The sequence below is a fragment of the Delphinapterus leucas genome, chromosome 16 (genome assembly GCF_059928025.1).
Source record: "Delphinapterus leucas isolate spDelLeu-1000000601 "Yukka" chromosome 16, BTC_Dleu_Yukka2, whole genome shotgun sequence".
NCBI classification, from domain to species: domain Eukaryota; kingdom Metazoa; phylum Chordata; class Mammalia; order Artiodactyla; family Monodontidae; genus Delphinapterus; species Delphinapterus leucas.
This window is the reverse complement of record NC_143144.1, coordinates 57,401,620-57,473,223: the sequence shown is the minus strand read 5'-3', so window position 1 is coordinate 57,473,223 and position 71,604 is coordinate 57,401,620. Positions and strand designations below refer to the sequence as shown.

Below are 71,604 nucleotides of genomic sequence, written 5' to 3'. Positions count from 1 at the left end.
TTGGACAACAGAGTTCTAGACCCTAAATGATCCTAAAAACTTCTTAGCTTTTCTAATTACTAGCACATGATCTCAGGTAAGTTATTTAGCTTTTCTTTATCTGAATTACCTCCTTCATAACTAAGGAGAATAATAATAGTGTCTCCATCACGGAGCTGTTGTGAGGAGTAAATGAGTTAATACGTATAAAGCATACAGAATAGTGGCTGGCACAGAGCAAGTGCTCATAAATTCAGTCCTCCCAGCTCTGTCACATAGGAAGGGCAGGAGTTTTCATCTCTTTTTTATACATAAGACATGAACATTTATTAAGCCCCTCAGTCTGTCAGGCTCAGACCTAGAGGTCATGATCTCATTAAATTCCCCAATAACCCAGTGAGGGAGAGACCATTGCCATGTTTTAATGATGAGGTCAGAGAGGTCATCTAACTTGTCCAAGGCCACACAGCAAGTACACGGCAGAGCAGGGATTCTAACCCAAGTCTGCTGACTCCAAAACTCTATTCTTTTCACTGAATTTTGTGGCTTGAGATGAAAAGAGGTGACCCAAGCTTTCAGAGCAGGTGGTGATGACTCTGGGCCTTGAGCCACCACCTGAGTCCCCCAGTGCTCTCCCCTCCACCCAGCTGCCTGCCCAAGGGTAGACGTGTGGCCCCATAACAGGGTGCAGGGGACATTTCTGGTGGAGTGATCCTTCCAGGGATTCCTTCAAATTATATCTCTTTAGGTGGCTCTCCCAGTGTGCCAAGAAAACTGGGCCTTAGCGCCTGAGCCGAAGGTATAGAGGGTGTGGAGGGAATGAAAGTTTCTTAGCTTCACTAAACATACGTCACAACATCAGAACCCAATTCTTCCCCGGGTTCTGTCTAGTTTCTATGTCCTTGAATCCTCAATGCTTTGAAAGAAGGAAGTGGGTGCTCTGGCCAGAATAATACAGCAAAAGGATGTATCCAGGGGGCTCTCCCGGGGTGCCCCCTGCCCCAGACACCCTAATTCCACAGCCTGCAGGTGAGAGGCTCTCAGAGGAAAAGGATTTAAAAAAACAACAGGAGACCCAGGAACCTGGGTTACAGAGAGAAAGGGGAGGAAAGAGAGCTAGTGAGAGTGATGGAGAACAGCAATGCAGCAAAAAGCGCTTTTAGCGATAATTAATAATTAACATTTCTAATGATGTCCCGGCGACAGGAAGAGGCCAGCACAGGGCTCTGGGGCAAGACTGGGGGCGATGGTGACCTCCAGGAGAGGACCGGCAGCCTGAGCCTCATTAACTTTCATGAGGGCCCCATGCAGCCCTTCATGCAGCCGGTGGGCTGCCTGCTGCTCAGATGGTCATTGTCATGACAATCTCGAGAAGGGGGAGCCTGGGGAGTGATTTAAGGGGAATAGGCTGCCAGTAGGAGAGGGTTCTAAGGAGTTCCTTTTCTGGACTTACAGATCCAGCTCCTATGAAAGCCAGGTTTCCCTTGGCCAAGGCAAGCAGTGGAGGAAAATCATGTTCATCATGTTCAAAGACAGAGCACTCCTCGGGAGCAGCAAAGGAAGTGGGTAAAGACAGGGGAATGCCTGGAGTGGGGAGCTGTCGCAAGAGGGGGCAGGTACAGCCAAAGCCAAGAGTGGAAGGGACTGGTTACATGGTTATGGCTGTGATGGTAATGGTCAGACTGGATGGTGGATGGTCTCCCCCAAAACACCTGTGTTGAAGCCCTAACCCCATTGTGACTGCTTTTGGAGCTAGGGCCTTTACAGAAGAAATTAAGGTTAAATGAGGTCATAAGAGTGGGACCCCCCAGCCTGATAGGATTGGCGTCCTTATAAGAGGACACACCTGAGAGTCCCCTCCACCCCATGCACACACAGAAGGAAGGCCAGGTGAGGACACAGCTACAAGGTGGCCATCTGCAAGCCAGGAAGAGAGCTCTCACCAGAAACCGAGTCAGTCAGAACCTTGATCTTGGACTTCCCAGCCTCCAGAACTATAGAAAATAAATGTCTGTTGTTTAAGCCACCCAGTCTATGGAATTTCCTTAGTGTGGCTTGAGCAGACAAATACAGCGATGGTTAAAGGGATTGTGGCAATCAGAAAACTAGTAATAGGCTCTCAGGTGACCAGCCATCTCAGTTTGCCCAGAACTGAGGGGTTTCCTGGGATACACGGCTTTCAGTGCTAACACTGGGACAGTCTCAGGCAAACCAGGATGGTTGGTCATCCTAGCTAGTAGCAGTAGCGGCAGTGATAGTAGTAGTAATGGTAATATTTGTAGTAGTAGTAATAGTAGTAGCATCATAGGCAGTCTAATAATTAGCTGATGCTTTATATTATATATATATCATATTTATGTTTATTCACTTTTCAGCTGCTTCATTCCTAAAGGATGTAGATGCTTTGAGCCCTCATACATATACAGTGCCTTATAGATACAAGCATTTTCACAAACACATCAGCTCTGCCAACTTGAGCCAACTCTTTGCCCCCCCAGATTCAAACTTGGCCCATTTTATCCCAAAGACCAATGTGACCTCAGCCAGCTGGAGGGGCTCTCTCCTGCCAAAGGCCCCATGGCTCTGAGGAGCCCTGGCTCCCTCACTAGGTGCCAGGCAGATGCCCAAGGTCTCCCCTTGGAGCTTCTGACCCCTTCCACCCGTGTGAGGCCTGGGACTTTGCAGGCTTAGTGAACCCTCCAGGGGGTTCTGAGAAAGGGCAGTGCTCTAAGGACCCAACAGTAGCTCTGTCTACTGCTATGTATGTTTAGTTTATTTGTTGTCACTTTTTAATTTGATATAATGTTGAATTTACAGAACAATTTCAAGAACTGTATAAACAAACTGTCATATCCCCTTTACTCAGGTTCACCAATTATTCATATTTTGTCCATTTCCGTAATAATTTCTCTCATTTTTAAAATCTAAAAGTAAAACAGAAAATAAGCTTTTCTAGTGTGGATGATACAGATTGACAGCAGGACATATATAATATATAAGTAAATGCACCCATATATTGGGAGACATAAATACATTTTGGCAGCTCAGCACCAGCTTACTGTTAGAAATGTGCCATCATAACTTTGGTGGCAAAGATCATAGTGATCTGGGGCTAGGGGAAAAGGGAGTTGGCTAGGATGGAGTTAAGGAAGCTTTGGGGGTGATTGAAACGTTCTATATCCTGATCATGGTGGTAGATGCACAACATAGAAATCCATCTAAATGTACACTTACAACAGGTATATATTATTGTAGACAATTTGTACTTCAACAAGGTTGATTTTTAAAATGTAACTTTTTTTTTAAGTTTAGTGGCCTCTGAAGGACCCAGCAGAGGAAAACTGATGCCTGAAGAAGTATGGATTTTATGCCATTAATTATCACACATTTATATGGCCCTTCTTACATGTGAGGCTCTGTCCTAAGCACTTTACAAAAACTAACTCGTCTGATTGTCACAACAGTCCTGCGGTGTAAGAGCAATCATGGTCCCCATTTTACAGATCAGGAAGAGAAGCTACTGGTGGACAAGACGGCACAGCTAAAAGCAGCCACACGTGACTCTGCACCAGGCAGGCTGGCACCGGAGCCCTGCTCTTCGACACTATGCTTAGCTGCTTCTTTACTTGATAGTGAGAAACCAGGTCCCTTCTAAACATGGACTGTCTGCCCCAAAGAGCCCCCCGCCCTTCCCCGAGCAGCTGGGACCAGCGGGCAGGCAGAGCAAAGCTGACTGTCCCAGGGGCTTCCACTGCTGCCTACCTACAACACCAGATTTTCCTCCACTCTCCTCCATCCTCGACACTCCCCAGGGCTGTCAGTCTCATCTCTAGGGCTTTCCATTCGCCAAATTTTAGGAAGCATCCACTGATGGATTTTAGCCTATTGCTGGAGACAGAGTTGGCCATTTAAGCCACTCTGTCTGTCCCCAACAGATACTAACAGAAAATAAATATATGCATGTGTGTGATTTCCTGAGGTTCTGTGTTTCAGAGGCTGGAATTTCCTTGTTACCTGTGTGCTTCCTGTAAGTCAGGGGTCTGTGGCGAGAGACAGCGGGACAAGGTTTCAGGAGACCTGGTTCAAGCATGAACTTTGCTACTGAATTGCCGTGTGACGTAGGACAAGTTACTTTCCTTCTCTGGGTCTCAGTTTTCATACCTAAAATAGCAGGAGATTAGATCAGATCAGAGGTTCTTGGCCTACGGACCCCTAGGAAGTCCATGGATGGGTTTCAAATGTTCTAGGAATTCCCCAAAATTTATATGCAGAGTGTTTTGTGCATGTGGTTAAAGAAGCCCATAAAGTCTTCTGATTTTCAAAGGGATCTGCTATCACTCGAAAATTTCAGCATCACTCAGCTGCCAAAATCCTTTCTAGTTCTAAAATTCTAAGATTCTGTGTGTTAATCTAAGACATTGTATTCCACTCCAGCCCGGAACCTTCATTTACAGAGAATGATAAAGAAGACCCAAGACATTCGTGGCAAAGTGAGGACTACCACATGGGTCTCCTGATTGAATCCAGCCTTTCTCACTCATTCATTCATTCAACATATATCTATTACAATAATTATGTGTTACTCAAATGATAACTTTTGACATATGCCCAGAGTCTCTATAATGTTCCAGGGCATTAACTTTAACATTAACACAGACCAAGCACATAGCAAATATTTGGTGAATGAAACAGTGACCAGGAAAGATGACTAGGTGCCAGGAATGGGAATATGGAATGAAAAGGAGGAACCTCAAATCAGGAGACCTGAGTTTTAGCCCCAGCTTGGCTCCACACAAAGCCTCTTCCCCTCTAGCCTCTCTTTTTGCATCTGTAAAAGGAGGGAACTAGACAGCTAAGCTTTGAGGTCCCTTCTGGATTTAAGATTCCAGGATGTCAAAACTACCTCTGGCTATCCAGAAGGGGTTCTGGGAAAGAGCAGTGCCTTAGAGCTCCCATCCTAGGGAAGTCTCATCTATTGTTGAGTAACAAATTAGCCTAAACTTTAGCAACAAATATTTATTATCTCACACAGTTTCTAAGGGTCAGGAATCTGGGCAGTTGGTTCAGGCTCTCGCGTAAGGTTGCAATCAAGCTGTGGGCCAGAGTGGCAGTCCTCTGAAGGTTTGACTGCAGGTGGAGGTTCTGCTCCCAGGCTCACTCACATGGCTGTTGGCTGGAGGCCTCAGTTCCTTGCCCTATGGACTTCTACCTAGTGATGCTCATGCCATGGCAGTTGGCTTCCCCCAGAGCAAGCAATTTGAGAGAGAAAGAGGGTCACCAAGATGAAAGCTGCAATGCCTTTTTGTAACCTAACCAGGAAGCGACATGCTATGAATTACGTTGTATTTTAGTGGTTATGCAGATCAATCCTGGCGTGATATAGGAGGGAGGTACACAGGTTGGAATATCGGGAGGTGGGGATCATTGAGGGCCATCTGGGAGGCTGGCTAACACACCCAGGCCAGAGCCAAATTCCACAAGGCCCCATTTAGACAAGGCCACCACTCATATTTTCTAGGAGTGCCCAGGCGGGAGAGTTCGGGCATGAGCCAGCCAGTATCATCAATGGAATGTCCTGCCTGCTCCTTTCCAAAGCAAGCACAGGAATTCTGCAGGGCTCCTCGCTGAAACCCTGCTGCCCAGCATAGCCCTGGAAGGGTGAGAGCAGAGCTGTGTAGGGGGATCAGCAGGGACCACCCTAAATAACCTAGCAAAACCTCGACTAACCAGAGCAAAGTGAGCCAGGACACTCACCTAATCGGATTTTTTCTGTGTTCAACTACCCCACTCTGATAAATATGTCTAAATACTATGGTTGATGATAAAGAGACAAACGACAGGAAAGTATATTGCTACTTAACATCTTTTAAAAACCTCCAAGCGTCCATACCTATAAGCTTGTATACTCTCTACTTCTAAAGTATTGTCAAATCCTGCAAGTTCCAGAATTATCAGTGAATGATCTGCTACCTTTACTTTACTTTCAAAGGCAGAAAAGTGAAACAAAAATTTTAGGAAATTTTTAAAGATCAACATTTCTAACAATGGAGCCTTTCTACTGAACTTCCATCTAATTAGGAAATTAACCAGACCATTTCACTTCCTCAGTAAATGGGATTGAATTTCTTGTGGCTGGAACCCAGACTCCGTTCTCCATTTCCCTGACATGGTCGGCACTTCCCACCCCGCCTTTCATTTCTCCCTCAGCCTGGAATTCTTGGTGAGCCTGGAGTGGGAGTGAGAAGATGTGGGTTCCAGTCTCTGTTCCGCCTCTTACATCTGGGGCATGTGGTCTCTCCAAGCTCCTTTTTCCTTGCTTATAGAAGGAGGAGATGAAAGTACATGATCCTTTGGGTGTCTTTCATGCCTAACTTCTAGGACTCCATACACTGACCTTCTCTCTCTGTCACTTTCTGAAATCCCACTGCTTTTTCAGAATGCAAGCAAAATGCTATCACCACCATGAAGCCTCCTTTATCTCTGTGGACATAGTAATTTCTCCCTTCTCCATGACCCTGCAATTAACAGATGTTAACACATTGTTTTATGTATTAGGTATAATATATATGAACCCTTTGTCTCTCTGACCGGACTCTAAGCTCTTTGAGAACAGGGGCCTGGTCCTTCTCATCTTCATACCCCTTAGCGCTGCATCTAGCACACAGTAGGTGCACATACTGTAGTTTGAAGGAAGTCTGAAGAATGTTGTGACTTTGCAGCACACCCATGTACTGGCTGCCCTCAGCCAGCAGGGGGAGCACGTTTGCTCCTTAAAAGAAGTGGCCAATTCTGAACCTTTTCTCTGTGGAGAGCTGATGGGTGGATTTACCTCTGAGGATGAGAGAGGCCCACTGCCTTGGATGAAGGCAGTGATGAGGGAGAGCCTGTTATTTCTGACTAAGAAGACACCATTTATTTTGCAACTTGGTAAACAGAATAACATCTCAAGAACAGAGAGCAACCTTCGTGATAAATTCAGAGCACGTCCAATCTCTAAGGCCTACATGGAGTTATAATGGGGATACATTCTTGATTAAACACTGTGTAACCTGGGGCATTAAGTCTATGATAAATTAGAGATAGGTACCTGCAACCTCATTTCTTTTAAGGATATTTAATTATAAAATCTTGTAACGAAATTACAGCCATATTAAAATGGTTTCTCACTGAAGAAAGGGTCTCAAAGGGTGAGACAATGCCGATAAGATAGGTACTGTGCCTTTAGGGTTTTCTAAGAGCTCCCACTGTGCCACTGCACGCTGCTGGAGATCAGAGAGAGGAGATAAAGCATCTATCTCCCTTCAGGAAATAGCGGCTTGGGGAAGGTCATCTCTCTCTTCACAAGCCTGCCGCCACAGAGCCTGGAGTGTCACGCAGCTAGGACCCTGTCCTGGAGAAGCTGTCTAGCTTCTCTTTAAGAGGAGGTCACCTGCCAGTAATGGGCAGCTCGGTAGTCACTCATAACTAAGTATAAATTACACCAGTCTTCTTATTCCAGTTCCCCTCCTGCAAAAATGGGGAAATATTTAGCCTGAGAATGTTGGTTGTATGTCAGAAGACGTCATAATTTTGGAGCACAAGATACTATGGGACAGGGAGGCCAGGGTGAGGAGCCGGTGAGGGAAGGCGTTGGGCAGCCGGAGGGTGGTGTGGGGGACATGGAACAGAGGGGACACTGAGAGGTAGATGACTGTGTTGATAGCAACTGCCCCCGGATTTTTCAAAGAGCCTGCTCCGTCACCAATCATTACATCGGACCATGTGTCCTGATTTGTCACTCAGAAAATACAGCTTCTCAGCTTTCCTGGTGAGTTAACACCTTCCCCACTATCTAGAAGCCAAAACATAGCAATCCTGATAGTCCGAGCTTGGGGTACTTGTTTCATTGCTCAGGCATTGAGAGCCCATCTCCTCGACCAGGAAAAAAGAGGAGTTGTCTTACTCCGCTCCTAGCAAATGTCCTGCTGAGTACATTGCCCTGCCTGATGCATCGTGAGCCCTCAGCTGCTGCTGCCGCTGTAGCTATTGTTACTGCCATTGCTGCTGTTTTTATTGTTTTTGTTGCTGTTGTCGTCGGACCTGACACATAAGAGACCCTCAGTCAACACTGGCTGGTATAATTACGGAATCATTCTGTGTCCTGTATCCAGGGTCAGCCTGTGACACAAGGTCTCCTGCTCATTACTTACATCCACGTTAGCTTTTCACCCCTGAGCTGCCTAATTAGGAGCCTGAGAATGGTGTTGAAATAAACCAAGAAATCTGACACCAGCTGTGCTCCTCCTTCCCACCCCCCCCCCCCGCTCCCCACCCCCCCCCCCCCCCCCCCCGCCCCGCAGTCGCTGTGCAGACCAGAGCAGAGCTCCTTAGGAGGTGAGTGCTACTTCTAGGAATTAGATATTCTGGAGCATTGGGTGGAGACGGTTTGTAAGTGCCAGATGCCTTGTGGCAAAGCCCTGTCACATTCCAGCTATGTGACTTGGGGTAAGTCACTTAACCTCCTTTTTTTTTCTTCTCACCTGCAAAATAATTACCTTGCTCTTGAGGCTGCTATGAGGACCTGGTGTCACCGTGCCAAGATCAGTGCCGGATGCAGAGTGGGAATTCAATCAACATTAGCCTCCTTTCCTCCAGTCCCTTCTTCTGCCCCCCACACCCACCCTGAACCCCGGTAAAGTCCTAGAACATCAGAGCTGCAGGGGATCGGAAAGCCCAGCCAGCTCAGTCTTATTTTTCCAGATTATGAAAAGATATACAGCGAGACAGAGGCAAGGCCAGAGGAGGGTCAGGTTGCCCTCTCCTAGTTCGTGCCCACCTTCAGTATCACCCTGTCACCAACTCACTGTAGCAGAACTGTCAACTCAGAGCTAAATCCTCCTGCTTTCATTTAATTGGGATTGTGGCTCTCCTCGTTCTCTGAAATTACATCAAGGAAGCTCTAATGACCATTAGCCACCATGGTTTTTCCTTTCTGAGGTCGCTCATGCCTTTGGCTATAAGCTCATCTGTACAAGCATTTGTACTCCCCTCATGTTTTCTGCAGACCTTAAGAATTGTGCCTGGGTCTGGGGCTCCCCTTACAAGTGCAGGACTCTAAATTCAAATTCACAAACCGGAGCCTGTTTTCTGGAGCACATCCAGTGTGGGTGAGTGAGAACTGGCAGTTTTTAACCCTGAGATGCTCATCCACATTTCCAGGTTGTGAATGTGGTGGAAGCGGTAATAAAGTTGGAGAACAGAAGAGGTTCCAGGCCTGAATGACCAGTAAAGCCTCTTTTCAAATGACCAAGAGCAATATCTATAAGGTACAAGCTAATTACAAGAATTAACAACAACCACTACCAAGAAACACAGACGTTTCAACTATATCAAATGCTGAGGACCAGAAATGCAAGCCAGCTTATTTTTACTGCATCTAATATTTTACTATCTGTCAAATTAAACCAAGTCCTAGTACTGGCCTCAGTTCACTTCTGGTCCTGGATGTATAAGGGAGGCGTTTAAAAAAGAAGGGGGCAAGAAGGACAGGAAACCACAGGAGGGATAAGAGAACCTCTGACTGAAATGCATAAAATAGGAGTCAAAGGGCCTTTTCCCCCCTGCCTCCTTCTAATCATTCATCCAGTAAATATTTATGGAGCAATTACTTCCCAAGCACCGTACTAGGCACTGGGGATGCAGTGGTTCCTGCCACTGCAGAGCTGACATTCTTGGTGGCAAATATAGAGGACAAACAAGCCCTTAAACAGAGAAATAAGATAATCTCAGAGAGTGCGAAGCCGTAAGAAGGCAACGCGGTAAGTTAACGAGACAGCGAGGAACTGGGCTTGAGTAGGGGCTCCTCAGGTGGATGGTTGGAATAGCATCTTTGAGGATGTAACCTCTATAAGCCTAGACTTGTATGATGAGTAGCCCGTGATGAGTAAAGCTGAGAGAGCATTTCAGGCAGAAGGCAAAGCAAACGCAAAGGCCCTGCGTGAGGATGAGCTCGAAAAACAGAGAAGGTCAGAGTAGCTGCAGCCCGGGGAGCCAGGGCTGTGGGTTGAGATAGGACAGGTGGCAGTGGCCCGATGGCATAAGGCGTGGGGAGGAAGTAGATGTGGCCCGTGGGGTCAGACAAACCTGGCTTCGAATCCCAGCTTTAAGATTTACCAGCAGCGTGACCTCGAGCAGATTGCTTAAGCTCTGAGCCCCAGCTTCCTCGTCTTTGAAATGGCGATGATAATAGGACCCACCTCAGGTGGTTAATGTGAGGAATAAATGAGAGGCACCATTGAAAGGGCTTAGCAGGGCACCTGGTATCCAGTTAGTGGTCAATAAGTTCCAACTTCTTCTTTCATGGACTTCTTATCACAGACTTCCAAGGTCATGGCTCACAGGCCCTAGGCCCAGTTTCAGCCGCCACCACCGAGAAAGCCACTAGGTGGCGGTCTTTCAAGCTTTTCTAGTTTCACCAGTTTCCAGTCATGACTTTTGTCCTTGTTTTCACCCAATAGGAAAGTGCAAAGACCCAATCCTCCAAAGACTGATTGGGTACACGGTTATCGGAAATGTATAGAGAATATTTTCTGATTTCAGCAACAAAATGTAATGAAAAGAACACCAGGCTAAGAGTCAGGCTGAGTCAGATCTGGATTCTAGTCTCTACTTTACCTACAGACCAATCAAGCTCGGCAATGCATTGATCCTTCTGGGCCTCAGTTTCCCCATCTACTTATATCACAGTATCACCGTGAGGCCCAAAGGAGGTACTGGGTGTGAATGGCTAGAGGCTGTACAAAGTGTGCTTGAATGGCAGTCCCAGGTGGTCACTTACTGGCTGTTTACTTAACCTCAGGTTTTTCATCTACAAAATGGGCATAATAATAGAATCGTAGGTTTGTTGGGACGATTAAAGCAGTCATAGCACACAAACAGCACCCAGCATGTGTCAGCGCAGCCTCAGTGTGAGCTGGCATCCTTTGTAAAGCACCGTTTAGGCAGATCAGCTTGTGAACACGGGCTGTGGTGGCTTTGGTTGCGGTGACTGCTGGGGACTGCAGAGAGAGAAGAACATTTGACAGAGGATGAGCTCTCAGAGGACCACGAAGAAGCAGAGAGACGGGAGAACTCCACATGGAGATGGGGAGGGAAGGTGCCCAGTCACCCAGTCAGGGAACCATCTCCTGCCCCATAGTTCCCAAGCAGACCTTGCAGGATGCAGGAGGGGCATGTCTCCCCAGACCATTCCTGTTCCCTGTCTCTTTTGGCACTAGCTGGGCAGCAGTTCCCTGTGTATTGTAAGCTCCTTGAAGGCAGAGAAGGTCTTATTCATCGTTGTTCCTCCCCTGGCCTAACCCAGAGCCCACACCTAACAAGCTCTGGATAAATGCTTGCTGGTGACCCATCCATCCTGGGCCATGTGGGGAACCAATCACATCCCAGGCAGCCCTGGGCTATGCACTGAGCCTGAACTCCTCCAGCCCGCCCTGGAAATTGGGTGCTCTGCCTATGAGATGGGGACGTTGATGACTCTGTGCTAATGTCCTCATCTGTAAATGTATGCGGAACATGTCAGAATCCCCAGCAGAAAAAGAAAAGGCACAGTCACCAGCTGGACTTCCTGGGCTCCCCACGTGCCCTGCACCTGCCCCTCCTGCCTGAAAGGCTCTTAGGAGGGGGCACATGGCAGTGAGTGCCGTGCAATTGCTTAATGGCAGGGCATAGGTGTGAGGAGGAATCAGAGAATCATGGGGAAGGCGCGGGCACGTGGGACAGGCACGGCTGCCCCAAAGGAGCACCGACATTGCCAGCTCTGCTTTGCCACAGGAGAATTGTTGTTGGATGAGAAGGAGCGATCATTCCATCTTTCTGGTCTGTTTCCTCAAGTCCACTACAAAGAAAATATAAATACCCACTTCTTTGTCATAAAGGGCATAGTGCCGGGCCCACGGAAAGGGCTTGAATGCTTGTGGAATATCTTGATGAGACAGTGCTTCAGACACTGTAAATACTAAAGCAGCCCTGGTCAAACTTCTCTACCAAAGAATTCTAAAAGCAGAAGAAAGGATTATCACACACCCCACCCCAGGGCTCTGGGGGGTCTCACCCAGCAGGAAGCCTGAAAGGTCTTTTGTCTAAAATATGCATGCCATTTTGCATTGGAGTCCGCGATAGATCCAAATGGATCGAAATGAAAAGTATTTTCAAAGTCTTACCAGCAAAATTACCTACCTCTCTTCCTCTCTCCCCCACCCCTAGCACATCTTCTAGCAAAAAGGATAGTCCAGGAAGATGAGGCACTTTTATCTGGAGTAATTTGTGGTTCTGGAACACTCCCCAAACACCCCTGTTTCAGAAGCACAGTAGAAGAGCACAGGTTTAATTATTTGTATTTAATATTTTGGTGGGCCATCCTGTGCACCCTGCTTTACTTACTGATAGATAGAACACATGGTCTTTGTTTGTTTGGGTCCAATGGCCCCCTCAGGGTCCACAAGGAGCCCCTTCCCTGCAGGCTGCCCCACTCTCGGCCCCAGCCAGCAGGCAGTAATTGGACAGATCAGAAAACAAACAGCCTGCGGGCTCTCGCTCAGAACTCTACCCCAGTCTTCATGTCACCGCGGTTCCTGCTGCCTGACCTTCTGACCCCACCTCTGCAGGGCCTGCGCTCCCCTCCCCGGCCCAGCCCCTGGGCCTGCCTTTGAGCTCTTGCCTGCCTCCTGAGAGATGTCCTGGAAAGAAAATTGTGTTCCAGCTCTTAAAGACCTCCAGAGGAACAGTTTCTACAACCTCTGCAGGAATCTCGTTCTAACACACAACTCTCACGGAGAAGAAGCCTTCTTTTCATGAAATCGCAATTCCTTCGTCTTGCAATGAGCCTGGAGTTGCTTTTATTCTTTACTGGTCTGAGCTACACTTAACCCTAATTCCTCCTGATTTTCTCCTTGCTAGCCAGAGTGTGGAACGTCGGCTTTGCTCTGGTCATCCCTCATCCTCCGCATGCACAGCCCTGGGTCAGACCTGGGCTCCCAGCTCCGAGGTGTGAGCAGAGCAGCATGGGAGCAGAGTGTGCCCTCCTACCACCAAGGCAGGGCTGGGTCAAGGGTGGCCGTGTGCTGCTTTGGGGGCCTGGAGGAGGGGAATCAGCTGACTCTGGTTGAGAACCCCTTGTAGGCCAGAACATAGAGATGTTTATGAGAAATACAAAGCTGGGTCTTTATTCTCAAGAATAGCACCATTAAAGAAGCAATTACTTACTCAACTCTGTGGACAGTGGGCCGTGCCCAAGAGACTTAAATTCACATCCCAGCTCTGCCTTTCATTAGCTGTGCCACGTTGGGCAACCACTTCACCTCTCTGAGCCTTTGCTTATGTGCCTATGTCAGAGGTAAGTGTTAGTGAGGATGTTTTAATTCTGTAAAGTGCTACACAAATGAAAGGTTTACTATAGCTTGGGTGAGGAGAATACAAAGGCGGGGAGACCTACAGATCTACTTTGTAGGAATACAGTTGCGAGGTGCTAAAGGCCTGGGAGTGAAGAGAGAGAAATGAAAGTGAGTGGCATTTCAAAGGAAGGACAGGCAGGTGGAGGTGACAGGTTGGGCACAGAGATTGGAGGAGAGAAGAGAAGAATGACAGTAGTCATTGTTTATGGAACACTCACTACATACCAGGCGCTCTGCTAAGTGCTTTGCATACATTATCTCATGTGTTCCTTAGAAAAGCCCTATAATGAGTTTTATTATCCTTATTTTACCCTTGCATCTGGCAGGTCGTAACAGTAGTTCTGGACTCTGCAGCTGAACCTGTGAGAAATCCATTCTATCTCTAATGAAATTTGGTGTCAAGATGAGGGTGGAGTTTTAGGACAAACTGCGGAAGAACCAAGAGGTGCTGAGATAGGTGGTGGGGAGGGGAGCTCTAAGCAAACCCTGGTTAATGAAATCAGGGTGAAGTAATCAGAAATAATGTCCCTTGCAAATTCCAAACATGGATTCTTTTTCCCAGATGCCATCAACTCTTGTCCACCTGTTCTTATCGGTCTTCCACTTCTGTCCTACCTACTTCCTGGGATAGCCCATCACCTCAGCTCTAACACACACACACTCTCTCTCTCACCTTCTCTCTCTCTTCCCCATACACACACATACACACACACATACACACAAACACACACACACACATGCCCTGGCTCAACTACCCTTTCCATCATCTTTTATGTCAATGCTGACTCTGTTGATGACAAGATCTTCATGCTCAGTTTAGGCATTCAATACTGACTAGAAACATCCCCCCCGCCACCCTTCGCTTCCTCTCCTAACCTCCCTTCCCTTTCTCTCTCCTCTTGTTTCTTTCCCTCCTTTTATTTCCTCCTTCCTGCTCACCTTTCTCTCATGTTCACTTTCCACCCAGCCCTCTCTTCTCTTAGAATGAAACCGGCCAGGGCACCGCTAGCCCAGGAGCTCCCTGGCGTTTGCTGCCATCACTTCCCAACTGCTAAAGGCTTTTCTCTTCTTCTTTAAGCGATGACCATGAGCTCATGTCTATCAGAGATCCTGCTGGGTTGGCAGCTGGATATGACAGACCAGGATGGGCTGGAAGGTGAATCAAGACCTACCCACCAAGGCAGGGCCAGGACCTAGGGAGGTCCTGGCAGCTGGTGGGGGGATGACGTGAGGCCAGGCTGGGGGCATGTCAACGGAAGCTGGCACGAGGCAGTTGGCAGAGCCTTGAGAAGGCAGTTGATGTCAGGAATGTGAGGCAGCAGGTGGTAAAGACTCAACCACAGGGAGGGAAGTAGAGTATCTGGACCCTGGAATCCTAGTCCCTGAGCATCTGGGTCATAGGATAGGGTACCAGTTTGGGAGAATGAAGGAGAAACCCATTATTCTATCTGGGGGTACCAGACAGAGTTCTGTCAGAAGAAAAAAGAGCAGATACTAGGACCTGGGAACAAAGGCAAAGCAGGACGAAGGTCAGCAACGTGGCTAGCCTTAAGATTCAAGATGAAGCTTCCCTGCTGTTGACCTTGGGCTCCGGCAAGCCCCTGACCTTGAAGGGTATGACTGGCTGAGCATCTCAAGCCGGCATAGAGAGCTGTGCAGTCCCAGGTCCACCATGGCCTTCCCTTTTACTGTCCTCCTCTCTGCATTATGCTCTCAGCCAACCACTCAGACTGCAAAGCCACTGCACTACAGTGGAGCAAAACCTCAAAGCGCCCAGGCTGCCTGGGTACATACTAACATGATGATCAGTCATCTACCTTCATCATCACCCCCAGGCTCCTCCCAGCCCTAAGGGGCTCTGACTTTTCTCACCAGACTTCTCTAGGATTTCATAATGTCCCCCTTTATCTAGTCTCCCTTTCCCAGGTCTGCCCTCTGCACCTGGAGAAGCTTGCCTGTAGCCTGTGCTCCTGTTTTAAGCTGTTCGGAACTAACTCTCTGGCCATCTGGAAGTCCACCATGGTTTGTGGCTTCTCTTCAAGAGCTTCTGTCATCTTCACCCCTACTTGCCTCCCCTCAAAAGTGCATTCTGTACTTATATGCCACTTATATGCCACTGTTAACACAAGTCCATCTGAAAACTCACCAGCCGCTGATAAATATGTACTCCTTAGAAAAAAGGAACTACAACCCAGTACAGCTTGGTTTGAGAAGGGGTTATTTCCTCACACTCTCTTAAACCCCTCACTTCTTTCCCAGTTTATGGTTCCTCTTTTGCGATGAGTGCTGCTTTTCCACACCCTCACAAAACATTCATTTCTTTTGGGACAACCGAGCCTAAAATATCATTCCATAACCCCCTATCTGCAATTCCAAATTTCCAAATCTCTGAAAATCAAGGCATGGATTTTGGGGTTTTTTTGGTTTTTTACAAGTTTGATGCCAGAACTCATCTGGTGACAAAACCAGACAAATTGAAGTGAAGCCATTTTATCCTCATACCCATTTAGTGTGAACATTCACACTAAATGTTTTATGTTTTACTGCAGAAATAATGTGGCTGATTAAAAGATGCTGCCCATGATCTCACAGGGCATGTTCAGTGCGTTTGGTACCTTTCTGAATTCTAAAGCACCTCTGGCTTCAAGGGCCTCAGGTAAGATTTGTTGAAACAGAAGCACCTCTAAGAGCTGAGATTCCCTAGCCTTTCCTCTCTATCTGGAGAGTGCGAAGACAGCCAGGTGGATCAGTGAGGGTCACAAGGAAGCCAAGGATAGCAAATCTTCTGATTTGGAGAAAGAAGGGTTGAGTTTGTGTGACTCTGAGTAGCTTGTGTAACCCTCTGATCCTGAACCAGAGGAGAGAGTTGGTTCCCAAAAGCCTCTGCTCCAATGGGCTTTCGAGATGACTGAAATGACACACCCAAATGTCTTGAGCTTTTAGAAAATGAAGTGCTATGAAACTTTTCTAGTATTTTTTTTTAAACATAAATACCTTTAATTGGAATAAATTAATCAGCAAACCCTGTGTTCATTCTGTGCCCAGTTTCACGCTGGGTTCTATGAGGTAGTCAAGTACAAGGTACAAACTCTGGACTTAAAGGGGCTTCTATTCTGAGAGGAAGGCCAAGTTTTTCTGCATAAGAAACAATTAGAGAGAACGCAGGACAATATGTATAATAGAGTGCTAAGATGTTGCAGACCTGCAGGAGGGCTGAAAAGGCAAAGCTCCAATGCAGGCCAGAGCAGTTTTGGAAGATGCTGTGAGAAGTGAGACTTAGTTGGGTGCCAAAAGATGAGAAAACATTTTAGGCAAGTGTCCCAGGTAAGAATGGACAAGGTTTGTGGGGGGACAGTACGGAGAGAGTCAGCGTGTTGGGAGGAGACTGAACAAGCTGGATGGGGGTAAGGAGCGTGTTGAAAACATATGTGTGTTAGTCTGCTCGGGCTGCCATAAAAAAATACCACAGATCAGGTGGCTTAAACAAATGAATTTTATTTTCTCACAGTAGGAGGCTGGAAGTCCCAGATCGAGGTGCCGGCAGGTTTTTGTTTCTTTGGAGGCCTCTCTCCTTAGCTTGCAAACGGCCACCTTTGTCTGTGTCCTAAAATGACCTTTCTTCTGTGTGTGCCCAGAGAGAGGGGAAGATCTCCAGTGTCCCTTTCTTTTCTTATAAGGTCACCAATCCTAAGGATTAGGGTCCCACACTTTTGACCTCATTTAACCGTAACTATCTCTTTAGAGGCCCTATCTCCAAACATAGTCACATTGGAAGTTAAGTCTTCAACATATGCATTTGGAGGGGACACAATTCAGTCCATAAATGTGCATGTGCCCCGAGAAAGCAAGATATGTCTGGGAAATTTGTGAGGGCAAGATGTCTACAATGATACAGGCAGGGCACAGACATGAACTGAGTGAATGGACATGGAGGACATTAGAGGAATTAGAAATTACAGGACCAGAAAGGCCTGGCCTACCGACTGAACCCTTACAAGTTCAAGTGCAGAAACCAAATTGCATTCCCTAAAGAACTTCCTGGAGAGACTGTCTCCGTCATTTCCTGCATTTCTCTGTCCTTCCCCAGCACCTCTGGTCTGATGCGCCCTTACTTGGCTAGCTGCCAGAAAGTGTGAGCTCATTATAGAGCTGTTTTGTACAGAAAGCCTATTCACATCTGGATGGCTAATGCTGATAATTACTGCGCTGGTTACTAAATCTGTCGGGCTTAGGTGAGGTGAGGCTCCACAGCTGGGGCTCCTGCTAACAGCTTCACCGACAAAGAGAGAGGTGAGAACAAAAACCAAGAAAGGTGTGCACAGAAGCTTGGGATTGAGTGAACCTGGTTAATTACCATTCACTTGCTGTCTCCCAGAGTTGGAGTTTCTGGCTAAGGAATGCTCATAGATCAGACAGAACATGACAACCTGCAACTTATTTCTACACTAAGAGGGTGGCGGGGACCGAGATGCAAAGACAAGTGTGGAGATGGTCTCTCAGGTGCCGGGGCCATCACCTCATGACTCAGATGCCCTCAGAATATGGTGGTGGTATGAGGCAGCATGGTGCAGAGCTCACCGGACTCCTTGTGGAGAGAGCTGGGGATCAGGTGTACCCATGGGGCAAAGTCTATTTGCTCTTTGCTGAAGCTTCTGAATCTGGTTTTGAGGATCCACGAACTCCCTAAAATTGCATGTCAACACGTGTGTATGTGATTGAGCAGTTTCCTGAGACACAGACTCATACCATTAATCAGATTCTTGAAAGGCTCAAAAGAGTTCTGTGATTCCCCAAAAGGAGGATGATTATAAACCACTGTCCTAGACCCCTAGAGAAACAGGAGCTTGACTTTGGGCAGAGCCCCAAGAGAGACTCAGGGTCCCTAATGATCCTGAAATTATACTCAAGGTGTGTGTGTATGCCTGTAAATGTGTATGTGTATATTTTTCTAGAGAAAGGATTCAATGGTTTTCATCAGATTGAAAACAGTCAAAAGGTTTCATCACCCTCAAAAGGTTAAAACCTGAGCTAGATCCAGGACCCCCAAAGCGAGAAAGATTGCTTGTCCTTAGCTATGTCTTTCCAGAGGACGATCACAGCCACCTGAAATCAGGGCCCAGAGTAGGCTCTGGTAGTTCTGCTCAAAATCTGGGGATAACCGGGTCTGGGGTCAGGGGCTGGCTGTCGGCGTCTTCCACGAAAGAGCACATTTGGAGTCAAGTGCCCAGACGGCAGGGTGGTGGTCATAAAGGCATCAATAGATGAGAAAACAGTCCTAGCTCCCTCCCTCTCTGATGGCTTATTCCCAGGTCTTTCTCTTCCCAAGCCCAGTACCCCAGCTCTCAGAAAGCCCAAGTCCTTATTCAGTTCAAGGTTCATTCAGTAAATCCTTACTGAGAGCCTACTACGTGCCAGGCCCTATTCTAGGCGCAAAATAAGGGACCTGACTTGAGAGTGTTATCGACCTAGGCCAGTTTCCTGCCCCGCACACGGGCACTTTGGGCACTGCTGACCAAGGGCTTTCTTCCCAAGCTTAGCCCCCCGCTGCACCCTGCCCTGAGAGGCTGAGACCGTCCCGCCCACGGCAGGGGGCTGGGGTTCGAGGAGGGGGGTAAGCAGTACCTGTGAGCAAAGCGGTGAGGGAGGCTGGATGGACGCACCGGACCAGAGTGGGTGGGCCGGGCTCAGCCTCGGCCCTGTCTGGGCAGGGGCTAGGAGGGGTAGGGTGGGGTGGGGGCACCGCCCGCAAGGCCGGCGGGCGGGCGGGCGGGGGACCGGGCGGGAGGGAGAGACGCTGCCCGCGACCGCCTCCGTCGCCGCGCCTCATCTCCGAGCTGTGCTCGCCCGCTCCCCGCCCTTTGGGGCCGTAGCGAAGCTCCGCTCTCCATACTGAGCAGTCCCCGGAAGGCACTCGGACACGTCCCCTGACCGGATAAAGATCGGCTCAGCGCTCGCTCCGCAGCGCGAAATCTCGCCATCACCGCGGCTCGCGCGGCCGCTCCGGCCCGGCCCGGCCCGGCGACGCCAGATCGCTATCAGGGGAAAGGGGAAGGCACGCCGCTGTCCCAGCCGCCACTCTCGGCCCTGCGCGCAGGGGTGACCGCGGGGCCCTGGGGCTCGCCGCCCCTCCTCCCCCCCCGCCTTCCTTCCCGGCGCTTCCTCCCGGGGGACCCCTGCTTCCCGCCAGCCCCCGGCCCCCAGCGCCCAGCCAGACGCCCTCGCCCCCCTCGCCAGGTCCCGCTGCCTCCTGAAGGTTACGCGACGCAGCGGCGGGGCGCAGGGGGGAACCCACCCTCGCCGCCGCCCACCCCAGCGCCCGACGCGTCGCGCCTGGCCGGCCGGGCTGCTGGCGGCTGCCGCCGCAATCCCGGCTCTAAATCAGCGAGGGGAGGCGCCCCTCCCCCCACCCGGCTCCCCGGGCTCCCCGGGCCGCGATTGGCCACGCGGGCGCCCCCCATCCCCGGGCCCTCAGCTCCAGCTGCGGCGCCATTGGCTGCGGGTCTCCGCCAGCCTTTACATAAGCCCGGGCGCGCTCGAGTGGAGTTGTATAAAGCGAGCGAGCGAGCGGCGTCGGGGCGGGAGGCTCCAGGCCAGCCCGGGAGCGGGGCTGGGAGCTGGAAGGCAGCGGCGGCGGCGGCAGAGGCGGCAGCGAGCTCCCGCTCTCCGACGCCCCCAGGCGGTGGGGCTGAGAGAGCCCGAGGATGGCTCCGAGCGCAGACGCCGGCGTGAGTACCCGCTCCGGTGCCCCTCACCCACTCAGGCAGAGAAAGTTTCTCCCGCCCTTTGCGCCCCACCCTGATCCGCCCGCCGGGCTGGCGGGGGTGCCGCCCGGGAATCGGGGAAGACGGAGACCGCTAAGGCGGCGGCGGCTTGGCTTCCAACTTGCCAAGAGGCGCAGGACTCGACTGGCGCGCAGAACCTCCCGCGGGCTGGGGTAGAGGCGGGTGCGGGGCCGGAGGTGGAGGAGAGGTGGGAGCGGAGGTGCGGGGGCGATAACCCTCATAGCTGCAGAGAAGGTGTCTGGGGCGTCCTGGAGGTCAGCTGTTTGGGGAGAGGGCACCGGGGCTGGGAGGGGGCGGAGCAGGTGAGGAGGGATGTGCCTGGCGTAGTGGGGAGTCACCCAGCGAACCAGGCTCAGCTCCGGGCCTGGGAAGCTACTGGCCTCGGCCGGGTGCCTAGGCTTCCAAGATGGGGAGGAGCCCTAGGGGAAGCTAGCTCTTCTTCCCCGGGAAAGCCGAGCTCCCGGGCACAGCGCTGGGTGGCAGAGAGCTCGGGGAGCCAGCCCAGCGCGCGGCGTAGCTGCCGGCTGCCTTTGCTGGACCGAGGTGTGGTCCGCTTGCTTTCAGCCTATCTCAGGCAAGCCAGCTTCAGGCATTCCAGGGGGACCAGGGATCCTCCTCAGCCCAGTGGGGACACATGGCGGCTTTGATGGGGCAGCGGGCCGAGCTCGGGGGCATACCCAGCAATGCAGCGCGCTTCTTCGCACTACAGTAGTTGGGAGTCCTGGTTAGTCCTGTTTCTGCAGAAACCAACTCAAGAAACCAGAGTCATCCCAGCCTGGATAGGAGCCTCCCAGAGTGGCCGGGAAGTGTTTCTGGGGTTGGGGAGGGGGGTCACTTTCCTTCCTCGGGGAATGACTAATGAATATTGACGCTGGTGGTGGTAAGGTGTGCACCTAGTGTGGCTTCTGTGTGTCCCAGGAGGTGCTTCAGCTCTCCAGGCAAGACATATTCTTGAGTCACACTTGAGGTGTCTTCTGGGATGGGTGCAGGACTTCCCAAGTGAAGCCAGGTGGAAAAGAAGGCAAGAAGGTTCCAGGGATAGGGTTCAACTCTGTAGTGCTGCTTGAATCAGGGGAGAACTCTTGTGGGAAGAGAAACGCTGTTGGTGGGAGATTTTTTGACCCTGATGACTTGGGGCTGCAGCTACCCAAGACTGAATTAGAGCGAATTCAGAGTCACCCTGTACCTCATTCTCAGCCATGAGGAAGGGGAGATGGAGAATGGAAAGTGGGAATATGGCGGTTCTTCCAATATGGCCTTTGAGGAAGCTTTTTCTCTCAGTCTGACTTGATTAAGAACATGTTTCTGGCAGCAGGTCCTAAAGTCCATTTAAGGGACAATGAAGGGAGTTTAAGGTCTTGATGCTGGCTCAGTGGACCACAGTTAGAATATCCTGGTTTACAGTTGGTACTAATGGTCTCTGGAGAAGGTCAAAAGTGGGCTGCTTAGTTGGGACTGTATCCTGTACCTCATCCCTGAACATGAATGAGTGTTTTGAACTCCTAGGGCAGCTGCATCAGCCTGTAGATCTTTTAGTGGGGCTCTCAATTCATACCCCCAAACCCAGCTCCATCCTCTACCTGCAGTCAACATTTTTCTGCTGCATTTCCCAAGACCTTCTCTCCACTGGGGATTTGTACAGCGAAATACCTGCTGGTTGCTTTCTTCTCTCCTCTCCATCTGGGCTGCACCTGGTGTTCTGAACCCTGAGGTTTATTACTCTGCACCTTGATGTTTGGTTAAGACATCCTATAGCACCACCGTAGTGCCCTCTGAATGTGTGGACCAATGGTCTGTGTAATTCTGGAGAGTGAAACATACTCTTATAGAGAGCGGACTACAGACCGGGAAGGTAGTCCTATTAAACAGCTGTGACAGTCCTGTTCTCAGTCTTGCTTGCTGCCTGCTGAGGCAATGGAAGCTGCCCAGCAGGCTCTTTGGTGCCCAGTAGGGGGCGCCAAAGGCACCCAGCTCAGGACCACTGACTTTTCACTTCTTGCCCTTCATTGGTCATAGTAACTTAATGCTTTAAGCAGGTTCAGGCTATAGCCTTTAACCATCACCTTCATGATTGGAACCCTTCTACCACGTACTTCCTGGACTAAAGGTGGTCTGTGGTCTCAGGTGCAATGAGACAGATACAAGTACAGCATTCCAAGGAAATAGAGCTGGTACCTAGCCCCACCTGCTCTCTGAGATCATCCTTTGTGTTTGGTGCTGGTGTGTTCTTTGAACTTGTTTATGACTCATAGAGCCCAAGAATATTAGAGCTAGAAGAAAGGAACCTTGAAGAGCACCTACTCCAATGCCGTCCCACATGCACACTTAATTTACAGATGAGAAAACTGAAACCCAGTTAAGGCAAGTATCTTGCCCAAGGTCACATGGCTATTTGGTGGAAGGATAGGACTGGGTCCTAGGATTTCCAGTCCTCTACTTAGAGCTCTTTCCGCTCCCATGACCTGCTTCCTCTTTACTATGGAGATGGACGTGTGTTCTCTACACAGTTAGTGTTCATAATTGCTGACTGATCAGACATCTGTAAATTAATAAATCTAGTAAACTGGGGGAAATTTCCTTTGAATCTGTTATTCAGACTGAGGAGGTAAGGAGCAGATAAAGTTCTCATAATGTACATATACAGGTAACAGAAATTCCTAATTATTCTTTCCCCTTCCTCCATTATCTTGTCTTGTTATTTCAAGTGGTCTTGTAGGCAAAAGCAATGCGACTCCTGGTTTCTGTCCACGCACGTAGGAATCAGAAATGCCCAGCCCCTTGTGGTGGTCTTGGAACCCAAGCCTGGAGCTCTTCCTTCCTTCTGTTCAGGCATGCTAGAGTGAGGTCTCTCTGACCTGTAGTCACACCACTGCCTATGGGGCCTCCAGTACTCAGATCCTGGCTGAAGTGGAGAGTTTCCAATCAGTATTTGCCCATTTCCCCATCCTTGCTGCTCCCAGCTCAAGGTCAGAGTTCTAGGATGTTCTATTTTTGCAAAATCCTCACATTAGGGCTTCTTGGGTGACCTGGAAGATACTACCATTTCCATTGCCCGTTTTCTTTTCTGTGAGGCTGGCTGTTGACATCTGAGCCAGGCCCTGGGAAGGAGGTTTGCTGAGTGGCCTGTGGGCTGCCCCCTCTGTGTCCTCTCCCCACCCTGCTCCTTTGCACTCTGCATAGAGCACCCCCCCCCCAACCGAGCCTCTGCAGACTTGCCAGCAACCCTCAGGAGGGACCAGTGCTGCAGAGCCAAAATTCCAAGAGGCGGATCCTCTTCTGTCCCTAAGGCTCACCTGAGGGATGCTTGTTGCCAGGGAAGGTGCTTGAGTTTCCTCATCTCCTTCAGGCTCACAGACAAGTTGGGTCTTTTTCTTCAGGTAGAGGAGGGAGGTGGTAGGATAATGTGGAACACCGGAGAGCCACGGCCCCCTCCTTGAAAGCAGGGTTTCTGAGAGGCTGTGCTTAGGATCTGCGCCTGATTCCAGCTCTAGCTGAAGAGTTGTGCCAGCATTCCCAAGGCATGGTTTGGTTCTGGATAAGCCCAGAGGAATATACTTACATAAAATACAGCTATAGCACAGTACCTCTGTATTTTTGTTTGAATGGGGGAGTGGCATTAGACACTGAGGAAACAAGAAGTCGCCTCTTTCATGAACCCCACCAGATGGTTGACCCTTAATCTTACTCTCGCTGGGAAGGCAGCTCAGTAGTGGAAATGATTCAGGCTTAGAATCCGGCTCCTCACTTCCTGCTCAGGCGCCTTGGACAAACCGCTTAACCTCTGCATGCCTCAGTTTCCTCCTCTGCAAAATGATGAGGCTGGCAACCTGTGATGAGTGTAGGATAGTGAAAATCAAGGAAGATAGTCTTTAACATGCCTCTACCCTTGGTGAGATGTAAAGAGGTATTCAGCTGGGAGAGGATATTATTGCAGGATCCCTGGGAACCACACTGGGTCTTCCTTTTCCCGGCGAATGAGACCGAGTGTCCAGGTTCGCACATCAGCCTCTGCTCGCAGCAACATCTGGGCTGCGGACAAGGCCTCCTTGGCAGGACTCCCTCCTTGCCCTCTTCCCTCCCCCGTGTTGGGGTTTTCATTTCGGGGTTCTGCCGTGCTTGGGGAAAAGAAATTTTACAGGTCCCAGGATAATTCTGAGTGTGATAGAAGGCCTTGAGCTATTGATTCCTAAGGAAGGATCTTTGTGCTGGGAGAAGGCTTCCTCAGAGCCCAGTGATTTAAGAGTGCTGACAAATCCATGCTCACCGAGCCTCCTGCGGGCTGCAGATACAGGCTTCCAGGCCATCCAGGGTTCTGCGAGGGATTTCTGGGGAGCCTGGCTGGTTGCTTAGGGGACATAAACCTGTGAACTCTCTTTAAGAGAAAGTATGAAATCAATTGGTTCATTATCACACCAAACACACGCTGGACCACGGAGGGCATTTAAGAAATGAGAAGTAGCAAAGAACTAGGAGGTTGTGTTTGAAAAGTGTGTGGAAAAGTGTGCAGGGGTTGGGGAAGAGGCGGGGGCAGGAAGACCTTTCTCCACTGAACCACATGGTCTTGACCTTATTGAAGTCCTTGGGCAGTGAACGGAGGGATTACTTTGCCCACTTGACAATGTGTGTAGACATTTTTGATTGTGACAACTGGGGCAGGGAGTGCTTTTGGCATCTAGTTGGTAGAGGCCAGGTATGACATTAACCATCCTACAATGCACAGGACAGCCCCCCAACAAAGAACTGTCTGGCCCAAGAAGTCACTAGTGCCAAGGTGGAGAAACCCTGGACCAGAGCATCACATCATGGAATCACAGCATGTTAGAGGTGGGAGGGATTTTAGAAGTATTTTCACCCAATGCTCCCACTTCATAGCTGAGAACCCTGAGATCCAGAGAGGTGAAGAGACCAGCCAGGGTCACACAGCAAACAAGTGGCAAAGCTGGTCTGGACCTCAGATCTGCTGTCTCCTGAGAATGACTTACCCAGACTCTCCACAAAGTTGTTGTAAAGATTCAATGTGAGCTGTGAAAACACTCAGGAAATTATAAAGAGACTGTTATTAATATTGCTATGATTAGGAATTTGGGAGTTTGGAAAGTTCTATTTCTGGCTATGCCACTGACTCATGGTACAAGTTTGGGCACGTCATTCCCCTACCCCCAGGCCTCTCTGTGAGTGCGTGTGGGGTCAGGGGTGGTCTTAGAGAATGATAATTATATCATAATCATTGTCTTTAGAGAAAAGTCCAAAGATTTGCCCTTCAAAAACCCTAGACACTTACAAAAAAGAAAGGATAAAAATTTTCCTTGAAAGAAATCATGTTGACTTCGTAGGAAGCAAAGCGTTTGCTTCTTGGAAAAATTCCAGTACCCGGGCCCTGTGAGTTGGTTCCAGCCCAGGAAATCTGATCAACATCCGGCGGAGAAACCGATAGCTCCCCAACTGACAAGCGGCTGGATTTGTCCCCGCTCCCTCCACGACTTCACCACCCTTTCCTGCTCAGCCCTCTCGGCCCAGGGAAGTTCTGCAAGGAACTTGAAGGAGGGGTGGGCAGGCGTGTCATTAATTAGGAAAACCTTGTTTACTTCAAAGACATATTCTTAAAGATCTCTTCCAAGGGACACTTTGACATATTACTTGAATTAGCCACAAAGGAATCGTGTTGCCGAGAGTGTAAAATGACCCTTCCCGTGGTTTCCAGTTACTCTTATCTTTGTTTGCACCCAACAAGTACAGTGACAAGGTCATGGGAATCACTGTGGAGCTAAGGGGTCCTGTTGACTGAGGAAGGGACCGTGGGGACTTCTTCCCTCCCTAACAGCCGCTCCACCTACCTTGAGAGCCACCCCCTCCTCCGGATTTCCTTTGTCCCTGCCCTCCTTGGGGACCAGCAGGTTGCCGGGGAACCCCTGTCCCCCACCTGGACAGGGAGAGGAGCCTTGCGGGGGTCATGGGAGCAGCCTGGGCTGGAGTTTCTCACAGGAGGCCCCGCCCTGCCCTTGCCCTCAGGATTGGAGGTGGGAAGTTCCTAGAGGCTGTCCTTAGAGGACCAAGGCTCCACCCCTCCCTGCCGAAATTGGGAGGGCAAGCTCACTCATAAATCTCACCCAGTTCCTGTCGTGAAGGTGGTGAGCATCTTGCGTGTCCAGGGCAGCCCAGCCTCTGGAGGTCAGTCCCTGTAGTCAGAGTTGGTGAGCACGCGGGCCCTTTCTGTCGCCTTGCCTTAGTGATGTCACGTTCCCTTTCGCCCTAGTCTAAGAACAGACTCTTTCTTGGAATCGCAATCATGCACCAGTCATCCGAGAAGCTATGTATATCCAAAGAGCCTTTTGCAGGTGGGGAAAGAAGAGTTCCCAAGAAGGAGAAATGCTGCCTTGCAAGCAGCGGGGGTGGAGACATGTGTCTTTTGTTCTCAGCTGTAAACCCAGTGCCTTAAACAGTGCTTGGCTTATGGAGGGGCTCCACAGGTGCTCGGTGGGTGAACAAATGAATGTGTAAATGTAGGCGGCCAGTCTGGGGCAGGTGTGGCCCTTGGTATTAAAGTGGATCTCCAGACAGGCCTGGGTCCATAAGGCCAGCTTTCCTTCGGGCTCCTTCTTCCCAGAACTGGCGCTTGGCCCCAGGGCTCTGTAAACCTCCAAAGGTCCCACGGATCAAGCAGGGTCTGAGGAGCCCACACAGGGCCCACTTGTGAGATGGTACCAGCTCTAAGCCTGGAGCAGGGCTGAGTTTCTCCTCCCCTTCACTTCTTGTGGGTGCCCACTGCCCCCATCCTCCACCAGGCTGCTACAAGGAAGCTCCGTGCAGGTCTATCTTGGTAGCTGTAAGCTGATAGAAGAGATGATCATTTGGATTTCCACCAAAGACAGACTGGAGAGTGAATCATTGCTTCACGGAAAGATTCCCAGGAGAACGCTTTTAAATAGCAAGGTCCGCTAATGCATTTTAAATGATTTAGGAAAAAAGCCTGACCCACAGACACTTAGGCTCGGAAGAGAACTTTGGAGGTCATCCGGTACCACACCGTCAACTACCCCCAGCTCCAGGACGCCCAAGTCCCCCCTGTGATGCTCTCACTCACTTTTTGGAGACCAGCCAGTCCAGCCGCTCTGCACACTGTTGCCCCAGATCCAATCGGATCTCTACCCGACTTCAAACCTCCCTCACCGGGTGACTCCAGGCTCCTTCCCAGATGCGCCAGGCGGGCTCTACAGGCCCCAGCTGCTGCCTCCACGCAAGACTGTCTCCGCCTTCTCCTGCACCCTCCACTCCGCACCCCAGACGCTGCATTCCAAAGGCATTGCCGCCTGCACCGAGCTGAGTCAAATCCACCTGGAATGTAGCTCCCATTGGAATCCAGATTCCCTGTCTCCAGGGGGCCTTTCCTGCCTGCCCTTCCCACCCCCTACACACCTCGATACTTAATCCCTCCCTCCTACGGGCTACGTCTGCACTTTGTACCTGTTGCTACTCTGAATGCCTACCCCTGTATCATGTCTCCCCCGCAGAGGACTGTCAGCTCCTTGAGGTCAGAAGCCATGCCCCAGACATCATTTCTAACCTGGCCTTTAGCATCTGCAAAATGCTTGAAAATGGGTGTGGAAACGACTCTAAACCGAGGGGTTTTGCGTTTGGAAAGCAGTGTTTAAAACGTCAAAGAACTCCACCAGGGTCCCTAGACGAATTAGTCACACAGCCAGCCTATGCCTCAGTGTCTGACAGTCCCGCGAGCCCCATTCGACATTTGGCAGCTACTCCCCGACAGGGAGCACCTGGTGGGCCTGGACTCCATCTCCTGAGATGCATTCGTTCATTCGAAAAACATTTATGCGGTAGTAATAGCATCACTGTCGTCGCCATTACCTACCACGTATGGACTTTGCCAGGCACTGGGCATGCGTTATCTCGTTTCATTTCCCATTTTACAGACCCGGAAGTCCGAGCAGTTGATAATACTCATTAAGGACCTGCGCTGCCTTGTGCGTGAGGCTGAGAGACTCCGTTTGTCCTCTCACTTTCAGAAACACCATTTCACTAGACTGCGGGTCTCTGTGGCATCTCCCAGCCTGGGTCCCCTGCGTTTTTGTTTGCCTTGTTCTGGAGCAGGACCAAGCCTCTTTTCTATAAGTGCAGCCGCAGGCAGCATCTGGAGTTCTCTCCAGGTAGCGGGAAGGAAGAGGAAGGCTTATACTTTCACTGTGCTGGGGAAGATGCATAGGACACGGAGGCCCTGGGGGGCTGGGGAGGTACAGAAGGTCTGGTGTTTGTCTTCCAGGCTGGCAATGCAGAAGACGGGGACGGGGGACGGGGTGGAGAAACGCCAATGACTGAGGCATTAGAATATACGCTCCACGGGAGCAAAGACTTCATTTTGTTCTCAGCTGTTTTCCCGATGCCCAGACAGTGCCTGACAGAGGTGCATAAGACTAGCGAATGAATGACCGAGTGAATGACTGAATGGCAGCTTTCTCTCCATTTGGGCCACAGTATTTGCTTCCTAGCTGGCCTCTCTGTTTCCAGGCCCACGCTCCCACGGCCTCCTCCACACCCCGCTGCTGCAGTGTTCTCTCCAACACGTCCCTCCAGCCAAGTCATCCCTCACCCTCCTGGCTTGTGTTGTGCACCAGGCCTCCGCAGCCTCTTCTAACCTCCTAGCCACGCCCCGTCCCACCATCCGTCCTGTCCCAGCCACTCTGAGCCTCCTGGGGCTGCATGACCCTGCTCAGCCACCATACAAGTGCTGGCTCCTCAGCCTGGAATGCTTTCTCCACCTTGTCCCTCTGGCCAGTTCATCACTGCCTCTTAGGCCTTCCCCAGCACCCCCAGGCAGAGATGCTTGCTCCTTCCATTGTGCTCCCATCTTACTTCCTTTAAGACAAGTCTGGTGTAGTGAAAGACACTGTTTAGTGTAGTGTCCAAGGGCACCATTTCTGGAGCCAAATGGCTTAGACACGAATCCTGGCTCTACCACGTACTAGTTGTGTGACCTTGTGCAAGTTACTTAACCTCTCTGTGCCTTCATTTCCTCATCTGTAAAATGGGGACAAAAGTGGTACCTACCTCACAAGGTTACTATGAGGATTAAATGAGATCATCCATGTAAAGGGTTGGAGTAGTGCCTGGCACATAGTCGGTGATAGGTAAGTGTTGTTATTACTACCCATTCCTCATATAGTACTTGTTATATGAAATTGCAATTAAAAACAAATCTCCGTTTGCCTTGTGTACAGGGTCCCATGATCAGCTCCGAGATTTAGAAAGGGAGCTCTGATGTGGAAGTAGGGAGAGATGAGAAGAAAGGGGGAGCAGTGAACAAATATTACTGCTGTTCAGTTGAAGGATAGAGGGGGCAAATCCCCAGCAGTGGGGATAGAAAGAGTGGGCAGCTTCGAGAGAGATTCATGAAGTGGATTGACTCGGTGATCCAGCAGTTGTGAAGAATAAGGAAGAAGCAAGAACCAAATATGACTCCAGATCTCCAGTTTGAGTGTTGGTGTTTGAAAGGGTCCAATGAACAGCATCCCACTTCCCTGTTCAGATTCAGGACCAATGAAGGGGAAGAAAGGTGGGGAGGGACAGGGGAGGGGAAGAGAGAGGCAGGGCTCAGACAGATGGAGATTAAAACGCTACCATCATTACCGATACAGCTGTTTGGAAGGCCAGGCTTCAAAGTGGGATTCACGGAGCTTGCTGATGCACCTGCATCCCCGCTGCAGCCCTCCCTGTGGGTGGGGGCAGGCCTGAGCCTGCCTGGCCAAGCTCAGCGCATGGCAGAGAGTGGCCTCTGCAGGGAGGCAGGTCCAGAAAAGGCTCTCCGTGCCCAGTTTTTCCAAACTGACCCATCTGGTGAGTCCCTGCTCCGGCCCTTGGGAGGAGGGAGTAGGAAAAGGAGGGGAGTCAGGAATGATACACTAGTCCAGGGGTTCTCAGTCTCAGCACTACTGACGTTTTGGGCTGGATAATTCTTTGTTGTAGAGGGCTGTCCCCTGCATTGTAGAATGTTTTGGCAGCATCCCTGGCCTCTACCCACTAGATGCCAGTAGCACCCCCTTCCCTGGTGGGACAACCCAAAATGCCTCCAGACATTGCCAGCTGTCAAGGGCAAGGGATGCAAATCACCCCTGGTTGAGAACCAGCGCTCTCATCCAATGGAAGGTCCTCCAGATGGAAACCTGGGGAGGGAAAAATAAGTGCTCCCTCTAACTCATGACCCAGTGTGGGACCTTTAAATAGGCAGTGCTAGGAGGGCAGGTTGGGATGGCATCTGGTTCGCCAGACCTTTGAGGAGTCTGCTGTCTTCCTTCTCTTCTCCTCCTCACTCTCCTTATCCAGCTAACTTCTTAGCATCCTTTACTGCTCAGCTACACCATCCTACCTCCACAAAACATTCTTCTTTTCCTTTTCCCCCTCCACCTGGCTAGTTTAGATACCTTTGTGCCCCTCCTCCACAGCGCCCCTCACCTTGTACTGCAAATGTTGACTAGCTTTCTCCCTGTAACCCCAGCACCGAGCACAGCCCCAGGCTCATTGGAGGTCCACAGGAAGTGTCACTGTGGGTCAGTAAGCTCCCCTAGCTCTCCTCCAACGATGCCTTAGTCCCAGGTGCTCCTCTGTGTAGATCCGGTGGCCCAGCCTATGCAGGGTGGAAAGCTTCTATGGCTGCCTCTCTTCCTCAAGCCTCTGCCCTCCTACAGCTTCTGGAAAGGGTCTGTGCTCCCTGCTGGTTCCCAACATCTGAAGCATTCAGGGCTCTTGCTTTTGTGAGAGCTCAGGGCGGTGTCCTTGGCTCTTGCGATAATTGCTAAAGAACTGCTTGCCCTAAAAATTGCCCTGGAAGCCACAGCTGCCTGACCCTACATCAGAGATCTAGGTTGCTTGGTTACCAGTTTTCAGACCCAATTCAGGAAAGTCCCGAGGCCGCAGAAAACTGAGTTTGGCTGCATGTGACCCACAGCCAGTGTCTAAAGGCTGTCTAGCCTTACAGCTATCTGTGTGAAAGGAACGGAAATAAGCACCGAGCCTGGCCCCCGAGAGCCGTTCACTAGCTCACTTAACCCTGGAAACCTCGGCATGTCATAGGATTCCCAGGTTACCGAAGAGGACACTGGAGATCCGAAAGATTAAGAACCTGCTAGTTTCTGGTGGAGTTGAGGTCCAAATCCAGGTCCCCGACTCTGGGCTTTGGTTTGTTTATTTATTTATCTTTCTCTCGATCCCACTGAGGATTGTCAGCTTGTAGAATACTTTTAAGAAATTATTACAAAGCAATTCTTCCCACCGCCTGAAACACAAGCCCGACCACCTCTCGCCCTTGTTAAGAGCCCTCTTTGCCCCCTCCTCTCCCTTCCCCTGCAGGAGCAGCCCAGGTGTTCCGGTCCTGCACCCTCTGGCCAAGCTCTGCCACTGATATTTATCCTTGCCTCCCCCGGGCTGCACTGCCCCAGATGTCTTCCCATTGCACTTAACACTACTTACTTACTACTTAACGCCACTGCTACCTGTAGATAGCTAGTAGGTGTTTGTTACACAGCATTCAAGAAAACAAAAAAGTTCAGTTCAACATACTTTTTAAAATTCGATTTTTAGCTTTTCTCCACATTCTCCCCAAAGATTGATATGTTCACAGTGGTGTGACAGGTTTCCGAGCCAACGGTGTAAAACGTGAGGTCACTCCAGCACCTGCTGTCCTTCTGCTTCAGGCAGTACCATCCTGCTCTGCTTTCTCCCCCAAACTCCATACCCTGCCTCTTCCTATGATACTCTCTGGCTAAATAGATTTTCTTGGTAGACCTCAACAAGCTGGTGATGAATTCTGGTAGCAGAAACATTTTTCACTTCAAATCAGATTGTAGCTTACTGGGGACTGTGAGTCTGGGACAGTGGTTCTCAGCCCAGGCTGCCCATTAACATCATCAGAGGAGCTTCTAAAAATACACCCGACCCCCACCCCAGACCAGTTAAATCAGAAACTGGGGTGAAGGATCTGGGCAGCAGCATAGCTCTAAAAACTCCCCAGGTGATTCGATCGGACAGCTAGGGTTTAGAATCACTGGTCTAGAGCCTTGCTACTACAAGTGAAGTCCACGGACCAGCTGCCTCGGCATCCCCTGAAAGCTTGTTAGAATGCAGAATCTCAGGCCCTACCCCAGACCTACCAAATCAGAATCTGCATTTTACCAAGACCCTCAGGTGATTGGTAAGCACGTTACAGTTTAAGAAGCATTTCTTTCGGGAAAGAACAGTTTTTTGGTTTTGTTTTTGTTTTGCAGTACGCAGGCCTGTCACTGTTGTGGCCTCTCCCGCTGCGGAGCACAGGCAGGTTCAGCGGCCACGGCTCACGGGCCCAGCTGCTCCGCGGCATGTGGGATCTTCCCGGACCAGGGCACGAACCCGCGTCCCCTGCATCGGCAGGCAGACTCTCAACCACTGCGCCACCAGGGAAGCCCGAAAGAACAGCTTTAAGATAACTGTATGACAAGTTGCAAGCAATTTCTGCTGATTCACATTATCATTTGGACTTATTCCTTCATCCATTTAACAAATGTTAATTGAGTGCCTCCTAGTACTGGGCACACGATGGTTTGGGGGAACACACTGGCATGCATCTCTATCTTGGCTTGCAAATTCCTGCCCATACCCCATCTTCTCTAGGCTCTGGGCATTAATGGTAGCTATCTTTTGTCTACTAGACCTGACCCCCACTCCAGTTCCAGCCCTTTCCTTCTCAATTCTTTGCAAAAATTAGAGTCAGAGTCCCTCTTTGTCCGCCCCTATCAATTGTGGTAATTTGAGCTGAAGATAGCTAGTACTTTGCGTATCTAATGATCAGCCGGAGCCTGCAGCCCTGAGGATTGTATGGCCCTAGGATTGGTTTCAGACCCTCAGATCTAGAGGCAGAGGAGAAGTTTCTTGAACGAATCACTGTAGCATATAGTATGGTTTCTTAACCCTGGCTATTCAACATGTAGTTTATGGACCAGGATGGTCAGAATCACATGGGAGCTTGTTCAAAATATATAATCTTGGGCTCTCCTGCAGATCAGCTGCATCAGAATCTACATTTTAACAAGACCACCCGGTGATTCATGTACATATTAAAGTTTGAGAAGCACTGGAGCACTGGTATAAATTGTCAAATTTTGCAACATATTAGAATCATGTAGGGAGCTTTTAAAATTCTGATGCCCCTGCTGCGTCCTATGCCAAGTGAGTGAGAATATCTTGGGATGAGACCAGGCATGAGTATTTTTTTATTATGGTAAAATATACATAACATAAAACTTCCATTTTGACCATTTATAAGTGTACAGTTCAGTGATATTAAATGCACTCACATTGTCGTGCAAACATCACCACCATCCATCTCCAGAACTTTTCATCTTCCCAAACTGAAACTCCATAACCATGAAACACTAACTCCCCATTCCCCTGTCCCCCCAGCCCCTGGTAACCACCACTCTTCTTTCTGCCTCTATGAATTTGACTCTTCCAGGTACCTCGTATAAGTGGGCTCATACAGTGTTTGTCCTTTTATGACTGGCTTATTTCACTTAGCATAATGTCTTCTAGGTTCATCCACGTTGCAGCATGTGTCAGAATTTCCTTCCTTTTTAAGGCATATCATATTCCATTGTATGTACATGCCACACTTTGGACATATGGATTGATGGACACTTGGGTTGCTTGTGGCCACTGTGAATAATGCAATTACGAACTTGGGTATACAGCTGTCTGTTCCAGTCCCCCCTTTCAGTTCTTTTGGGTATATACCCAGAAATGGAATTGCTGCCTCGCATGGTAATTGCTTTTTGGATTTTTTGAGGAACTGCTGCACAGCAGTTTCCCACAGCAGCCGCGCCATTTTATAGTCCCATCAGCAACGCGTAAGGGTCCCAATTTCTCCACATCCTCACTAGCAATTGTTATTTCCTGTTTTTTTGATTATAGCCATTCTAATGGGTGTGAAGTATTATCTCACTGTGGGTTTGATTTGCATTTCCCTAATGATTAGTGATGTTGAGCATCTTTTCGTATACTTATTGACCGATTGTATATCTTCTTTGGAGAAATGTTTATTCAAGTCCTTTACCCATTTTGAATTGGATTGTTTTGTTGTTGTTTTTGAGTTGTAGGACTTCTTTATATATTCTGGATATTAATCCCTTATCAGGTATATGATTTGCAAATATTTTCTCCCATTACATGGGTTGCCTTTTCACTCTATTGATAGTGTCCTGTGATCCCCAAAAGTTTTAAATTTTGATGCAGTCCATGTAATCTATTTTTTCTTCTGTCGCCTGTTCTTTTGGTGTCATATCCAAGAAATCATTTTCAGACAACGGTATTTTTTAAAGTTCCCCAAGTGATTCCAACGTACAGCTAAGGCCGAGCAATGTTTCTCAAATTTTAACGTGCATTCAGATCACCTGAAATCGTGTTAAAATGCACATTCTGATTTATTAGGTCTGGGGTAGGGGCCAAGATTCTGCATTTCTAACAAACTCCTCGCTAATGCTGATGCCGTTGGTCTGGGGACCACTGAGTAGCCAGAGTGTAGAGGGGCATTTCAGTGATTTCCTTCATCTGAGCCCTGAGCTAGAGGGTGGATATTTACCAGGCCTTTTCCTAAGTTTCCCACCACAACTGTTTCCCAGCAGGCCCTCGACTGACCCTCTAACTTTCAGCTGGTGCTGAGCAGCCCTGGGAGCCTTTGGCATGTCAGAAGAATGAAATATAAAGGAATTGTTCTCCCTGCTCTACTCTCAGCCCACCCCCCTGGGGGAGGCCGTCCACTGGTCTGCTCGTGCCTAGTGCATTCGGTTCCACACTAATGATGGCACGTTCCTGTCTGGCCTTGGCCCCTGCAAGGGAACTGCTACAGAGCTCTGCTGAATAGCTGTTTTGCTCAAAATATGTTTAATATGCTCAGAAAGGAAAACCACACAGGTTGGTCTGAAGTTTATAGAAGAAGCTGGGAAGAAAAACTGCCGAAGGTCTGCTTCTAAAAGGAATCCTTTAATTCATCATAGAATTTTAGAGCCGGAAAGGACCTTTAGAGATCTACTCCCAGACCCTTATTTTGGAGAATAAAGCTGGGACCCAGCAAGGCTGTGACTTGTTCAAGGTCACCAAGCAAAACAGAGGTCATCCCACGGGTGTATTATTTCTGTTTAATCTTGCTTTAGGTTACTTATCTGGAAATGGATAACACAGAGTAGCTATTTCTTTCAGATGTCTCCTTTAATTAAAAGTTCTACTTTTCAAACAAAGGTAAAAATCAAGAGGCTGGATCACGGTTCTTGCCCCTCGTGGCCTTCGTTAGAAAATTTCTACCAGATGCTTATATTACCCTAATAGGACCTGCCTCCCTGGTGGCAGTGACCCAAACTGCAAGTGTAGTAGTGCCTGGGAGGAACTTAATAGCTTCTAGAATGCATGCCCAATACCAGTTTTTCCTTCATGCCCATTGATTGCAAATGTTGTAAGCTGATCACAGTACTCTTTCAAGCCACTGCCAGTCAGTTTTTTCTGTCAAGTTGAAACTCATCTGCCATCCCTACAACAGAATTCATACCTTGAAAAGTCCTGTGACCTTCAGATCACGCTACATTTCAGCATGGCTAACCTGGTTGTTAAATACTCTTTAGCTTCTCATTCCCCCACCCCACCCCAGCTGCTCATTAATCCAATTATGAGTTTCCTTTATCCAACCAAACTTCTTGCCAAGTTGCAGAACTCTCGGAGTGATGTGTTTGCCTTTAGTGACTAGACAGCCCAGTAGATGTTGCTGTTGTGCTCAGACATCTCTGTAATTGGGACTGGCCTCATTCTGATAGTGCAGCACCCAGCATGCGCCCTCTAAGCACGCTACAAGAACTTTCTTCCCAGGAAGGCTCGCTGAGGTTAGTTTCTGCCCTGCAGTTAGAGCCCTGCCCCTGTGTCTCTCTCCAGCCTCCCCAGCGAGGCATTAGGAAGGCTTCTGAATTATGTTTGGCTCTGTAGACAGTGCCTGGGCCCTTCATTTTGGTCTCTGGGTCCTGAACTGGAGCAAGCTCCTTTGCTGGCAGGAATGTCTGTCTCCATCTGGGGAGTCGGTCTTCAGGTCTTCTCTTCATTAAGACATCAGCCTCACTCAGCCTTGCTCTTGGCTGCCAGCCACACTGACAAGCCAGCAGGAAAAGTTCCATCAGGAAGAGGTGTGCCGCCTGCCTTGCCTGCGGGACTGCCTGTGCAGGCCTTGTGGGACTTGTCCCAGGGGAGCCTTTGGAACACTCTCAGAGTTCTGATTCTAAGCCTGCGGGCAGCACCTCGGGGTGGTGCCATCTGTAGCATTCTCAGTGTCTCCCTGGCTCACGTCAGGAAAGGATGGAGTTCTTCCACCTCCTTGGCCACTCTCACCTGTCTCCTGCGTGCCTGCCACCGGCTCTCGCAGCTCCAGGCTGTTTGGCAACACCCTGAGTTATGTTAGAGATATAATAATGAATTATACAATGGATTATACATAATTAATTTATAATAAAACACACACAGTGGTTTAATTTCTCCAAGTGAGTGATGTGCCGCTCGCCAGATCCTGCTGGAATACATTCCATAACTGACTGCTTCTCGGTCTGGAGGCGACGGCCAGCTGCCCTAGGGAGGGACCTTGGCAGGGGAACCTTCCAAGTCACAGATTCCCTCCAGGCTGCCTCTGGGGTAGGTCCCACAGAAGGATAATCCTTTACTGCCTCTACTATTGTTCTAGACATGGACCCTCATGGGGCTCTCACCCACCCCTGGACTGTCTGAGATCTGTTGTTTTCTTCATCCTCCCAGCCTTTCTCCCAGAGGATGGGAGATGCCCATGTGTTTATACTCTACCATTTCTTCCTTCCCTCCCTCCCTCCCTCCCTTTCCTTCCTTCCTTCCTTCCCTCCTTCCTTCCTTCCTTCCTCCCTCCCTCCCTCCCTCCCTTTCCTTCCTTCCTTCCTTCCTTCCTTCCTTCCTTCCTTCCTTCCTTCCTTCCTCCCTCCCTCCCTCCCTCCCTCCCTCCCTTTCCTTCCTTCCTTCCTTCCTTCCTTCCTTCCTTCCTTCCTTCCTTCCTTCCTCCCTCCCTCCCTCCCTCCCTCCCTTCCTTCCTTTCCTTCCTTCCTTCCTTCCTTCCTAAATATGTACTGAGTGCCTCTTTTGTGCCAGACACTGTCCTTGGCTTTGAATGAATACATGAACAAAACAGAGAGCCTTGCCCTGGTGGAGCTTATGTTCTGGCTGAGGGAGACAGACACTAAATAACAAAACATGATGAATGAGGAAGTCATCCAGCATATTATAAAGTGATAGGTGCTGTAGAAAAAGAAAAAGCAGAGCCGGATAAGGGTGACCTGACATGATGGGGACAGGTTGCAGTTTTAAAGAGCATAGTCGGGACAGGTCTCGTGGAAAAGTGGCAGCCTCGGAGTTGCCAAGCCCTCCAGGAACAGGGAAGAAAGGTACTGCTGCACCTAACATTTGTAACTTTTGGTTTCAGATGTTCCAGATGTTTCTGTTCCTGCTGCTGCTGTGGTTTCTGCCCCTGACTGAGGGGTCCCTGCGCGCTGAACCCATGTTCACGGCAGTCACCAACTCAGTCCTGCCCCCTGACTATGACAGCAACCCCACCCAGCTCAACTATGGAGTGGCGGTGACTGATGTGGACCACGACGGGGACTTTGAGATTGTCGTGGCAGGGTAAGTACCTCCCGCCCTGGGTTTGACAGATACATTAGTCAGCTTTTGCTGTAATAGGGCCAGATAACAAATAGCTCCAAAAGCCCAGGGGCTTGCAACAACACACATTCTCACGCGCTTGGGTCTTGGCCGGACTCAGCTGGGCTCTGGCAGGCTGTGTCCTTGCCTTTTTGCTGTAACAGTGAATTGGGATGGAGGGTAGATTGGAAGAAAAGTGCTTGATCCACAGGCTTTCCAGGGAGAAGATTTGAATGCCCTGCTTCAAGGCACTCTGTTCATATTTTGGCCTCCTTAGTTATGCAGGTGTTACTTCCTTACCAGTGAGACACTAGAATCTCTATATACGAGGGATTTAAGGGTGACAATTATGGTAGAAGGGATTGCTCAAAGCTGCCTTTGCACAGCATTTTACACAAGACTAAGAAAACGTTAATTGCCTGTTTCAGAGAAGGGGGGAAGTTGGCGATGAAGAAGGATAGCTAAACTTCCTCTAAACCATGCCTTGGCGCCCCTGGTCCCTTCTCTCCTGAGACGGAACAGTGTGTATCAGGAAAAGATTTGGAGTCCAAGTAGCTTGAGTTCATGCCTTAGAGCTACGGCTTTCCAGTTGCATGACCTTGAGTCAGCCCCTTATGCACCGAGATTCAGGTGTATCATCCACAAAACTGGAGATAGCAAGACGCCCCCTACCGTGAAGCTTCAGTCGCTGTTGCACGTGAGTGCATTGTAAATTCTGCCGATCACCGTTGGTAATCCTTATTTATGGAGCACTAATATGTACCAGGCACTGTGCTAAGCCCTTCCACGCACTGTCTTATTTAATCCTCCTGACAGCACTATGCAGTAAATATACAAGAAAAGGAAATTAGGATTCAGAGATGGTGAGTGACTTGCCCTCTATCAAGTAAATAGTAAGTGGATGAGTCAGGATTTGAACCCCACGGCTCCCTAACTATAGAGCTGCTAAACTACATTGTACAAAGTTTAGTTATCACTTCAAAAACCAGCCAATCAATAAATACACTACAGGGGCCTGTCAACCTCATTCTAGAAGGCTGGAGCTTTTATGGCAGCACTGAACAAAGTAAATGGAGGTAACATTATTTGTAGCAGTTGCATGTAACAGTAGAAACCACTGACTTTGGCACTGGAAAACCTGGTTTTAGTCCTGTGTCATCCAATAGTTGTGAGCCTTGTGCAAGTTACTTAACTACACAGGCCCCACTTTCCTCATCTGTAAAATGGGCATGTTGAAATCTACCCCTGCCTACCATACAGGGCAGTGGTGAGGATTAGTGCTGACGATGTATAGAAAAGATACTTTGTAAGTGCATTTCTTCTTTCATTTATTCTTTTCTTGTAGACCATGAAGAGTAGAAGTTCCTAGATTCTAGATCTCATGAAAGTCTAGATTCGTGTGCTGACAGATAGAACTTTCTACGATGATGTAGAAGTTCTATCTTGGTTCTGTCCAATATGGCGTCCACTAGCCACGTGTGGCTGTTGAGCACTTGAGATGTGGCTACTGTGACCAAGGAACTGAATTTTTCATTTTATTTCATTTTAATATTATACAGCCACATTTAAATTAGACAGCACTGTTCTGGGACTTCGGAAGGAAAACTAAAGAGCAGAGTGTGATAGAAAAGGGGGAAGTAGGAATGGTTGTAATGACCCTTATTGCCGGGGGTGACCTGTGCAGGGCCGGAGCCAAGCAGCTTGTCTGTGTTCAGTTCTGTGACTGTCCAGTCACTCTCTGAGTCCAAGAGAAGCCTTCCTGGCCAAATCCTGCTTCCCGGAGCCTGCGCCACTCTGCCAGGGTCTCTGGGTAAGGGGTGGTGATGCACTTCTGAGATGTTCTAGTTGGCCCTGCCTCCTACCAGATGACACCAGCCTCCCTCTGGTAGGCACTGGGAGCTGACAGAGGACAGAGAAGAGTGAGGCAACTTCCCTCCTTCCTATCTTTCCCTCCTCCTGGGCCCCCACAATGATGACCAGGTTCTCCTTTCATCTTGGACGATGGGTGGCAAGCTCAGATTTCCATCCCACCCATCCTTTGAGGGGCAGGGCATTGTTACTGCATCTCCTGAGCATCCAGCTTCTTGCTTTCCCAGTGCTGGGCGTTCATTTCACCTTCCTTTTCAGTGAAGCCTTTTTCTCTTTCTCTTCCAAGGAGCTCAAGAAAGTTGCTTTTGCGTCTTCTATGGCAGAGAAGCTAGACCATCATTCGTAGGCAGCTTAGAGTAGATGTCTAAACCTTGTCTAGCTTGCTGCTTCCTGTGGGGCCTGTAGCACTTTGGAGTTATCCTCTAGAAGCAAGAACCAGACCATCCTGGGTCTTTATTCTGAATCAGCCAGAGACCAGGGAAAGGCCCTCGTCTCTTCTCCCAGCGAAGGGCTGAGCCAGGCAGCCCCTGTCTGAGAAAACTTGGGCTGCCAGGTGTTCTTCTAAAAGATGACATTGCTCACCACCAGCAAAGAGGAAGATTTACATAGAGGACAGGATGGCGAAATTGGGCAGCCTCCCAGCTCCAGGTCAGGCCTCCTTTGTGGCTGTTATTGACGCATTGTGAATTCTCAGAGCATCAGAAAGACACGTTCTAATTTAAGTACCAAAATACATTCCAGAGGCAAATATAACTCTTTATTATCTTCAGCTTAGGATGGTTTGTCACTGTCTTCTTCTTTGGGCTGCATAACCAGGGGCTGACTATACAGACATATTTAAATCAGGACCTTGGCAGGTCATTCGGTCCACCCCTTGCCTTCCAATAAGTCGCACTTATTGTTTTTGGAGGCTCCCTTTATTTAGAGCCTTCCAAGGGAATGTGTGCAATCTTTTCATAATCCAGCTCAGTTACTTATGTCAAGAATCTACGTGACTAATCTGAATCCCTCATATTCGAGCTTAGTAAGCCATTTCTTTTAACTTTTGTTTTGCTATTACCTTTGAAGATTTAAACCAAGTGGTCACTACCCTTTCAAATAATGACAGCTAGGATCACTGCCCTGCCTTTCATGCCCTGTGGACTCCTTGGCAACATATCTGACTTTGACTTTCATTCAGTTTTATCCACCCTACACCCATATTTAACTCTGTTTGATGGTAGACTCTCTTTAGGAATCACACAGCAGGAATTGAAATTCTTAAAAATTGAATGTGAATGCCTTTACCTGGGGCACCTGCAGTCCAGCTCCTGACAGGCCCACCCTCTATTATCTTATAGACCTTTCCATTAGCTGGCACCTGAAGGCATTTGCGTTTCTGACCCCTGGGATATTGGGCAGCTCTTCAGTTTATAAAATGCCCGCACTTGAACTTGTCTTGGATTTGTTGACCTTGTAGTGTGTCTGACTCCAGCCCTGTTGCTTTGAGTATTTACCCTTTGAATAGATTTGTTTTGTTTTACCTTTTTGGTATCCTCCTTCTGGGTATTGATGGCATTGATTTTGAGCATGTTGTGGGTGAGTTTGTGTTGTTTCAGAGTCTTAAGTTAATTGTGATGGAAGGCGTGTGCACACTTCTGACTCTGGGAGGAGCAGAAAATGACCTCCCTTTGCTCCGCAGGGGTGGGGAGGGAGAGGGCCGGCTCTGATCCTCCGACACAGCTGGGCGAGTGCCTCTGCATGTGGAGGGCTGATCTGTTAACCGGCAGGTGCATGATCGCGGGTCTGGGTACAGTCTCCTCTTTGCGGGGTGAGGGGCAGGATTTGATCACCCCCAGGAGACGTCGGTGCAGGCACAGACCATTGAATATCTTCAGGACGGGTTCCCTGGGTAAATAAAAAGCCTGGTGGCTTCTCCTTTTCTCAGTGGCACTAAACACCCAATCTACAGTCTCACGCAGTCTGGAAAGGGATCCCTGTTGGTGTCAATCTTGCACAATTCCTTTAGAGGAGATTTTGTTTCCTGGGATATCCCCAGAGGTCTGAAATAACCCCTCTACCCTGTCAGTTTCCAAGAAGTTTTGCCCAAATGGAAAGATTGTAGTGGTTCTAAAGTTTAAATCATGATTTAGATCAGTTTTTCTACACAAGGAGCATTCACTTGATGAAACCTTAACGCATTCTTCACACTTGGAAGGGTTTCATTTAAAGGGATGCTACGTATTGTAAACCAGAGTTTCATTTTTTCTTAATTTTGCAACTCAGGGTTTCATTTTTTCTTAATTTTGCAACTATGTCAGAAAACTTTTTGAATTTACTAAAATTAATTGAATTATTTTAAAGGCAAACTGTATTCAGTTACCAGATTAATCATAATCATATAGGAGATGTTTTTGCCATTATAAGTAATAAGAACAATGATAAAGAATGAGATATTTATCTATGATTAAACCAAAGCAGCAGTTATGCATTTTATTACCAGCATATATAGATATATGCAGTATATATAGATGTATATAGTGTGTATAGATAGATATAGTAGATAGATGTAGTATCCATGTACAAATATTTAGGTGTATGTAGTAAATATAAACATATACAGTACATATACATACACACACATACTTTCAACAAAATAGGAAAAGTACTTTTGAACTTGCAGTCTTAGCTGTTTTGTAAAATATCAATATGACGTTCTAATAGATTTGATCATCAGTTTTGACAACTTAAAAAGTTAGATTATTTCAGTTTCTCTTTTTTTACTTTAAAATACCTTTTACATTTTGATAACACAAATGTTTTATTGCAAAAAAATCCACACACGGGGCTTCCCTGGTGGCGCAGTGGTTGAGAGTCCGCCTGCCGATGCAGGGGACACGGGTTCGTGCCCCGGTCCGGGAAGATCCCACGTGCCGCGGAGGGGCTGGGCCCGTGAGCCATGGCCGCTGAGCCTGCGCGTCCGGAGCCTGTGCTCCGCAACGGGAGAGGCCACAACAGTGAGAGGCCCGCGTACCGCAAAAAAAAAAAAAAAATCCACACAATATAGATGAAAGTAAAAATCCATCTTTACCAACTTCCCATTCCTACTCTAAGCTCATCCCAGTCCCCTTCCAGAATAACAATTGTCTCCAGTTTAGTGCTTATACTTCTGAAAATTTCTATGTTACATATATATTTTTTAAAAATATGTAATTTCAAGAGGAATCAAACTGATACACATTGTTCCAGAGCTTGCTTTTCTCAGTGTAACATATTCATTGTTCGAACATATGGATCTAACCTAATTTTTTTAAGTTACTTAGTGCGGATGTGCCACATTTGTTTTGCCACTCCTCAAGTGACATTTAAGCTGTCGCTAATCTGTGACCATTGCAGACAATGCTGTACTGCACATCCTTACACACATATGCAAATGTTTATCTGGGATGATACCAAGAAGTGGAAATGCTGGGAATGATATGTACATTTTATACCTTAATAGATATTGCCAATGTTACCAATCTCAATCTTTTTCTATGTATTCATAGCCTAGAAATAAAGAGTAATTTGTGGGATTATTGATATCAACAGCTATTCAAACACCTACTGTGTGTACTGCCACATAGGCTCCAGGGTCTGAACTTTATCAATTTAGATGTAATAAAGAAGGGGGGGGGATGTCCTATTCTACATCTGTAAAAGAAGCTGCTGCTGTTAAAAACTGGATTGAGAAACTTCAATACTCTGATTCAAACTGCTAAAAAGACTTCCTCTAAAGCTTCCTCTGCAAAAATATATTTCTTAAATGGGTCACCCTTAACCCTAAGATTCATTGTCCTCGGTATCATGGAAGAATGATTGCAGGGTGCCAGCTCTTCTGCTATGGTTAAGCATGGACTGCCCCTGATTTTTTTTTTTTGTTTGCGGTACGTGGGCCTCTCACTGTTGTGGCCTCTCCCGTTGCAGAGCACAGGCTCCGGACCTGCAGGCTCAGTGGCCATGGCTCACGGGCCCAGCCGCTCCGCGGCATGTGGGAATCGTCCCGGACCGGGGCACGAACCCGTGTCCCCTGCATCGGCAGGCGGACTCTCAACCACTGTGCCACCAGGGAAGCCCCCTAGAGCTTCCTGAAGGGAATGCAGCTCTGCCAACACCTCGATTTCAGCACAGACCAACGTTGGACTTGTGACATACAGAAGTGTCAGATAATCAGTTTGTATTGTTTTATGCCACTAGGTTTGAGGTGATTTGTTACAGCAGCAATATGAAACTAATACATTAGGTAAAGGTCAGGTGCTTGGTGACATTTCTCAGAGAGGTGATGGCCGTTACCTCCGAAGATTTTAATAGTATTATTTTACTAATTTCACAGCAATAAAAGAAATACACCACCCACAAACATTATTTAGAAGAATAAAAGAATATATTTAAAAGAAATACATCACCAACAGAAGTATTATTTTTATTCAGTGACATTCCCCTAAGAACAGGTTCGGTTTTGGAAAGAAGCCCTTAAATCACACTTCATTCCTAGGTGGCCATCCACATTAATTCACCCTGCAGCTCGCTGTGTGACACCTGGTACCATGGGTGGTTGGAGGTGGGGAGAGGGGTTCAGAACTTTTAAAGATCTCACTGTCCTTGCTGAGGCAAACACACTTGGGTGAGGTCGTAAGTGACTTGTGCCCCCGGGGAGATGCAAACATTCCGAGAGGTCAGAGCAGGTGGAGAGCACTTCTGGATGAGAATCACAAAGGCCTTGGAGGGGCATTTGGATGGTCACAAGAAGGATAGGTTAGGTCTATTTAACAAGGGGGCAAAGGCCTCTCCATGTTGAAGAGAACTTTAGGCTTATTTGGATTTTGTTGTTTGTTTGTTTTTAAATTAATTTTTTTAAAGCATTTTAACAAAAGACTGATTTTCACAGAGTATTGAAGAGTATTTAAAAAAAGCTGCTCCAAAATAGTAATATAATTAAGACACTAAAATTGCCTTTGCTGAAAACGGCAAAGCTACTTTTAGTCTGAATTTTTCATCCATGCAGAAAGTAGATGTATGCCCTGTCTCCAGTCACTTTGCTTTAAACTCTCTTCTCCCATTTTTTTAAGCGGTGGGCTGGATGGAAGGTCTTCCTTGTCCACTGCGTCCCACACCAGGCTTCCCAAGGTTCAGGCCCACAGCAGGCAGGAGCCCAGAACAACCCTCCACCCCACCCTCACAGGCCTCAGGCCTTCTTCCTCTCCCCCCTCCCTCCCCCTCCCCTTCCTTCTCCCAAGCTCACCTCACACTTGCCTCTGGAACAGGTGCCATTTCCACTCCTGGAATCACTTCTGCTCGGGGGGTCAAATCTGACCCCTGCCTCCCTCTCTTGTGTTTTTCCTCATACACCCCTTCTCCCCAGTGCTACTGACCTGGTGAGTCACTTTCTTTCAAGAATGCTATGGTTTTGACTTAATTTTCCCTCTGAGGAATCAGTTACTTTTGAGGCGCAGGTATCTAAGAAAGCATTCAAGGATATGAAGAAGCTAAAAGCATTCCCCACTTCAGATTTTTACATGCTCTCCCCTCGTTTACCTTCACCTGTTTGCAGACTAAATTTGTGCAGGGGTGGAGGGCAGAAGCAATGTCTTGTATTTTACTTACATCATCTCACTTTAAACCATCACAGCAGTCCATATGATGTGTAGTATTTAATTGAGTCTAAGTCACACATTTTTTCACACTTTTTTATTGACGTATAGTTGATTTACAATGTTATATTAGTTTTGGGTGTACAACACAGTGATTTAAAATTTTTATAGATTATACTCCATTTATAGTTATTATATATTGGCTACATTTCCTGTGCTGTACAACATATCCTTGTAGCTTATTTTATATATAGTAGTTTGTACCTCTTAATCCCCTACCCCTAGTGATTTTAACATCTCTAAAATTGGGATGTGACCTACAATTGGCAGCTTGCATTTAATTGGCAGGGTTTTTTTCTCTAAAGATACATAAAAAAATGGTGTCTGATCCCTATGATATTTTAGATTTGATGAAAGCACTGTAGATAGGGTTATCCCCATTTTGCAGATGAGGAAATCAAGGCCCAGAGATCTGCTGAGAGTCATAGAGATGGTGAGAGGCGGAACTGTTATTCTATATGTGCCCATTAAATTAGGTTTGTTAATTGTGTTGTTCAAATCGTAATGGTAGTCCATTTCTTTCTGTGGTTCTGTGTTGTTGTGTATATGTTGAGGCTGCTTTATTAGATGCAATTTTAGAATTCCTTTTTTTAAATTGAGATATAATTGACGAATAACATTATATTAGTTTCAGGTATACAACATAATGATTTGTTATTTGTATATATTGCAGTGTCTTAAGAATTCTTATGTTTTCCTGGTGAATGAAAGCCATTATCATTATGAAGTGACCCCAGCCATCGCTAATTATGCTTTTGGTCTGATGTTATTATAGCCACTCCATCTTTCCTTTTGTTAATATTTGACAGGAATATCTTTTTTCCATACTTTTGCTTTGAACTCTCCAAAGCCCCTATGTTTTATGTATGTTCCTTGTATGCAGCATAAGTGTGGCTTATGTTTTTTTCAACTGTTTAACCATGTCCGTCCTGCTGTCCTGTTACTAATGAGGTTAGTCCATTCCATTTAATGGGAACATTGATATGTTTAAACTTGTTTCTATTATCTTATTTTTTTTAATTTCCAAGCTTTCAATGCTTCTTTTCTTTTTCTTTCTTGCTTTTTAAAAATTGATTGACTTAGGGGCTTCTGTTTTTTTTTTTTTTGGTTGTGAGGTAAAGATTCTTGTTTTTGAAATTTCATTTTTGCCTCTACTGATTTGAGATTTATACCCTCTACTTCTGTACTTTTAGTGGTTCCCTTTGAAATTTTATGGTACATTTTTAACCTAACAAACTCTAAAATTATCAACCCCTTTCTATAACAATACAGGGATTTTAGTACACTTTAACTCTGAACACCGTTTCCTGGTATACATGTAGTACTTCAGTCTTGCCCTTTGCAAACCCTATAAGTTATAATTATTGTTATTGTTTTTATCTAAAAGCAGTGTTTTTATTACTATCCATTTTTACCATCTTATTTGCTCATTTTTCTTCTTACATCTCAGAAAGGCCTTCCTATCATTTTTGTTCTTCCCAGCATACCTCTTTTAGCTGTTCTTACTGAATGCCAGTTGCTGGTAAAATCTCTCAGTTGTTGTTTAATCTAAAAATATATTTATTGTATCTCCATTCTTGAAAGATAATTCTTCTGCATTCAAAAATTTTAGGCTGACAGTTTTTATTCCTCTGTCACTTGTTGCTAAGATGCCAATCATTAGTAATGTCATTCCTTTGTAGGTGGTCTGTGTCTTGCCTCTCTTTTTTGTCTTTTGGATTTTGCAGTTTCACTACTATATGTATTGATACGGGTCTTTTTTTTAACCCAGCATGTGCTTCCTGAGTCTGAGGATTCATGTCTCTCATCAGCTCTTAATGGTTCTCAGCCATCATCACTTTAAAACTCTGTCCCTTCTCTCTACTCACTCCTTTTAGGTCTTCACTCAGACATGTCAAGTTTTCTCATGCTAGCCTCCAAGTCTCTTAACCTTTTTCATTTTATTCATCTCCTGTCTCTCTGTGATGCTGCATTCTGGGTAACTTTCCAGGTATATCTTCCAGTTCACTAATTCTTCCTTCAGTTGCATCCAAACTGTTGAGTTTTAATTTCAAAAACTGTTTCTCATTTCTAGGAGTTTCATATCCTTTTGCAAATCTCCCCAGTCATTTCTGATAGTGTCTTGTTGCTTACTCATTTATTTCATTCTTTGTTCCATTAAACATTTCTTACATAGATATATTCTGTATTTGACAGTTCTGATATCTACAGTCCTTGGGGGTTTAATGTGTTCTTAGCTTTTTGTTTTTTTCTTATGCTTATTTGGAGTGGCTTCCCTTCTTAGTATATTTGCTTGATCTTAAAATGTGGGAGATCTGTGGCCCTAAAATGGAAATGCTTTTTACCAGAGAGGATTCGTAGTTATCTCTGCCGAGGGCCTGGGGGTCCTACTAACCTGGGAACACTATAGGTCTCTCCAAGGGTTAATTTAGGATTTAATGTAGGATTCTAGGGTTCAGCATCTCCACCATGCTGCCAGTTCAACCTGTTTGTTTACCACTCATTGCTGCCAGATCTAGTTTTGGCTCACTTTTCTGTGGGATGGGGTAATTTGTGGAGATTTCCCTTAAGTTTGTACCCAGTAATATATTAAAGATATGTTTTATCTGGGACCTACTTGTTTTGTGTGATAAGGTCCTTCAGCAATCTATCATATGGATGGAAACATAAGTCTGGGGTTGTCAGTAGGTTTAGGATCTCCAAAACTTATTTTTCTATTACCGAGAAGACTTGGGAGGGTATGTGAAGTTGAAAGAAGTAGTATTTAAGAGATTCTCTTCCTTATCTCTTCAGAGATGCTTTAATTTACTTTTTGCAAAATGGAAACATTTCTATAGCATGGGACACTTGGGTGTGAAATGGAGAAGTATAGGGATGTGTGTTTATGGGGAGAGAAGCTTGTGCAATAAGCCACATGCACGCAAGTAGCCAGGCCAGACCCTTGGACTGTGCCTCAATGGAGGAACATGGGAAAGTCAAGATTAAAGTCCGTTTCCAGTGTAGATGATACCATATAAAGTCACTGGTGTTTGGTTATGTCAACAAGGAAATGTGTGACTGTGCACATCAAAAAGGACCCCTTCCCCCTCAGCAGCCATCTTTCCATGTTGTTTATAGGGTTACAGCCATATGAAGTCATGGGCAACTACCCAGTATCCCTTGACATGCCCTAGTGTTTTGGTCACCCTGTTTGCTGGCCATGAGTGGGCAGTGGTAGGGTGAGCAGGCTAATGAGTCTACCTGGTTGGGAGCTACTCTGGACAGCAGCATTGCATTGGTGGGATCATCAGGATAGGGTAGCAGAACCTTCTCTTTGAACCTCCACGCTGTCTTCATTCCTTCTTTTGGGAAGAACATTCCTTCTCCTTTGGCGAACTGTTCTAAGTACAGGATCCTTTGGGGCTGCCAAAGTATCCTTTTGGCCACTAGGGATTAGTCTGGGGTTCTCTGTGACCTAAGACTGTCCAATCAGCTTCTTGATCTGAGATTTTTCATCCTGAATCTAAGGAAAGCTCTACCTTTGCTCTTGGATCATGAGTTGTAAGACTATATTGCAGTACTACCACAGACATGTGCCCATCGCCCATCCCATGGAGGAACCTGAGAGAATAAAGGTTACACCCAGAAAGAAGAAGAGAGAATTCTAGGGGCATCAAGGCCATGGTTCCTGTACGTTTGAGGTCCCTAAACCTATGGGTCTCCTGCACCTCTCCTTCAGTTCTGGGAGCACCTTGCATACCTTCAATAAATCCTCTTCTCCCCATTGTTTTCTAGACCTAGTTTTCTCATCTAATGCCAAAACTAATGATATGTAAATTTGGACAAGGCAGCCCCTTTACATGCTAGAGCAAGCACCCTATCTGGTGCTGTGTTGCAGACGAGAGCATAACCGTCCTAGCCCCAAAGGAGATCCTGTGGCTACCTAGTCAGAGGAAGGATTCTTAAGGATATATAAGAGCGGTTGACGATCTGTGATTAGTGTTAACCTATGTTTCTGAAGGAGTTTTTGCTAGCTGGAGCAGATTGAAAAGGAAACTCAAACCAAAGAAATACCATAATGGTATTCAATTAAACAGTAAACATTTTGTATATATACTTTGATCAAGAATTCTTCTTAAAATTTGCCCTCTCACTTTAGATTGCAGACTCGTAAAGGCAGGAACTTTCTCTTTTTAATCTGTGCACCTACAGTGCCTAACACATAGAGTTCAATAAATGAATGAAGTGAGATAGGCAGGGGTGGGTCTCAAGGATGGACAGAGGGTCTTAGGTAAGGGGGTTAATGACAATAATAAGCGTTAGCTATACTCAGAAGCAATTGATTCAAGGACTTTAGTCTTGAGAGCAACCTCAGTCAAATCAATAAACAAATCCTACATATGCCTACCTGCCACGTGCATAGCTGTGTGCTCTGTGCTTTGGCAGATACAAGAACACAGACCCTTCCTTCAAGCCATCTTAGTCGTAATGGAGATAAGGCACATGTGGAAATAACAGGGCAGTGTGTCATGTGAGCTCTAGAGGAGAAACTCAGTCCACGTCCAGCACACTTATCAGGCTCGTCTCCCCAGGGAATATTTCAGTTTTCCAGTTTCTTAAAACACTGAATTTGATCTGAGTTTGCGGTCATAAGGCTTTTTCCCCGTCTGGAACCTCTCTATGATGTCACACGTTAGATCTTCTCTTATTACAGCCAAGGTCCCTGTGTTCATTTCCCTTTCATTAAACCACAATAATTGTTTGTTGACTGAGTAGTCCCAAGGAACTGACAACATTATTGAGCCTCCAGTCCTGGTTTTTCCCGGTTCCTGTCTAACACCTCCGAGAGGCAGCAAAATGCACCACTAGCTCCAAGTGCCAGCAGCCTTGTTTTGTTTCTTTGTGTTTTTCTTAACATAAACTTTTCCATCAGTCATCTGTTGTCCATATTCTCCCCTCCAAGCCAAAGCAAATTATGGAAGAAGAAGGAGGGAGACGTAAGCTAGCCATTTCCCCCAATTCCCTCCAAATAAGATGGGCCATAATTCTAGTTCCTTTAGTATCTTTTGAAGTTGTTTCCCTATTCTGGGAAGCTGTGGATGCACCAGGCTATAGCCAAGGCTGCATTCCTCCATCCCCCCATCACTCATTGTTCCATCTGGCTGGCCTGGGAAGGCCTTGGTTAAGCCATTTCAGCCCCTGATTCCTGGACAGCACCAGAGCCTTGGAACAGACCCAGAGGCTGAACGCTGTCCTTCCCCCACTGCATCCCCACCCACACACAAACCATTTTGCCTCCACAAATTAGGAAAACTTTGAAACATATGGCAAGTCTCATTATAAAAGTTTCCTTTCCATACAATTCATGAATGTCAAAAGGCAAGAGCTAGTGAAATAACATATCTCAAAGTATCTAAAATCCAAGTCAATCTTTGGAACATATCTAACATTTCATGGGGAAATAAATCTTTAATTTAAAACTAGGAATTAAAAAGAGGACAACTTCATTCTTGGTTCAAAAAGCTAGAGAGCTAAAGAAAATTTCAAGGGACACTGGTAACTTTATGATGACTTTCAGACAATAATACTTCCGAGGCTGTGGTGAAGACAAATGAGGTAAGACATATGAAGTGCTTATAACAGCATCTGGCACATTCTAAATGCTCAATTTTTAGTGTGTTGAGGGTGATTATGTTTATTTAATGCCTAATATAACAGAACCAACCCTCATCTTAGAAACCTAAGTGTTTCTCTCTATCCCTTTTTCCATCAATGGAAAAAGATAGCACTGTGGAACATTTTCTGTTTTTAAATTAGAACTATATATCTTCTGTTGTTAATTTTTAACACAGTCATTTACACATTTTTATACTGTGCCGTCTGAAGACATGCTGTCCTAAAATAAGTTGTCTTGTATTTTACTTAGTTTCCTATAAATCAATGTCCCACCTAGAAAAAAGTTTGTTTACCCCTATTATATGACTCAGCTTTTATTCATTCATCCTGCAATTTTTTTTTATTAAGTTACCATGTGGCAGGCATCTTGCTGAGCCCTGGGGATTAGCAGTGAACTAGAGCAACTCCCGCCTTCACAAAGCTCAAAGAGAATCAATGTGCCTGATGAATTAAAGAAATTTGTACTTTGGGAAAGAATTTCAACTTCCTTTAACCAAATCCTGTATCAGAATTCATAATTTGTAACCAGAGAGGTTTCTCGCGTCCACTGTCCATTTTTGCTACAATATGCTAATAAGAAATAGAATGATAAAACAAATAGTGATAGAAAAGAGAAGGCATGACTTGGGCAGTCCGTGAATTAATCAGCTCCTGAATAATCAAGAGGTGATATATAACATGTAAGTATCATAGTTCATGCCTTCTTAAATAATTAAACCTATTAAAGAAGGGACCAAAAGACCACATTTCAGAAGAAATTAGTAGCCTGAAGGCAGAGGGTTAGCAAAAAGGAGCTCTATAGTAGCATGTATAAGTCTTTTCTATATTGTAATAAACCAAGCAGGTAGCAGTAAGAGGGATGGTTATATGGATTCTCCCATATATTTTAAAGTAGCGGGTGCCAACGTAGGGGTTGCAGAATAATTACAAGGCATCTGAGAATCTACCTGTGCGTGGGCATTTTATCAATAGACACTAAAGCACAGCGACTCTTATAGAGAGATTTTTTTTAACATTAAAAAGGTATCTTCATACTTGAAAAGAGTTGAAAGCCATGGTCTTAAAATATGTGCTCATGTACTGTCAAAGGAATGGGGCTAAAAGGAGCCAGAGAAGGGTCACTGAAAGGAGAAGAAAGAGTGAAGACATCAGACAAGAGATGGAGAGAGGATGAGAGACTGGAGCAGTAGGGGGAGAAAAAGAAGCAAAAGAGGAAATGTGCATGAGATATGGAAGGGAAATATGGAGTCGTGCAAACCTGCATTAAAAGTCCAGCTCTTATGGGGTTTCCCTGGTGGTGCAGTGGTTGAGAGTCCGCCTGCCGATGCAGGGGACACGGGTTCGTGCCCCGGTCCGGGAAGATCCCACATGCCGCGGAGCGGCTGGGCCCGTGAGCCATGGCCGCTGAGCCTGCGCGTCCGGAGCCTGTGCTCCGCAACGGGAGAGGCCACAACAGTGAGAGGCCTGTCTCCCACAACAGTGAGAGGCCTGCGTACCGCCAAAAAAAAAAAAAAACCTTGTGGTTGCCAAGGTCGGGGGAGAGGTGGGGGAGGGAGGGAGTGGGAGCTTGGGGTTAGCAAATGCAAACTATTATATATAGAATGGATAAACAAGGTCCTACTGTAGAGCATAGGGAACTATATTCAATGTCCTGTGATAAACCATAATGGTAAAGAATGTTTTAAAAAAGAATGTATATATATATATATATATATATATATATATATATGTATAAGTGAATCGCTTTGCTGTACAGCAGAAATTAACACAACATCCAGCTCTTTCTCTTTCAAGCTGTGGGACCTTGGAAGAAGTTACCTAGCCTCTCAGAGATTTGGTTTCCTCATCTATAAAGTAGAGACAGGAATAACTGATAGCCTACTTCATAGCACTTGTGGTTACAGTTAAACAAAATAGTGGACACAAAATGCTTGGTCTTGTGTCTGACGCGTGGAAAGTACTCAAAGGTTAGCTACCACCACCACCAGCATCAGCATTTCTTACTGTCCCACCTTTCATCTGTCCATGAGATCTTTCAGAGTCTTACCTGTCAGCAAACACCTGACTGTACCTTCTGGTCAATTTTTACCTTTAATGAACTGGATTAGTCAGAACTCTTTTGATTGCAATAAAAAGTAACCCTTGCTAACTTATCCTCCCCCTCACCAAAACAAAAGAGGATATAGTGGAGGCATATGGGGGTAACTCACATAACTCAAAGAAAATCTGACCAACTGAGCCTCAAGAAAGCGGGCACAGGGGAAGCGGGGGGACGTCAGGATTGACAGGAGCCAGAATCCAGAGATGGCTGGGATCACTCTCCCTGACTTTCTGACTCTCATTCCTGCCTCTGCCTCCTGGCCTGTCAGCCTGATTACTTCAGAGCATCTTTCTCCCTCAGTCTGGAACCAAAACAGCCAGCAGCTCCTGGCTATATGTCTTCCCAGCCTAGGCACCAGAGAAAAAGTTCCAATTACAAGAAAGGGGTTCTGAGTAGCCGTGTGCCCATCCCTGTGGCTCAAGGAAACCATCTGGTTAGGAAAGAGGAAAGGGTTGATCCTCCAAATATAAGGGGTTCTGTTCCCAGATCTAAGAGGGCAGAGTGCTGAGCAGGCAGACAACCGTCATACAGCCACTTACTGAGCAAACGTTCATTAAACACCTACTATGTGCCCACACCTGTATTCAACACTACAGACACAGAGGTGGCCAAGACATCCATGGCCCTGCTTTCATGGAGCTAACATGCTAATGGCAGAGATGACAATAAACAAAGAAACAGGAAATCTGAATTTCTGTAGAGAGCGAAGATGCACAAATGTGCACACACGTGCACACTCGCACACACGCACGTGCACACACACGCCTCTTGGGAAAACCCCACACAGCCAAGTGCTGACACACCTTCATGATCGCCCCCAGAGGCCTTGGGCACAGACCCATTCCCCTTTCCAGGCCGCCCTAGAATCCCTCAGTTAAACCATCCACTTCAGCACCCATTTATCTTCCCTTCTAACCCTCAATTTTAGTCCTTTTGAAACCTATTGAGATCCAGTGATGCAAAAAAGACACCAGCTAAATTTCCAAGAAAATTTGCATGTTCAGAATTATGAACTAAAGGTAGGGATGTCTGGAGAAATGTTCCACATGAACTCCAGTCAGGAAAAAAAACAAAAGAGAAGAGAATAAAATCGGTGTCTTCTCAGAGTGTGTCATCCGTGAGAACCATGGCTTAGGAAGGAATTAAGCAGGGCCTGTCACAGGGGGCCAAGGGGCTGCAGCATTCCAACCTCACTCTCACGCATGTTAGATGCATGTATTTTTATTGGATGCGTTGGATGTATATTCGTGTGGATGTGTTCCAAATATTTTTTTCTAATTTGAATATTTTTAAAATTATGTGAATGATTTTGGCAACCCTGTCTTAGCGTTCCTTCATTTTTAAAATATATTAAGAGTCTCAAAAACTGGAAATGACCCAGTCCTCTTAAATTTTGGGAGGGTCTGGTATTAGCATTTAATGAGCACCTACTGTGTACCAAACTCTCTGCTTTGCCCCTCACGTGCATTCTCATTTAAGGCGGTGCTATTGTTTCCTATTTGTAAAGGAGGAAAGGGAGACCCAGAGGGTCCTGCTAAAGGTCATGCAGTTGTTAAGGAGTGGAGCTGGGAGAAGACTGTGTCCCATTTGGCTCCAGGGCCCAGACTCTTTCCTTCCTGCCACAGGTTCCTGAGCTGGGAGGGTCTGGGAGGAAGTTGTTTTCACTTTGTAGCAAAATTAACTAAATAAGGATGATGTAATTTTTTCATAAAGCCAAAAATATTTCATCTAAAGGACTGATTTTTTAATTCTAAGATCCTGTCCTTTCTGATTTTTTTGGTATTAAAAATATTTTTATGGTTATCACATCATAGATGGTAGTTGTTGTTTTTGTCATTGCCCTTAGCTGGCAAAATAAAACATTGGCAATCCCGTGTGAGTGCTGCAAAGTCTGTGTTCTGAAATTTTACTGTGCCATGATATCTCCAAGTGTGGAAAGGACTGCTCTATATAATGTTGGCATCTCAGAAAAGCAGAGCTGCCCTTCATTGAGGGCCTGCCACGTGCGGGCACCGGGCTGGGTAGTTTTCATCCATTGTCTCAGATCAAAACACTAAAGGGAGGCCTTGCCCTGGTTTTACAGATTAGGAAACTGAGGCTTAGAGAGGTGAGGGTCCTTGCCGAAGCTCTCGGGCTCCAGCCCCACACGTTCACTCTCCCAGGGGAGGATGCAGGCTGCTTGTCTCCCCGCCCGCTGTGTATTTCGCCCCCAAGCAGCCCCCTCCCACTTCCAGGGAGACACTAGTGTTCCCGGCTGAGGTTACAGCCTCCTCTTCACTTCACGCTGCCTCTCACAGAGCCCACCCCTTCCCGCACGCTGGCGCTTTGATAGGTTGCACAGCCTTCATAAACAGCATGTTAAGAGTGCTGGGGCCAGCTTTGGCGACCCTCTTCTGGTTCTCTGGTTGGAATAACTTCCTGGAGAAACTCAGCAGTGAGGTGGTGAGCTCGGGGTGTCTGTCGCTCATCGGCCAGGGCCACTGAGGTCGAATGAGTTCCCCGGAGCCCTTGGCAGTTCGCAAGGAGGTCTCTTCTTTCAGTGCAGGCCAGGTCGGGGCGGTGGGGGGCAGCGGCTGCCCGGAGGGCCTCGGGCCCGCCTTGCACGTTCACAGTGGTCCGGGTGCGTGCACACAGCCTTCCCTCTGTGAGCAGGGTGTGGAGTGTGGTTTCCCCTGTGCAGGCTGGGGCTGGCAGTCTTGGGAGCAGGCACATGTGGTCTACACCGGGGGACCTCGGCATTTTGCAGAGGCAAATGCACCTTTGGGTTGGGTCTCGCTCGTGCCCCAGCTGATCCACAGTCCCAGCCTCAAGGTGTGGCCTCACGTGACTGCCAGCTGCGATGGTAGCAGCCATTCATGCAGACAGGAAGAGGGCCTGCTTTCTTCATTGGGAGAGGAGAAAACTGAGCTTGTTCCCTGGACTCTTGAGCCTCTGGGGGAAAGAGACAGGGTCTGGCTCTGCCTGGAGAAGATGGACCAGACTGTAGACCTATGTATTTTTTAGGCGATAATAGATAAAGGGAAAACCTTCCATCAGCTTTTGGAACTGGAGATGGCCAACGGGGCCAATGTAATTTACAAAGTGAGAAATATGTTGACGAATAGAGCAGAGCTGAATATTATACATGACCTTATGCAGGAGTAGTAATAATCATAGCAGGACTGAGCTGTGGTTCATGTTTGTCATTTTTGGGTGCTTAGTCTTTAGTCCCTCTTCCTAAAAACACCCTCCCTTCCTTCCTTGTGGGAAATTGCTTCTCCCCTTTTGAAGATTCTTCCATCAGATGCCAGGGGTGGAGCCAAGAGGGGGGCACGAGCCCTAAGCTCATCTAATTGGATTCTCCCCGACACTGTCATTTTGCGGCAGAGCAATGTAAGGATGGAAGAAACATTTGGAATTTAGCCATGTTTGCTGTAGCATCTGAGCTGGGCTGTCAGAGGGTTCTGGCTCCTTCTGGAGCTGTCTGTCTGTCCTGAGCCTGGTCCTTCAGCCTTCCCTTTGAACCAACAAGCTCCCCAGTAGCCTGACAATCAGTTCCTTTTCACAGAAGTTAGACAGAGTCAGTTTCTGTTATCTATAACCAAAGAACCCCACCAAGCCTCCCCTGCCCAAATCAGTGCCATCCCCTTCTTGGTGGCCCACTGGAAGGTCATACACCTGGCTCAGCGGTGCGGCCCTTGCTCAGTCGGTGCTGGGCCTCCTCCTCTGAAATGGCTTTAGGGGGCTGTTTCCATGTCACACAAGAACAAGTGACCTTAAAACTATGCCTCAGTTTGGACCCAAAACAACATTACCAGCTCAATCGGCTGGTTATTCACCAGACTTGGCTACAAATGCCAAAAAAGCCTTTTGACTGTTTCCAAAAATAAAATCCAGCCTCACAGGGTGAGGATCTGCGACTGTTGTGCTTATTCCAAATAACATGGCATCGATCTTGAAGACAATTCTCCAGGGAGTCCCCAAAGTATCTGGAACAATGGCAGCAGCCTTGGGATAAATAACTGGCATCTCTGGGTGACTGCTCAGCAGGGGGAGGGATACCAGTTTGGACGGATATATTCCGATATATTTATTAAATAGCTCATCTCATTATCTCAAAGTCATACTCCACGGTGGAGACATGTTTCTAAGCCTAAAAATTAGACTCCGTTTTAAAAACCCTTTGGAAAATCCCCTACATACAGCCTGAGAAAACTGCCCCACCCCACCACCAAACCCACTCTCCAGACCTGGCCAGGTAAGGATTTTCCCCTTCACACTGGAAGCAGTGGCTATAATCCGTTGTTCTTAAGCAGGATGTGTGTCCTCTGCTCAGGGATGGGCTGCAAACCTAAAAACAAGAGAATACATGACATCCATTAGCAAATCCTGCTTTTAGAGCCTCTTATGTAGGCATCATGCTTCCTTGTTTTTTAAGTTTCTCTTAGATTGGGAAAAGTCTTGCCCTTAAGTCTCCCCAAATAAGAATGTGAGTGTGTGTGTGTGTGTGTGCGTTGTGTGTACATACGTTTAGATGACACTGTGGGCACCAGATCGAAACAGTAGAGTGGACAGAACACACCCTCCCCACCCTGCCCCCCATCTTGATGTGATCGCCTGGCTGTGTACACATCCAGTCAAACAAGAAGAACAATAAATCTGCCCTCATCCACTCCCTTGTCATTGCCAGGCTCAGGGTCCTGGACCACCCTGACAACTGAAGAATCCCACTTTCAGGCAGCAGGCAAGAGAAATGTGGTCGTTCTTGATATTTCTTTTGATAGGGAAAAAAAAATAAAGGAAGAGTGAAGCTTCAGAATTGACTTCTGTCTTTTGGTGTCTTACAATTTCCATCTCTTTGTGATCAAAAGATCACAGCCCAACAAGGGGAGGGAAAGAAGGATCTCTACTTTTGGCAGGCTCCAAGACAGTCTTGGATTCTTTATTTGTTCGTAACTCATTTCTGTCAAACATTCTTTTTCTATCTCTTGTCATAAAAAGTTGAAATGCTAGTTTCTCAGTGGATGTCTTGTCTTTAACCATCTGTCTGACCTTGGACAAATTCTTTAACCTCTCCGAACCTGTTTTCTTGAGTGTTAGCACAGCGTCTGACACAACACAGATGCTCAGTAAGTATGTGTGAGTGAATGAGATGATTTCTCAGGTCCTTTCAGCTGTAATGCCCTGTGGCTTTCCTGGTAATTGAAGGGAATATAACCGTGGGTTCCCTGCCTGTGGTGGACATCTCTGTTGCCCCTGGGCATGTTTCATATTCATTTGGGGGCATTTATTCTCAAAAGCATGGTTATGCCATCCTCCTCGGCATGTTCAGTACCACACTAGGCATATAAGGTTCATCCTGGGAGTCTAGAATTCAGGGTCCACATGGTTTACCCAGAATTGACATTGACCGCCATTGCTCAATGCACCTGACTTTTGCTTGTCAAAAGTTGTTTGCTCATTTACTCTGTGTTTTTTAAAAACTTTTTGTAGACAAGACCTCCCCTGTTTCCTTCAACTTTTATTAGTTGTTGATGTCATGTCACCCGTAACAGATAGGCGAGACCATAAACTTTGTTCAAATGTTGAGTCATTCTTTGCATTCCTATTTCTCAGTTGACTAATTCCTGGATTTGCACAGTTGAGGTGCTTCTGGGGTTAATATTCCTCTTTTGTGAAGTTGATTTACAAAGTGTGTCCCCTAGAGGCTCGCTCCTAATCTGAATTGTCAACTGGGGACCCGCCAGAGATTGATGACGGGGGATTATGATTGTCTACGTGTTGTGCTCTCATCCAGTTTTCTGATGTGTTTTGGTAATGATGTTGACAGTTGTGTGAAGATCTGTTAACTGAAATTAAAGCAGCAGCAGCAGCGTTTTTGAGCTTGATGGTTAGATTTGATTAGATCAGAGTGGGTTTTACTTCTCCCTCAGAGTCAGCAGAGATTTACTGTCCACCGACTGATTTAACTTTGTGAAGGAAGATGGTTAGTGACATAACTTACCATCAGAAAAAGAAGTGTCAAGGAGCATTGAAATGAACACCTAACCTTGTTTGAATTCTGTGATGACCTTGAAGGGGCTGGAAATGTACACATTATCAAAGATTTCTACCCGTAGAGCATCATAGAGAAAATAAATGTTGACACGTTTTGGTGGACATTTGTATTGATGAGCATCTTCAAACAGTAGCTATCATTTGAGTGAGTCAGAGGCTTTCATGAAATCAGATATGGTAAAAAAAAAAAGAATAGGATTATGGTTTCTGGATTTTTCTTGCCACTGGCGAGAAGTGAAAGTAACCATTTATGAGTCCGAGTCTATATGACTTAAAGCCACAGTGAGATGCTAGGAGAAAGCTCATGAGCCATCAAATGCAGGAATTTCCTATAAGGTAATGTGTGAAATTTCACTCTGTATACGAATTCTTAAAATAATCATAACCAATAATTTACAAAAGAAGAGATGCAAATGGATAATAGACAGGAAAATAATATACAACTTCACTAAGAGTTTTCAAGATGCAGTGTAAAATCCGACAATAGTTTTCAGTAACAAAACTGGCAAAAACACAGACAGATTATACTACTCTGTGTTGGCAAAGATGCAGCGAGGTGGGTATTTTCATGAACTACTGGTAGGAGCTCAAAAATCTGGAAAGAAATTTGTCAAAAGATACTAAGAGTCTTAAAAATATACAGACCCATTGACTGTAATTCTGCCTCTATAACTCTGTCCTAGGGAAATGATCAGAAATATATGGTCAAAAATTTACATGCAAAGCTATTTATTGCACCTTTTTTATAATAGCAAAAAACAGAAGCAACTTTATTATCCATTAGTAACAAAATGGTTAAGTAAATTATGGAACACCAACATGGTGAAATTTTATGCGATCATCAAAAATTCTCTTCAAAGAATATTTAAAGGCGTGAGGGAAATATTCATGATGTCGTAACCAAGGGAAAGAAGCAGAATGTAAAACTTGAAACGGTACGGTCCTCACCTTGTAAAACATTTAAATATGCACAGAAAAAGACTAGAAGGAAATACACAATTATATTAAAAGTTATTCTAGGTGGCTGATTTAAAGGTGATTTAAGTTTCCTTCTTTATGACTTTATGTATTTTTCCAATTTTTGAAAAATCAGCACGAAGTATTTTTTTAAAATCAGGAAAAACTTTTAATGATCATAATCACAGCATCCATAGGGTCACCCAAGAATTTTTTTTCAGCATTTCAGATCCTCAGGACAAGAACGGGGAGAGCAATTACGTGTTTCTCTTCACTAATTTGGAAAGTTTTAGCAGAAATTCCTTGGGCTCCAGATGCCTTGTTTTTTCAGCCACTTGACGATTTTCTGCACCTTGTCAAGAATCAGAGGGATTCTGCAGATTCTTTTGTCTGATATCGCAGGATAGAGCTAAAAACGTGTTCCTCAATAATTGTCTTAACTGGTAAAGCCTCTGAAATGCTCTTTCCAGAGCTCAGGGACAGCTTGATTCTTATTTAACAACTCTCCATCCAGGAATAACAAGAGGGCTGGGGGCTACTCTATGTTTGTGTGTGTGTGTGTGTGTGTGTGCATGTGTGTGCATGTGTGTGTCTGTGGCACTTAAATCTACACATGTTATAAAATGTTGGAGAAATGCTAGATGGTTTCATGGGGTCATTTTTCCATCTCTTGTTTGTGCCAAATTTCTTTGAGCCTCTGCCCTGTTTTATAGATGCCTGTTTCTATCCCTCTGAGTGGGCGTCAGTACCTGGAAATTAAAAGCCTCTACCTCCCAGCCATGGTTTGAGGAGGTTGGACTACATGATCTAAGGTGTGGTTTAAAGTCGGTCACTCCCTCTATCCCCTCACTTTTCTTTTCTTTTTTATTTTTATTTTTTGCCTCACCGCACGTCATGTGGGACCTAAGTTACCTGGCCAGGGATCGAACGCACGTCCCCTACATTGGAAGGGCAAAGTCTTAACCACTGGACTGCCAGGGAAGTCCCCCCTCACTTTTCTTAAGAACCCAATTGTGATGTTTTGTGGGAGTGACTCCCAGGACTTCCACAGACACTACTGATGGTGGATTAAAACCCACCCTTCAGTTGACAAGAATGGAACTCTTGGAGTGTAGAATATAGTATTGGCAGTTCAAGAGGCTTAGAAGCAGATGACAGGCATGGTCTCTGATTTAAAGGGGAGGCAGGACCCAAACAGTTTCCCATAACTTAAATGGATTGCATTGAAATGAAGTGCATTGCTAGATACAGCTTCCCAAAACCCACCTTATTGGGGGAGGGGGAACAAGTAACATTCGTTGAGCACCTACTGTGTGCTTGGCATTGTGCTGAGCACTTTACATGAATCTTCTCATGTACTCCTCAACAGTCCTCTAAGATAGATACTATTATCCCCACCCCAGCCCCATTTTAAAGATGAGGAAACAACAGAGGTTTAAGAAACTTTCCTGAGGTTGATTTAAGTTGCAAAGCTAGAATTCAGCCCCGGAGCTCACACAGGCCATGTGACCAGTGTGTCCCAAGCTTGCTCAGAAGAATCACCCAGAGTGTCTGTTAAAGAGACAGCTTCCAGGCCCTTGGAGCCTCTCTGACAGGGTGGTCTAGAGAGGGACCCAGGAAGTGGTAGTTTTAACAAGTTCCCCTGGTGATTCTTACCATCAGGAAGGCTTGGGAGAACCCACGTTGACAATACTGTGATGGTTTTCAGTCCTGGCTGCGAGTTAGAATCATCCGGGGAGCCTTTTTTAAAAATCTTGGTGCCCGGCTCCACTCCAAGACATTTTGATTTAATCGGACTCGGGTGGGACCCAGGCATCAGTATCTTAAAGCACTCCAGGTGATTCTCAAGTGCAGTCAGGGCTGAGAACCACGGCTCTGCTGCCTCAGCTGATTAAAGTGAAATCAGCCTGACTCACTCTAGAAAAACACTGGTAAAAGAAGAATCGCTCAGTGCCGACCAACTGTCTCTCACTTCCAGCCCCGCAAGCAGGGGCAGTCACGTAAAGGCTGAAGGAAGAAAAGCAAAATACCCAGCAGGGTGTGACATCGCTCCCTTTTGTCCATTTGCTCCCCAGCTCCTGATTGAACACCAAGGTCTGAAACCCTGGAGGCACTTCATAGGCCAGAGCTTGGACAAAGAGGGGGATTCTCTTGCTCTTTTACTGCAGTGGTCCTCAAACTTTGGCAGGCATCAGAATCACAGGTGGCAGGGAACTTGCTAAAACAGGTGGCAGGACCCTGGGTCCATAGTTTCTGATGCAGTTGGTTGGAGGTGGGGCTGATGCTGGTCGGGAGACCAGCCTTTTCGGACCACTGCTCTAGCACCTTGGCTGTCACTGAACTCACGTGCCACATTAGCGCAAGGGTGGCCCAGCCCTGTTTCCTGGCCAGTGAAAAACGGTGCTTTGGAGGGAGAATTTCTCTGAGGGAGCCTTCAGTTGGGTCTTAGACCCTTTGACCATGACTTTTGCAGGAATCACCACTGAGGCATCTAAACAGATAAGTCAAGGACCAGTCCCATTCCCTCCGCACCCCATCCCTGCCCTCAGTCACAGGTTATCACACACACACTTCCAGACACAAATGTTCATTCATCAGATCATTCAACAAAATGTATGCGATGCCTCCTGAATGCCAGGCAGTGTTCTAAGAGCTGGAAAAAAGGTAGACTAGTCAGACCAGAGTCTTACCTTCATAGAGCTCTTGTAGGGAACCAGCAAACATATCAAAAAAAAAAAAACCCAAGATAATTTCAGCGAGTGGTAAGTGATAGGAAGCAAGCAAATCTGAAGGGAGGATGTTTGAGCTGAGCCTTGAGTGACAAAAAGAGCTAGTCTTTCAAGGACCTGATTGAAGAGTCCCTCTATCAAGAATATCACAACTGGCTTCTTAAGAATAATGAGGGCACAGAGGAAGCCACCACCTCCAAGGGTCACAAGCAGAGGGAACAGCTTGTGCAAAACTTCCTGAGGCAGGGGGAGGTTGGTGCATGTAAGGAACAGAAAGCAAGAAAGCAAGCCAAGGCTGACAGGTGAGCACCTGCCACTGGAGTTTCCTAGCACTGTAAGGTTCTTCACATGCATTCTTATGGGAGCCTCATAACAGCCCTGTGATGTAAGAGGAAAGAGAGTATATGTCCCCAATTTTTTGTATGAAAACACTGGAGGGAGGTAAAGGGTCTCTCCCAGGGTGACAAGGTAATAAGAAATGGAGCTGAAGGCAGAGATTCTCAACTTTCATGGGCACACAGGTTACTGGGGACCTTGTTAAACTGCAGGTTCTCACTCGGTAGGTCTGGGGTGGGGCCTGAGATTCTGCATTTCGGACAAGTCCCCAGGTGATGTCAGCCTGACGTCATTATTTCGTATTTTGGCTCTTGGATCAGGCAGGCCACGTCCTTGGAATTGACCTCCTCCCGACCTAGCCAGGGGTCCGGTATCAGATGTTGCAGTCCTTCCAGACACTGACGTTACACCCAGGAAGAGGCCTTGGGGCCCACTCCGCCCCCTCGGGGGCACCAAAATGGCCGGCAGAGTTCGGCCGGTGTGAAATCCCTCCTTTGTCTGAGGCGCAGCCTCTGGGTCAGGCGGTCCATGTTGATCAGCGTATTGGCTCCCTGCCACTCTGATTTACACTCGTGAAGTGCTCGTCAATTCCTATAGGCAACCTCTTGACTTATTTTAGGTTTTCGGTTTTGATAGCAAAAACCAACTCTACAAAGCCAACATTTCTCTTCTCGGTTATGTTTCCAAGGATGGCATAGCTGTCTTCTAGCTCTCTGGTTGCCTTGCTAACCAGGTCTTGCTTCTCTTGGAGCCTCAGAGCTGGTGTCCATCCCCAAGCCTCTCCAGTCTCAAATTTGGATTGGGGCCCTGGAGAGATGCCATTAAGGCTACCCCAGGAAAAAAACGAGCATAGACTGTAAACAGCTGGCTTTCCTTTTCACAGCAGGAACGTCATTGCAGCAGCCAGTGTTACAGAGAGGGAAAAAACTGACAAGACGTGATTTGGGGGACCTTTCACAGTGCCCTGCTCCCAGAAACCGCGGAGGTGAAATTACAGCTCCCGAGCCTTGCTCCCATCTCGCTCATGTGCCAGACAGTGTTCCCGGAACTCTGCTTTCCTCCTGACCATAGTATTCCAGACATCACAGTTCCACTCCTGTCACGATGAGCAGCTTGCCAAAGGACTCCTAGAACCTGCCACAAAAGGTGCCCGTGTGGAAGCCCCTTTATCCATTACCTGGGCCTGCCTAGCTGTCAGAGGCCCACCTGGCCCAGCTGTTCAGAACTTACCCGTAGATTCTAGGCAAACCCAATACTAATTTGTCAGTAAACTGCCCAGGAATACCAACTGCATAGAAATGCTTGGCAAGGACTCCCACCTTGATGTGACATCCTGAAGGTCCAGCAAAGGTTCTCAACTTGCTGAGGGAATTATCTACTTCTCACCTTTCACCCAAATGATCCATAGACCTAAATTAGCAAAAATGACTGAGCTGACCTGTATTTGTCTACATTTTATTCAATTCAACAAATGCTTCTCGAGCTGTGTGAAGGAACCTTCACTGACTCAACCTTCACTTGAGAGGTGACTCTCAAGTCACCTTCAATGACTTGAGAAGGAACAAAGATGTAAAAGGTGCAGTCTTTATTGTCAAGAAGATTGTAATCTGTTAGCGTTGGGCCCGTAGATACATCCACAAATATCTGGCACGCAAAATAGGATGTGACAAATCTGGGTTTCAAGGCAGGAACAGAGTGTGACTGGGAGCTGGTAGGAGAGGGATTAATTCTAACTGGGGAAGTCTGTAAAGATGTCGTGGAAAGGGTGGCAATGGATCTGGTTTGCCCATGGGATAGATAGAATTTCAACCCAGGGATGAGCATTTTTAGTGAAACGAACAATATTTACCGTGTATTAAGCTCTTACCATGTACCAGATGCTGTTCGAAGTGCTTTACATTTTAGCTCATTTGATCATCTCATTAACCCTGTGAGGTGGGTGCCTATATTATCATCCCCATATTACAGGTGAGACAGGTGACGCCCAGCCAGGTCAGGTAACTTCCCGGGCTAACTACTGGTCCAGGGGGAGCTGGGATTTGAACGCAGAAAGGCTGGAGCCAGTGGCTAAGCTGGTAACTCTGAAACTCTATCGCCTCCACGTACAAGACATTTGGTTTCCTTTTTTATTACTTTCATTTAAAAAAAACACTAATCAACTCTGTTGAGCTTTGTTAGAAGCAGAGTAAGCACTGAGGACCTACTGAAGATGTTTGTTTACTCCTTCGCTGCGGGCTTTTGAGCTTCCTGATCAGCGAGGCCCCTGAGGACAGCGGGCTGCTGCAGCCTGCCTTTCTGAGCTCTAGAAAGCCAAGAATGCGCTCTCCAGGCTGGCCGATCCCCTACCTGGAGACCCTTTCCAGTCCTCAGAGGCCGGCTCAGCCCGTCTCATGTCCACCGGGGCTTTGAGCTCAGTGTACATGGTCCCTTTAGGGTACTAAGATGTAAGATGTGGTTGGGGAATAAGGAGAACACCCCGAGGGAGGAGAAGATTCCTCTGCCTTCCATGGCTTCATGGCTTGGGGCTGTTCATGGCCCCCAAGAGACAGCAGCTGGTTCCTCACTGGACAAGCCCAGGAGCAAGCTCTGGCAGGGCCTCTGCCCGCGAGCTGAGGGCTCAGAAATCCCCCCCAGCCCTGCCCCCAGTGGGGGGCTGTACCAGCCTGGAGGAAGGGGCACCTTTCTGCCATCCAAGCAAAGGGTCCATTAGCGCTCTGCGAAGATGTGGCTGACAGGTTGGACAGAATGATGCCACCTGACAACAACGCCGTGTCCTTAAGAAGGCTCAGTCTTGACCTGGGCCAAAGTACTGACAGGGTTAATCCTCTTTCTCCTCTTTGATGCCAAGTGATGCTGAATCTTTCAGCTACTTCTCCTCTGAAGAAAAGGAAGAAAAGAGAGGTTGGCAAGCCCCCCACCCGCATCCCTCCATCCTGCCCCCTCCCCCAGCAAAGCCCACATCTCCGTACTCAGGAGCTGGGAGGTCTGAAGTCTTCTGAACCTTCCAGCCAGGAGGGAGGTCAGGGACAGGAGCTGCCTGCCTCTCACACCCCACAGTCTCTGAGAGGAGAGTGAGAGCCAGCCACATCAGCGAGCCAGGCCCCAGGTCCCTCTCCGCCCTGGGATTGGTCTGGTAGCATTTTGTGTTAAAAGCCGACATATAAATTTGTAGACGTTCCTTGTGAGCAAATTGGATTCCTTCATAGGGCTCTTAAGTGCTGCCATTTAGCCAGATTTAAAGGAGGCTCAGGCCACCGCCACTCCCCACCGCCACCCCTCCCTGTGCTGACCCCTCCAGAGTCACCCAGGAATCGATTCCAGGCCAGTCCCACCGGAGACAGCCAGGGGCTTGTGCACACTCCAGCCCATCTCGGCGCTGCCCGTGCATCCTCTTGGCTTTCCTCCCTGCCGCTCCCTCCTTCCCGCCTTCCCCTCTTTCCTCCAGTCTCTCCCTCCTCCTGTCTGCGCTGCCTGCCGTGGCAGCTGCTTCCAGTGCAGTGAGATGCACCAATTCATTCAGCCTCACAGACTCTTTAAGGTCGTTACTAAATATATCAAGCAGAAGAAAAGGGTCTTTTTCTCCTATCTCTGAGCAGGGAGAATAAATGCTGGCCTTAGGATCCAAGCTGGTCCTCCCTGATCCTGAACGGCAGGTAGTCCAGAGCCAGCCTGGTTACCGGAGTTCACCCCTCCCAGGCACAAGCAGGGGGGTGACCCCAAGAGGAGGGGCAGAGGTGAAGTGGGGTGGGGTGCAGGGGATGCCAGAGAGACACCCGGCATTAAGGATGCAATCCATTTTATATCTTCAAGAGTTAAACAGCCCTGGAGACAGTTTCCACCAAAGCTATTTCTCCCCATCTAGATTAATTTTTTTTCCTTTATTTTTAAGGCAGTTGTGCAGTGTTGAAGGAGGCTGACTTGCCAGTCCTGGAGAAAGTTTTCTATTTGAATGCCCTAAGCAATGTTGTCTGATATTTTTCTAAGTTGGAAGCTGATGACCTTGCTGCTTGAGCAGTAACGGGCGGGTGAAGCGCCAGACTTCAGTGTTATGATTAGATGAAATGTACAACAAAGTTAGCCTGCATGTTACACGCCAGGGTGAATGCCTGGCCGCCTCCCTCGTCTGGGGTCATGGCTTCATGGCAGCTCCTCACTCTATCCAGTCCTCCTCCCTACTACACACAGACACAAGGCCTTCCTGGGAGTCTCTGAGACTCCATCCCCTCCTCCTCGTGTGTGTGGGCAGAGCAGGCTGAGCTGTGAGTTCAGAGAAACGCCTCTTCCCCGTGCAAAAATATCTCCCGCACACAGCACGCAGCACCCATCGTTCAGAAGTTCTTGGAGGGGAGATAAAAATATAAGTGATATTTTATCTTCAAATCAAAAGTAGATAAGGTCAGTGGAGAACGTGTAGGGCAATCATTTGTAACCTTTTGTTCTTTTATGAGACAAAGAATGCTGTGGCTGTGTCCCCAGGTGAGGTATGCATGCTGTCACAATCACAGAATTCTGCATACCCTTGTGGACAATGCGTGAACCTCTGGGCCTGTCCTTAGACTTGCTGAACCTCCAAGGAGGAGCCATGGGGTCCAGGGAAGGGAGGCTGGGGACACAGGCATTTCAGTGACCGTCCAAAAAGAAGGTGCAGTGACAATGGTCAGGGAAGAGAAGTTCAGTGCAGGAGATGTCACTGACGCCCCGGGCTGTAATGGGTTCAGGCTGGAAGAAGTGGTGCCCACGAAGTGTCTCAGGGAGCTCGGAGAACAGGACTGAGATGTTTTCATTCGAATTAGAACTCGGCAGGTTGTTGTTGGTTACCTGGGAGAAGAGTTCCAGTGGGAAAAGGGGAAGGAGTCAGATTTTCCAGGTGTGGCCCAGGGGCAGGATGGGGGGATGGTTAGTGTAGACTCGGTCCTCAAAATCTTGCACCAGAGCAGGGAGAGGCAGCAAGTGCTTGGGAAATGCAGAAGAGGGAGCTGTTTTTTTTCTGGGTGGGGAGTCAACAGGAGGACTTCAGAGGACAGGAGTTTTGAGATGGATCATTGAAAAATAAGTAGGAATTCACCAGGCAGAAGAGGGAGGCCACGGAGGGCATTTCAGGCGGGGAGAAGAGCATTTTCATGGAGACGGAGGCATGAAAGACCACACGCTGTATTTGGAGATCCAGGAATAATGTGCTGGCGCTTGGAGTCTGTGAGAAGAGTGGGAGGGAGGTGTCACTGAAAGGCAGGCAGAAGCCAGAGGGCACAGGGGCTGAGGAGTTTGTGCTTCATCCTGTCAGGCAATGAGCAGTCGTGGAAGAGAGATTTTTAAACATACTTTTTCTTTTTCCCCTTCTGATTCTAAAAGCCATACAAGCTCATTATAAAATTTCTTTAAAATGTGGAAAAATTATAAAGAAACATACACATAATTACTGTTAACATTTTGGCATATTACTTTTAGTCTTCTTCTCGTACACTGTGTTTCATTTAATCTAAGACACCATCACTGGGGAGCACATCATTACTTTATGTGAAGTTACACTTAATGCTTCTTTTCAGAGAGAGAGGCACCCCTTTTCAGATGGGTTAAAACGTTGGGGGTGGGGGTTGGAAATCTGTGCCTTGGAATCGATGAAATAAGGCGCTTTTTTTTCAAACTTAAGTTCTTCTTGTGTTTCAAATTTGGCATCCTGCTTCTTGACTCAGAATTATAGCACAAGAATTCTTTCAGGTTATAAAAGTATTTGTAAAAATGATTTTTAACAACTGTGTAATATTCCATGGCATGGATATTCCACAATTTATACAACTGTCTTCCTATCAATAGGTATTATGTTGATTTCTACGACTGTACATAGTTTTTTTATTTTGTTTTCTGTTTTTAATATTTTTCTCAGGGACTTCCCTGGAGGTCCAGTGGTTAAGACTCTGTGCTCCCAATGCAAGGGGCGCAGGTTCAATCTCTGGTTGGGGAACTAAGATCCCATATGCCGTGCAGTGCAGCCAAAAAATATATTTTTTTTTCTCAAAGATAAATGTATACACCACAAGCTAAACATTGATATTGTATAATAAGACTTATCTTTGACAAACATATGTTACACTTTCTATCTCTCCAAGGGATATAAATAAACTGTTAGTGAACTTAGCTGCAACTCTCTGTTGAGTCCCTTTTTTCTAATTCAGTAATTAGAAAACTTCAGTAGCTTTTGTTTCCTAACTGTGGTAAAATGCACATAACATAAAGCTTACCATCTTAATCATTTTTAAGTGTACAGTTCATTGACATTAGGACATTCACACTGTTGTACTACTGTCACCCCCAACCAACCACAGAACTTTTTTCATCTTGTCAAACTAAATCTCTGGACCTACTAGACAATAACTCCTCACTCCCCTCCCCCCATCTCCTAGAAACCACCATTCCACTTTCTGTGTTTTTGAATTTGACTGCTCCGGGTACTTCATATAAAGGGAATCATGCAATATTTGTCCTTTTATGACTGGCTTAATTTCACTCAGCATAATGTCTTCAAGGTTCATCCTGTTGTAGCATGTGTCAGAATCTCCTTCCTTTTTAAGACAGAATAATATTCCTTAAAATACACCTTTTTAAGGTGTGTGTCTATACCACACTTTGTTTATCCATTCATCCATCTGTGTGCATAAGCGTTTATCTGAATTTTGGACTCTCTCTCTAGAATAGATTCTTAGTCATCGATCAAGAGATATTAAAAAAATTTTTAACTCTTGACATGTATACAAAATTGCTTTCCAAAAACTTTATACAAATCTGTACTCTATCAGTGTATAAGTGTGCATGTCAGGACTTCCCCTGGTGGTCCAGTGGTTAAGAATCCGCCTGCCAATGCAAGGGACATGGGTTCGATCCCTGGTCCGGGAAATCCCCACATGCCGCGGGGCAACTAAGCCCGTGTGCCAGAACTACTGAGCCCACACTCTGGAGCCCGCGTGCTGCAACTTACTGAAGCCCGCACGCCCAGAGCCCATGCTCTGCAACAAGAGAAGTTACTGCAATGAGAAGACCAAGCACTGCAACGAAGAGTAGCCCCTGCTTGCCACAACTAGAGAAAGCCTGCTCGCAGGAGCAAAGACCCAGTGCAGCCAAAAAAAAGTATGCATGTCAGCATTAGATATTATTTTTTGGTTTATTTTTATTACTTTGATACTAGAAAAATAACGTCATTTTTTTAACATGTATTTCTTTGAGCATTCTTCATGAAGGTGAACTTTTTCTTGTATCTTCATTAGCTGGATGTATTCCTTCTTTGTAAATTATTTTTGTGTCCTCTAATCATTTTTCTATTAAAGATGTAGTGTTTTACTTATTACTTCATATGTGCTGCCTACAGATTAACGATTCCTTCAAACAGTCACCAGTGTTCTCAGAGCCCCTCCCATCTGTGTCAGGCGCTGTCTAGGCATTGGAGATACTGCTGTGATCCATCAGACAAAATCCCTGCCCTCATGGAATTTACGTCCTAGTGAGGGAGACATTAAACAAGATAATAAGCACACCATGTAATATGTTAGATGGTGTAAGTGCTAAGGAGAAAGGATCAGTTGGGAAAGAGAGGTAAAGTGTTGGGGCTGGGTGTCAGGGGAGCCTCATGGAGTCTGAGACCAGCCCTGTGGGAGGTAAGGGAGGGAGCCCCACGGTCATCAGTCAAAGGGTCCAGCCCATGCAAAGGCCCTGAGGCAGGAACACTGGTGCCGTGAAGTTAGGAAGGGGAGGGCGGTGAGAAATCACGTCTGGGTGTGGCCAGGGCAGCAGACCATGTCGGTCCTGAGGGCTGCTTGCTCAGCCTTTAGCTTCTTCCTCTGAGTGAGGAGGCCATTAGGAGATGGATTTTGAGCAGAGGGGTGATGTGCTGTGAATTCCACTTTAAAGGATAGCTCTATTTCCACACTGAGAATAGACTGAAGGAAGGAAAGGAGGGAAGCCGAGACAAGTGTTGGGGAGATCTTAGAGCAATTCAGCTGAAAGGTAGTGGGGCTTAGACCAGAGGTCAGCAGAAGTGTGAGAAATCAACCAGACACTGGTTATATTTAAGGCGGAGGCAACAGGATTTGCTAATGAATTGGGTGTAGGGAGTGAGAGGAGTCACATAAGACTTGGAGCTGTGAGCCCGAGCACGTGGAAATCAGCAGTTGAGAAAGGAAAGAGAGCAGGAGTGGCTCTAGGGGGCCGATGAGGAGCTCCGTTTTTGACAAGTTACGTTTGAAACGTCTATTAAACATTCAAGAGCAATGTGGAGTAGGCAGCCGGATATGAGTCTGGAGTTCAGGGAAGAGGTCCAGGGTGGAGATACAAATTTGGAAGTTGTCAGCATGT

General features: G+C 47.1%; 1 protein-coding gene across 1 annotated transcript; it reads left to right on the top strand.

The window, feature by feature from the left end:
• The first annotated feature begins 19,539 nt into the window (after window positions 1-19,539).
• On the top strand, window positions 19,540-52,566 carry CRTAC1 (cartilage acidic protein 1). Its single transcript, XM_022569119.3, has 2 exons — window positions 19,540-20,131; window positions 37,695-52,566. Exons 1-2 carry the CDS (start codon window positions 20,108-20,110, stop codon window positions 37,896-37,898), a joined length of 228 nt encoding a protein of 75 aa, XP_022424827.2. The 5' UTR covers window positions 19,540-20,107; the 3' UTR covers window positions 37,899-52,566.
• The last annotated feature ends 19,038 nt before the right edge of the window (window positions 52,567-71,604 follow it).

Coding starts and splice junctions, on each gene's coding strand:
- CRTAC1 (XM_022569119.3), top strand. CDS start 20,108: ATGGCTCCGAGCGCAGACGCCGGC. Junction 20,132..37,694: donor CTCCGAGCGCAGACGCCGGC/GTGAGTACCCGC, acceptor TTTTGGTTTCAG/ATGTTCCAGATGTTTCTGTT.